Source organism: Vicia villosa, unplaced genomic scaffold (genome assembly GCF_029867415.1).
Source record: "Vicia villosa cultivar HV-30 ecotype Madison, WI unplaced genomic scaffold, Vvil1.0 ctg.000456F_1_1, whole genome shotgun sequence".
Classification (NCBI taxonomy): domain Eukaryota; kingdom Viridiplantae; phylum Streptophyta; class Magnoliopsida; order Fabales; family Fabaceae; genus Vicia; species Vicia villosa.
Genome location: NW_026705218.1, coordinates 290126 through 362214, shown reverse-complemented (window position 1 = coordinate 362214; position 72089 = coordinate 290126). Strand labels below are relative to the sequence as shown.

Genomic DNA, 72089 nt, shown 5'->3' with positions numbered 1-72089 from the left:
TCATTCAAAGTGGTTGTTTAGGTTCCCTGAGTAGATGTTTCAACAGGAACATTTCTTGGCATTTCACCAGGAACAACAACAAGTTATTTATTTTTCTTACATGTTTTGGAGTTATGCCCATAAACTAAGCCTGTCTTGCACCTGTGACTTGCGTTAGTCCTTTGCCATCTTGTTTGGGTAGCCTCATCTGGTTCCCTTCTTCTGAGTTTTTTATCCTTCCAGGACCCCTCTTGTAAAGTGGTGGCAAAACTTCTAGAGCATCAGTCCTTGGCCACTTGTTCACCCCATTTATTGGTGTCACAACCTCATTATAGCACTTCAAGTATGTGTTTCTATGATAACATGCATCTACATACTTGACTGGATCATCCACTTTCTTATGGATGGCAGCTACATCATGTCTGCAAGGGATCCCCACTAAGTCCCAAAATTTACATAAACATCTTTTCTTTGTTAAATCAACAACAAAACTATTTGTGAACATGACATGTGTCACTTGAAAGGTTAGCCTACCTGCATATCATATTGGCAACCAGCTTGTACTTTTTTCAATTTCCCTATCTAACCTCCTAAGTGGTTTAGACATTATCACACCCTTATAATTTTCTACCTTTTCCCTAAGTGTTGCAAACCTACCCATCAGATAATTCCTAATCCACTCAAACATAGTTATAATTGGTTTGTCTCGTTGCATAAGTACAATGGCATTAAATGATTCACTAAGGTTATTCATAAGAACATCACACTTAGAGTAGAATGGAAAAACATGCTTACACCATTTATGTCTTAGAATTGCATTCAACCATTCATAAGCATCTACATTCACCTGCTTAATATGCAACATCTTTGACTCATGTTCTTCATATTGTATGCTTGAATCTCCTTCAACCACTTGCCTTGCCAGTTGTCTAGCTTTAAAGGCTCTACAACCAGTGATCTCAGTGGAATACCTTAGTCTTACATCAGCTACAACTTCATTTAACTTCATCCTTGAGTTGTTTTTCAACTTGTCTACTATCATCTTAGCAACCCATTCAACCTTTGCATTCTTATTGAAGAACTGTCTTCCACATCTGTGTTTACCAAAATAAGTTTTCACCTTGAATGTAGTAGTTCTTAATACCCTGCAGCACAATATAGTATACTCACAAAGCTTTTTTTGAGTACACAAAACCCTACACCTATCTGCATCTTTTTTGGCAAATGTCACCTCCCTACCATTCAAAATATTGTGCTCCATTACAACCTTTTAAAATTGTTTCAAAGAAGAGAATTCCATACCTACTTTGAATTTGAAATATTTTGTTAGTGTCTCCTCTTCATTGAACCTAATCATTGAAGACCTCTCATCACTGCTATCTTCATCAGTCCCACTGTCAAGCTCATATGTCATGTACTCTTATTCTATAACACGTTCCCTCTCCATCTCTTATGTGATAAAGTAGTGGTTGGTTGGTGTTCCATTGTAAGTACCATTGGCATTCTCATTTCTAGGGACTCTTTCAGAGTTAACCACTCCAATGTCTTCATCACCATCGTGCATTCTCTCTTCTGCACTATCTGAAAAAGTGAATACCCTCCACAGAATCTTCACGTGTCTCATACCCATCACCACTAGCTTGTTCACCATTTTCATGGCCCTTTTGCCTCTCTATAAGCATCTTCATATAGGTCATATCACTTGTGCTTGCTTTGGGCTCGGTATAAATTTCAACCTCACTGTTATTTCTCACAGCATACAAAGCTAACAATTTTGCATCTTCATCATTCCTAAATGGTTTAAGATCTGTTTCCAATGAACCCTCTTCATGCTTCCACCATATTTTCACTTCATCCACACAAAATGCATAGTCCATCGTTGTAATGAGGTCACGAGCTTCAAAAAATGACCAGTAGTCTGTGTCTTGTCCAGCAAAAGAGTAAACCTCACCACCTGCATACCTTAGGATTGGGTCCTTTACAAAATACCCCTTTGTATAAAAGACAAGCTTAAATAACTCCATCCTGCAAACAGGGTAATTTAGACATTATAACACAACACAGTGTGTAACACCCCTCTAATAACCCGCGGCAGTTAAATAATAATTAATCAGAGTAAACATGCAAGAGGTGTCACAATTCATAAAGTGAAGAAAACACACGTCGGTACATATCATGCATCCACTAAAAACATCTGTAATTATAACTCATTAAGCAAAACATGTTTACACAGCGGAATTTATTCATCAAGTCAACATTCATCAATAATGTATCAGACTTCAAACATCATAAACAAATACAAATAGAGTTATAATCAGAACTCTAAAACAAAGCGTTCCCAGTGTTACATCTATCAGAGCATGACACCGACACAATACTAAAAACCGACTTATGAGCTAATCCTCACCAAGTCACGCCGCTATCCTCAATCTGAAAAATGACAACAAGTAAGGGTGAGTCTCATCACAGTTAACCAATGTTATTGCATCATAAATAATAACATTTCATAGTTATATCATTCACCCAATTGTTTCATATCCAGACAAAACGTCATTCACACATCCACAGATAAACAGACAAGTCATCATATAACATATATCATCATGCTATAAACAAATCATGCACATGTATGAAACTGACACTATGCATGTGGTACCAAATCATCACCAGTGGAAATGATCCACCGACCGATCTATCATCATCCAGATACGGCCCTGCCAGCACAAATTCCACACAATGGGAATTCCGCCATTCACTGAAATCCCCTCATCATCTAGGATTCAGTCCTCATCAATGTTTATGAATGCATGTAACATATATATAACATACTTTCATCATCATACTATGAGTAGCATCATCTATACTCATTTCATCATCATCATCATTATTAAGCATGTTCATATATACATTCACATCATTCAAATACAATTAAACCATCAGTAAACCAAACTATCACACTATAAGGTTCACTCATCCTCAACGGCACACAAAACAGGCCTACAGATCGAAAGTTATGCGTCATTAAACTTTCCAGAAAAATCACAACACAGGAATTTGCACTCACAGCGACCATACGCGTATCATAATGTCCATACGCATCTATACGCGTATCACTATGTTCCATACGCGTATCATACGCATTTCAACAGGCCAGGTTTTGCCCAAAAGCAACCTCATACGCGTATCAGTCTTGCCATACGCGTATCACCAGAATAATTTTCCTCTTTCAAAATTTCCATACGCGTATGAGCATCATCAAACGCTCCTCATACGCAAATCACCAGCACAGGGTGTCTGGGACAGGGCAGCTGCATATCATACGCGTATAGCCCTTTGGGAGTGTCCCCCATACGCGTATGACCTCATTCCCATACGCGTATGGCACTGTTTCATACGCGAAACACCAGAAAATGCCCAGCACCTGCAACTTCGTAACAGTCCAAAACCCACTCGTTTCTACTCATACCAGTCCAGGATTTTGAGTCTAAAAACCAGAAATTCACATCCAAACAGCATACGAATTCATCCACAACCACAGTATATAGTTCCATAATCAATTTCATTCATCATTCCCTAAATCTATCAGTTATTAGGGATTGACAGTCCAAAATTCAATGATGAACACAGATGAAAATTCAGAATATAGAATCAATGGATCCAATCATACTCCTAATCCATACTATCACCCATAATACGATAAAAGAGATTAAACGGAGAGTCTCCCCTTACCTCGGATAAAAGTCTTGGTTCTTGGTCTCTCCCTCTACAGTTCTCCTTCACGTTCCTTGTTCCCAATTCCGTTCTTTCACGTTCTTTCTTTCTTTCCCCCAATTCCCAATTCTGATTATTTTATGAAAAATAATATTAAATTAGTAAGGGCTTTACTACACCACACCCCCTCTTCTTACTAATCTCACACATGGCCCAAGTGCCATAAACCATTATTTATATTATTTCCACCAAAATTCTTAATAATTCTAATTATTAATTAAATATCTAATTTAAATTAATAATAAAATTATACGGGTGTTACAACTCTCCCCCACTAAAAGAGTTTTCGTCCTCGAAAACATACCTTAGGTAAAGAGCTCTGGATAAGAATCTTTCATCTGGCTCTCTAGCTCCCAGGTAACATTTCCTTCAGCCGGTCCTCCCCAAGCTACTCTGACTAAAGCTATTTCCTTACCACGCAATTGCTTCAGCCTTCGATCCTCGATCCTCACAGGTAAAGTCTCAACTGTCAAGTTATCTTTCACCTGAACATCATCTATTTGGATCACATGGGACGGATCTGAAATGTATTTCCTCAACTGGGACACATGAAATACATCATGCGAATTCGCAAGCATCGGCGGTAAAGCGATACGATAAGCCACTTCCCCCACTCTTTCAGAAATTTGGAATGGTCCGATAAAACGCGGACTCAACTTCTTCGACTTTAATGCTCAACCAATTCCTGTCATAGGAGTAACTCTCATAAACACATGATCTCCCTCTTGAAACTCAAGTGTTTTCCTCCTCTTGTCATGATAACTCTTCTGACGACTCTGAGAAGCCTTCATCTTCTCTTGAATCATTTTAATCTTCTCTGTAGTCTGTTGTACAATTTTTGGACCAATCACAGCACCCTCGCCAGATTCGTACCAACACAACGGCGTCCTACATCTCCTACCATACAAAGCTTCAAACGGAGCCATACCGATACTCGAATGAAAACTATTGTTGTAGGTAAACTCAATCAAAGGCAGATAACTATCCCAAGTACCTCCTTTCTCCAACACACAAGCCCTCAACAAATCCTCTAACGACTGAATCGTCCTCTCAGTCTGTCCATCAGTCTGCGGATGATAAGCAGAACTCAATCTCAGCTTAGTACCCAAAGCTTTCTGCAAACCTTCCTAGAACTTAGACGTAAACCTCGGATCTCTGTCTGACACGATACTTGAAGGAATACCATGTATACTAACTATCTTCTCAATATACAACTGAGCTAATTTCTCCATCGCATAATCCATTCTCACCGGTATAAAATGTGCAGACTTCGTCAACCTGTCCACCACGACCCAGATAGCTTCACAATTTCTGACAGTTCTCGGCAAACCTGACACAAAATCCATTGATATGCTATCCCACTTCCACTCAGGAATAAACATCGGTTGCATAAACCCAGATGGTTTCTGATGCTCAATCTTCGACTTCTGGCAAGTCAAACAAGAGTACACAAACTCAGCGACTTCTTTCTTCATACCAGGCCACCAAAACAACTTTTTCAAATCATGATACATCTTGGTAGCACCAGGATGAATACTCAACCCACTACGGTGTCCTTCTTCCAAAATACGTTTTCGGAGTTCATCAACATCAGGAACACAAACTCTGTCACCGAACCTCAGTATACCATTCTCATCCACTCTGAATTCACCACTCTTGCCTTGGTTAATCAAAGTCATCTTGTCGACCAATTCGACATCAGCCTTCTGACCCTCTCTGATTTCTTCAAGAATACCATTGGTCAGCTTCAGCATACCCAACTTAACACTAGTAGGAGTACTTTCACACACTAAACTCAAGTCTCTGAATTGCTCAATCAAATCCAATTCCTTCACCATTAGCTTAGACATATGCAAGGTCTTCCTACTCAATGCATCAGCAACAACGTTTGCCTTACCCGGATGGTAATTCAAACCAAAATCATAATCTTTCAGAAATTCTAACCACCTTCTCTACCTCATATTCAACTCTTTCTAATCGAAGAGATACTTCAGACTCTTATGATCACTGAATACCTCAAATCTCGAACCATACAAATAGTGTCGCCACAACTTCAAAACAAACACCACAGCTGCCAACTCCAAATCATGAGTCGGATAATTCCTTTCATGCACTTTGAGTTGTCTCGACGCATAAGCGACCACTTGTTGATTTTGCATCAATACACCACCTAAACCCATCAGTGATGCGTCACAATAAATCACAAATGATTCTGTCGGATTCAGCAAAATCAAAATAGGAGCACTAGTCAACCTCCTCTTCAGCTCTTGGAATCCTTCTTCACACTTTGCATCCCAAATAAAAGCTTGTCCTTTCCTGGTTAGTTTAGTTAACGACAATGCTAACTTTGAAAATCCTTCAATAAACTTTCTGTAGTAACCTGCAAGACCAAGAAAGCTACGAATCTCTGATACTGACTTCGGAGCTTCCCACTGGGACACAGCTTCTATCTTTGTAGGATCAACAGCAATACCATCCTTAGAAATCACATGTCCAAGAAAACTGACTTGCTCTAACCAGAATTCACACTTCGACAGTTTGGAAAAAAGTTGCTTCTCTCTCAACAGTTCTAACACAGTTATGAGATGTCCCGCATGTTCTTCCTCATTCTTAGCATATATCAGGATATCATCTATAAATACCACCACGAACTTATCGAGATAAGGATGAATGATCCTGTTCATATATTCCATAAAAACACCAGGTGCATTAGTAACCCCAAACGGCATTATAGAATACTCATAATGTCCATACCTCGTTCTAAAAGCAGTCTTCTGAATATTATCATCTTTCACACGTATCTGATGATACCCAGACCTCAGATCAATCTTACTAAATACACATGCTCCAACCAATTGATCCATCAAATCATCAATCCTCGACAATGGATACCGATTCTTGATAGTAACCTTGTTCAATTGTCTGTAATCTACACACAGTCTCATTGAACCCTCTTTCTTCTTTACCAGCAACACAGGCGCACCCCACGGCGAAACACTAGGACGAATAAATTTCTTCTCAAGCAATTCCTCTAACTGCTTCTTCAGTTCAGCCAATTCAGACGGCGACATACGATAAGGTGCCATCGACACTGGACTAGTTCCCGGAACCAAATCAATAGAAAATTCCACTTCTCTTTCTGGTGGTAATTCATTCACATCTTCTGGAAAAACTTCTGGAAACTCACACACCACAGGCAATTCGCCACTCGCCACTTGCTCCTTCACATTCATCAATGCGAACAATATAAACACTGTTGCACCATCTCCGATAGCTTCATTCACCTGTCTAGCTGTCATTTCCAGACTACCAGAACTAACCTCTTCAGGAAAAATTACCGTCTTCGTAAAACAGTTGATATGAACACGGTTGAATTCCAACCAGTTCATTCCCAGGATTACATCAAGTTGTTTCAACGGAAGGCACACTAAGTCCATCCCGAATTCTCTACCAAAAATGTCAACCGGACAATTCAAGCATGCAGACAAAGTAGTTACTGAACCCGACGCAGGAGTGTCAATAACCATACTTCCATTTATATCAGATATCTCAAGATTCAACCTCATAGCACAATCCAAAGAAATAAAAGAATGAGTTGCTCCAGTATCAATAATTGCAACTAAAGGTGTGCCATGAATGAAACACGTACCTTTAATCAACTTGTCCTCTGGAGTGGTCTCTGACCCGGTCAAAGCAAAAACCTTTCCTCCCGATTGGTTCTTCTTCGGCTTAGGACAATTAGGACTGATATGACCCTTTTCACCACAGTCGTAGCAAGTCACAACCCTCTTCTTGCAGTCAGCAGCAATATGACCCACCTGGTCACACTTGTAACACTTCTTCTGATCAAGCTTGCACTCATTCCTACGATGCCCCATCTCACCACAATTGTAACATCTGATACGAGCACTGGAATCTCCCCCACTGGGTTTCTTCCAATCAGTAGGTTTACCGCGACCATATGGCTTACCTCTATCCATATGTTTCTTTCCTTTTCTGTCAACCAACTCGCGAGAGTGAGATGACCTCAGCTTAATGTTATCTTCCTCAAAAATCCTGCTACAATCCACCAGATCAACAAATCTCCGGATTCTCTGGTACCTGATACCTTGCTTGATCTCATCACGAAGACCATTCTCAAATTTGACACATTTCGAGAACTCACTGGCTTCATCATCATTATAGTGCACATAGTACTTTGCCAGTTCCACAAACTTAGCAGCATACTCCGGCACCGACATATTGCCTTGAACCAGTGCCAGAAACTCAACTTCCTTTCTGCCCCTGACATCTTCAGGAAAATACCTCCTCAGAAATTCCCTCCTGAATACAGTCCAGGTAATTGTTGTACCACCAGCATCCAACTCAGCTCTGGTTGACACCCACCAATCATCAGCCTCCTCAGATAACATATGAGTACCATACCTCACCCTGAGATCCTCGGCACAGTCAATGACTCTGAAAATCCTCTCGATCTCCTTAAGCCATTTCTGAGCACCCTCGGGATCATGCGTGCCCTTGAACAATGGAGGATTGTTCCTCTGAAAATTCCCCAACTGTCTTTCAGCACCAATCCCAGCCCCTATAGCATTTCCTCCAAGCACACCAGCAATCATGCCTAGAGCCTCAGCGATAGCATCATCGTTTCTTCCTCCTCTTCCAGCCATTGTTCTGCTTACACAAACAATCCAGTCAGAACAAAAGTATCGACAAATAACTCGTATTAGTCGCATACACAGAAAGACTGACACTAAGACTCTGGTCACAACGACCGACTATGCTCTGATACCACTATTGTAACACCCCTCTAATAACCCGCGGCAGTTAAATAATAATTAATCAGAGTAAACATGCAAGAGGTGTCACAATTCATAAAGTGAAGAAAACACACGTCGGTACATATCATGCATCCACTGAAAACATCTGTAATTATAACTCATTAAGCAAAACATGTTTACACAGCGGAATTTATTCATCAAGTCAACATTCATCAATAATGTATCAGACTTCAAACATCATAAACAAATACAAATAGAGTTATAATCAGAACTCTAAAACAAAGCGTTCCCAGTGTTACATCTATCAGAGCATGACACCGACACAATACTAAAAACCGACTTATGAGCTAATCCTCACCAAGTCACGCCGCTATCCTCAATCTGAAAAATGACAACAAGTAAGGGTGAGTCTCATCACAGTTAACCAATGTTATTGCATCATAAATAATAACATTTCATAGTTATATCATTCACCCAATTGTTTCATATCCAGACAAAACGTCATTCACACATCCACAGATAAACAGACAAGTCATCATATAACATATATCATCATGCTATAAACAAATCATGCACATGTATGAAACTGACACTATGCATGTGGTACCAAATCATCACCAGTGGAAATGATCCACCGACCGATCTATCATCATCCAGATACGGCCCTGCCAGCACAAATTCCACACAATGGGAATTCTGCCATTCACTGAAATCCCCTCATCATCTAGGATTCAGTCCTCATCAATGTTTATGAATGCATGTAACATATATATATATAACATACTTTCATCATCATACTATGAGTAGCATCATCTATACTCATTTCATCATCATCATCATCATTATTAAGCATGTTCATATATACATTCACATCATTCAAATACAATTAAACCATCAGTAAACCAAACTATCACACTATAAGGTTCACTCATCCTCAACGACACACAAAACAGGACTACAGATCGAAAGTTATGCGTCATTAAACTTTCCAGAAAAATCACAACACAGGAATTTGCACTCACAGCGACCATACGCGTATCATAATGTCCATACGCATCTATACGTGTATCACTATGTTCCATACGCGTATCATACGCATTTCAACAGGCCAGGTTTTGCCCAAAAGCAACCTCATACGCGTATCAGTCTTGCCATACGCGTATCACCAGAATAATTTTCCTCTTTCAAAATTTCCATACGCGTATGAGCATCATCATACGCTCCTCATACGCAAATCACCAGCACAGGGTGTTTGGGACAGGGCAGCTGCGTATCATACACGTATAGCCCTTTGGGAGTGTCCCCCATACGCGTATGACCTCATTCCCATACGCGTATGGCACTGTTTCATACGCGAAACACCAGAAAATGCCCAGCACCTGCAACTTCGTAACAGTCCAAAACCCACTCGTTTCTACTCATACCAGTCCACGATTTTGAGTCTAAAAACCAGAAATTCACATCCAAACAGCATACGAATTCATCCACAACCACAGTATATAGTTCCATAATCAATTTCATTCATCATTCCCTAAATCTATCAGTTATTAGGGATTGACAGTCCAAAATTCAATGATGAACACAGATGAAAATTCAGAATATAGAATCAATGGATCCAATCATACTCCTAATCCATACTATCACCCATGATACGATAAAAGAGATTAAACGGAGAGTCTCCCCTTACCTCGGATAAAAGTCTTGGTTCTTGGTCTCTCCCTCTACAGTTCTCCTTCACGTTCCTTGTTCCCAATTCTGTTCTTTCACGTTCTTTCTTTCTTTCCCCCAATTCCCAATTCTGATTATTTTATGAAAAATAATATTAAATTAGTAAGGGCTTTACTACACCACACCCCCTCTTCTTACTAATCTCACACATGGCCCAAGTGCCATAAACCATTATTTATATTATTTCCACCAAAATTCTTAATAATTCTAATTATTAATTAAATATCCAATTTAAATTAATAATAAAATTATACAGGTGTTACACAGTGGACCACACATTTTAAGTAGCAACTCTAAATTAGACCGTGTTACATGGTGGTCCACACATTAAAAGTAGAAACCCTAAATTAGACAATGTTACAGAGTGGTCTACACATTTGAAAATGGGAATAATAAACAACTAAATAAATCATAATCTACGACTATGTCACCAAAAAGCAAATAATAAAGAACTATTAAACAGAGAAAAACACACCTGTATTACACCTGGGACCACAGTGAAAACACGTACACACGAACTATTGCAATCAAATCTTAAACAGCGCTAAAGCAGAGCTTCATAGCTTCGACGAAAACGAACTTGTTCAAAACTTATGCTTCAAAACTTGAAGTTCAAAACTCGTTAATGGAATATGCAGAGAAGATGATGAATGGGTTATGGTTAATAGCGTTTAACATCTTTGGAGAACTAACTCAATTTTGACGTTTCAAAGTATTCATTAAACGTAATACAACAAAGAAATAAAAAAAAAATTTTTATTACACACATGGCAGTACACGTCATCGTCCGTTAGTGATTTCTAACGTCACGAACCAAATGTTTAGACGAAAAAGTTTATAAGGACGATTCTTTGAAACAAATATTTATAAGGACTAAAAGTGAAAACTGCAATATTTATAAAAACCACAAACATATTTAACCCTACATTGAATTGTAATCTACTAAAGGAGATGCCAAATTCAAAATAGTGATTACGTAGTGATTAATGTCTTTAAACTATATATACTATGATTAATGTCTTTAAACTAATACTAAAGGAGATGCCAAATTCAAAATAATTTGCTGTTACAAGAGAATAAATTTAAAAAATTAATAGAATTAAGAACCACTTAGCATCTAACCAATTGGCAATTTGATGATTTACTCAAACATAGTAAATGAGACACTCAAGTAATATTGTGGGATTAGGATTAGTGTACACTAATATAGCCTTGTAACTAACCGTTAGCAACAGTTAGTAAAACATATCTAACAGATTATAACTAACTGACTGACAAGTGTCAATCAGCCCTAGGTCTTACCTCAGTCAGCCCTAAGTCTTATCTGCTACAGCAGGTCATCAACAAAACCTATAAATAGATCCAATTAGTGTAACTAACAATTTTAATAAAATCACAATTCAGTTTTCTCCATTGATTCCAAGAGAATCATGGTCAATATTCAAAACTCCAACAAAACAAGACCAACCAGAAGTTGGAGTACAACAGAATTTGCCCTTTTCCTGCCAAACATCTTCCACGTCATCGAGCAGTGGGCCACAACTTGCCCATATATATCCATTAGTTCCAATGATTGATTAAACAAGTTCTATGCAAGCAATTGGATGTATTCAAACTAATCTTTATATTACAGATAGAATATATAAAAAAAAAATTTGCTCTGCAAAATTATATACAGGTCAATATAAAATGATCTAGTAGTGTGTAGAGTGTAGACAAAGGAAACAACCAATGGTGTAATGGTCAATACTTATCAAAATCATATAACTCTATGTTTTTGTACTTCTGGGATATAATCTCAGCTCGAACTTTTCTTGCTGTGTCTGTCGCACAACCAACCAGAATAAGAATAGATGTTCCAGCAAATCCCCGGAATGCAGTCAAGTGTGCGAACTGCTCAACAACTGCAGGTCCAGCAGCCAAGATTGCCAAAAATGTTGAACCCAGAACTGATATTCGACTAAGAACCTGTACAGTATATTATATTTTATATTAAGCAGTGTAAAATGAATGAATCCAATTGTTCTCTAACTAGCATGATCGGTTTCAGGAAAAAACATGTCAGTGATCAACATAAACTTCCAATTTAAAGATATGATAAAAACGGTAAGGAAATCATGGAGCGCAAGGCTAGAGAGATAAGAAAATTACTGTTTTGATAAATGTAGCAGTACTTTTGCCTGGTCTGACAAGTGGAATTGAAGCACCTTGACGTTTCAATTGTTCGCTCACATCATCAGGATCCAGTTGTAGGAAAGTATAATAGTAGTTGAAGAAGGCTATCAAAAATATGTTAAATGGAAGATAGAAGGAACCTACAAAAAACATCCGGTGAAGTAAAAGAAATCAATTATTGAAGAAACAAAAAGTTTAAGTGCTAGAAAGAATGTAAGGTTCCATTTCCATAATGTATTGGAAACAGCGTTGTAAAATATCAGCAATGGCGGATATCGGTGGTGGTTTTTTGGCTCTCCGCCATGACCGAATTGTGAAGGATGGCAGTGCCACGGAGCCATATGCAGATATGGCGATGCCATGTGTCGAAGTTTTGGCTCTCTGCCATGGTCCGTCATCGATAAGACTGATTGTGACAGAAAGGCCTATAATTCTTCAATCATTTCTTAGCAGTTTGTTTTCTTAAGATCACAGTTTAATAGAGCATCAAGTGCAAAAGGATTAACACCAAATGTCAGGACCAGACATTTCAAGCAAAAATATTTTGTTATTAAAAATCGAGAGATAAATCAACCACATACCTCCTGGATTCAAAGCCACTGCAGCAGTTTTTAGTGAGCTTAAACCAGTGAAGCGAGCTAAAGTACCCGGAAGAGCTAATGATGATGTAGAAAAAATGATAGGCATTACCCCAGAACTATTTACCTGCCAAAATTAGAAAATCTACATTCTCAAATTTAGAACTTCACTAAACTCTATTTTATGGATAATCAAATGCACAACACATCAAATAGTAATAAAAAGGTAGGTAAACGAGACAAGGACCTTAAACGGCAGGTAAGCAGATTTTTCAAGTCCACCGCTTTTGCTGGTGAATCTAGAAGCATAATTGATAGGAATTTTTCTCTCAGCTTCCTGAAAGTCATTATTGAAAGCAACATTTCTCAGCTTTCTAAAATACTTGTTCATTACCGATTGTATTCAATAATTGAAATGAGATTTACCTGAACATAGACAATACCAAGTACCAACAGAAAGAAAGAGACAATGATGGTAACAAGTCCAACATAGTTAGCTTCACTAAACGCCTGTGAAAACGTGCGACCAAAAGAAGCTGGCAAGTAGGATATAATGTTTGTAAATATCAAAAGCGATGTACCATTCCCAAGTTTGAGTTCGGTAATTTGTTCCCCAATGTACGTCGTAAAGACAGATCCAAGTGTGAGCAAGATAACAGAAGTAAGCGCCCACTCCGTAGTAAAATCATTCGCATAAGGACGCAGGAAAAGAACTTGTCCGATAGCCTGTACAACAGCAAATCCAACCGAAGCATATCTAGTATACTGAAGAAGCTTCTTCCTTCCCGCCTCCCCTTCTTTCTTCTGAAGATCTTGCAATTTAGGATACACTTGAGCAAGAAGCTGAAAAACAATCTGCGCATTAATGAACGGAACAATGCCAAGAGAGCATATCCCAAGTCTACCAATACCTCCACCAGAAAACGAGTCCAAAGTAGATAATAAACTGTTCTGATCCAAATTTCCGAGAAACGCGTCCCTATTAACTCCACCTAATGGTATATACACTCCGAGCCTCGACAATGCGAGAAACCCTAAAAGCTTGAGAAACTTCCCAGGCAGTGGACCATTAAAGAAATCACCAAAATCAATTGAACTATCCTCAATTGCAGCTGAGTTTGGAAATTCGGAAATACAAAAATGAGTTGCTAGATATTTTAAGAAACATATAATCGGAATCGGAATAAATTATAAAACAAACCTGCTACGCCTCGAGGTTTATCCTTTTCCGAAGAGGCTTGAAAGACAGTGAGTAGATTTTTCCAAGTAGGAGATGAATCAGTGTTAATGCCTAAAGGATCGAAGTTTGCTAGGTCGCAGCTGCGTGGGATTTGAAACATATTAGAGAGATTGCATTGTTGTTTGGTTGAAAATGGATGGAAGAAATGAGTTACCTGGTGGAGAGATTGGAGGAGGAGGATGAACGGAGACGGAGGGAGAGGTTGTGTTGACGGGAAGATGAACGGAGGAGACGGGGAGAGAGATTGGGTTTTGTTGGTGTGCGACGGTTGTTAAGCGACGGACAGCGGAGAGAAGGGGACGGTTTTGTTACAGTTATCAACATTATTATCCAGAAACTAACTTCAATTGCTAACAGTACGCTACTCTCTCAACTCTCAGCATTTTTTTTAAATCTTTATTAATAGCGTCATGCTAACGAGTGCCCCAGGGGCACTCTTTAAGCATTCTAATTAAAGAATATATTCTATAGAAAAGTTAACAATTTCAATTTCCGAGGCAATTAATACATATATTATCAAGAAAAACTTACTGTTTTAAGGCCTTAAAGAGTGCCCCTGGGGCACTCGTTAGCATTTCCCTTATTAATATGCACTAAAATATCCCTTTGCCGGTCGATATTATATAAACCGGATAAATAATAGTATAAAAGATAAAAATCAAATTTATAAATTTTAATGGATTTTTAATTAATATTATTTAAAAACATAATAAATTGAGAAAAATGATAGTGCACTTAATTTACACAATCACAATGTATCCGGTTAAGTTAAGTCATACTTAAAACTTTTTTATACTTTCAATACACCTTCATTAAAGTCTTTATATATTATAATATAAATTTAAGGGTTAATACATATTCTACCCAGATATATAGGTGCTTTTTAAAAAACTCCACTGTAAAATAAATTGAAAAAAAAGTGACGTAGTCAAATGTTCAAAAATTATTGTGGGTAGGAGTCGAACCCACAATGCTCCCCCTGTAACTCATCAACTAGGTTAGATGTTTTGCTTTGTCTAATCAATCCATTAAATGACTCCCCTTTGTATTTACAATAATAATATAGTGGAATCGTAAATACAAAGGAAGTAAGCTTTTAATATGATTTAATGCTTTGATTAGACCAAACAAAGCATCCAGCCTAGTGGATAGGTGTTGGAGTTGAAAAGGGAAGGATGTGGGTTCAAATCTTATCCATAATAATTTTTGAACATTTGACATATTTTCTTATATTAACAAAAATGAACATAAAATAAAGTGCCAACATTGCATTAAAAAAAAAATTAACATAAAAAATCACTTGGTCATCTAAGTCAATATAAAAAATAAAAATATTGTATATGAATGTTTTTGATATGCTGTTGGCTGGGAATTTCGACAAAGACTAAAATCCAGTCAAGAGAAAGGAATCCCAAAGGTTCGACTTGGAGAGAGAAGTACCTTAGTCGACCATAGCTCTAGTCGACTAAGAAAGACTCCATCAATAGTCAATTGGGCCTGAAAGCGCCAAAATTCCAAGACTAAACAAATAGTCCAGATCATGAGAGTAAGGGTTTTGGAGGGAAAAGATAATACGAATGGAGAACGTGGGTATTCATGGAAGAAAGTTAGAAGGAAGAACGTAGGGTTCCAGAAGGCCGAAAACCACCATGAAGTAGTTATTCTTCTGTATTATAAATAAAGAACTTTGTACATAGTTTAGGGGTTCAAACTTACAAACACCCATACGCTAAACACTTAGAGTACCCAAGCGAACGAGCGAAATGAGTCAAGCAAGAGCTATGTATGTTTGAATCACACATTTTTCTGCAAATTTTAATGTTATGTCATTTACATTCAGGCTTTGTTATTTTCTTTGCACGTTCATGTTTAACTTTTCGTTTTGATCTTTCACAATTGTTAATTCTCTAAATTTTGTAATTGGCATTTATGTTTGGCTAAACTATATATGATCATAGGATGTAACACTTACAAATAGAAAACAGACACAAAGCACAACAGGTACAGCAAGAGGATGTCCTATGAGATGCTGGAACATGTTCTTGAATAACATGTCCTATGGAATAGCTGTTGACATCGCGCCTGCTGAGCTGGATTAACGAGATTCAGTTTCAATTTAACAGATGCAGAATATTCTCTGAATATTATCCAAATAATATAAGGCATTATATGTTTAAAAGGTCTGAAGAATCAATGAGAATATTCAAAGATTATATAGTTTCTAAATATGGAGAGATTCTAGGAAACTAATAGATTGAAGACCTTGTTTGTATCAGAAGTTACTGCTTGATTGTAACAACAAATTTGCTGTGATTGAAGGCCCAAATCCAGTTGGGTATAGGTTATAAATAGAAGCATTGTAACCTAGGAAAAAAGAAGACAACCAAGTATATTCAAGATGTAATCATTAGGGTTTGTCAAGGTAAACCTCCCGGATTGTGGGAAGGTTACCATGTGATCCTCGAAGCATGTAGGTAAGAGGATTATTGTTCTTGGAGGAAGCTTTGAAGTAACTCCAAGTTGTTGGTCATAGTCAAGAGTCTTGCCTGGGGGTTGTCGTGGAAGTATGTCTTCCAAACTGTATGTCTGTGTGATTAAAATGTGTTGGGTATTAGGTCGTTGCTACAGCTCCTGGGACTGGAGAACTGTACAACATTACTGCGGTAATAGGAAGTGGTATGGGGATATTCCATATCTAGAGAGGATCTAGGTAGAAGGGTCATTGGGTAGGGATTAAGTGAGAAGTTGTAAACAGGGACTGTTTAGCTTCAAATTAATACTGCTGATAATGGACTTCATTCCTAGCTTGGTATGCCCCCAGAGTAGGTGTGTTTCTCACCGAACTGGGTCAACAATTACTGGTGTCATTTATCTTTCAGTTTGGCATAAATCCGTGTATATACCTTGCTAATGTTTCTTGACAGATCACATGTCTCGACGTCTCTCAAGACATCTGGATCCGTTACACCAGAATTTAATTGGTATCAGAGTAGGCATCATGTTCTGTGTCTGGATGAGATCCTAGGAGGATACTTTCTGGTTTGGCAAGGAAGGTATGTAGTGAAAAGATGTTTGTACGTCGATGTATTCATGGTCTCTTGAAGTGGAGGATGGACTATGTTTGTAACACCCATGATTTCAGTTTATTAATTTAATTTGGGTTTAAATTAAATAATTTGAATTTTAGAATTTAAATTGGATTTAATTGGAAAATGATGGAGTAAGAGCTATTGGGCTTATGGTGTGGTGATAGTAAAAGAGGGGTGCTAATTAGTTAGGCCTTTTACTAAGTTATGGTTAATTTATTTTATTTTATTTTTCATAAAATAAGAAAAATGAACCATTTTGGGGAAAAAGGAAGAACACGTGAAAAGAGCAAGAGAAGAGGAAGAGGCAAGAACGTGAAATCGGAAGGAGAGCATTCAAGAAATTCATCGAGGTAAGGGGGACTCTTCCTTTTAGTATCTCTTATGTGGTCTTAGGTAATAGGTAGATTGATGTATGGTTTGGTTCAATTAGATATTGGGATTGTTAGGTTAGGGTGTTATAATTGAATTGAATTGATGATAATTGTGTGAACTATTTGGTTAATAATGAGTTTGGATGATGTTTTATGGTGTATAATTGAATGTATGATGATTATATGCCTGTATGTGATGTCTGGAATCGTTTTTGGGTGGAAAGGATGTGAAATCGCAGGGTCTGTCGCAGATTTGGGGTTTGCTGAAATCGCAGGTCCGCTGAGCGGAGGGGAGTCCGCTGAGCGGAGGTCCCAACGTAGTTCGCTCCTGTTTGACGTCGCTTGAGGTCCGCTGAGAGGGGGTCTGAAGGATTTCGCTTCTGCCTTGCTCCGCTGAGCGAACCTTGCTGTGTGTGAATTTTCCCAAACTTCAAAATAACGTATCTTTTGATCCGTGAATCATTTCTTAGTGCCGTTTTGGGCGTTGTGCAAGTAATTAAATGTTTAATATGATGAATGATGAATATTGGTATTAGCCTACTTTATTTACTTAAAAACTCGATTTAATTACTTGATGAGAATTGAACATTGTGTGCATATGAGATAGGTGTGACAATGTGTTTGATGTGATGATGAATTGGTTGTGATTTGTTATTATGATTGTGATGGATGCATGACTATTTAAATGAGGTTGAAAACATGTACATACTTATTCGGTGATGTGGTGTTGAGATGAGTTGTTCATCGTGATTCAGTGTGTTTTAAGTATGTTATACGTGTTTCATTCATTCATATGCATTGATGTTGGATCCCGGTAATGTTCGGATCGTTGGTGGACATATTTCCCATTGTGTGGAAATTGTGTCGGTGGGCCGTATCTCGATGAGGCGTAGATCGGTTAGGTGGATTGATTCCACAGTTTATTGGTACCACATGCATAGTGTCAGTTGTGTCATATGCATTTTGTCATAATATGATTGTATGGATTTCTGTAGTATGTGTTGTAATCTATTATTGTGTGAATTAATGAATAATATATGTGAATCTGAATATGTATAATTGGGTGAACGGTATATTATGATGCTTGTTGCTTATGAATTGCATAATATTTACTAATTGAGAATGAGACTCACCCTTACATGTTGTCATTTTTAGATTGAGGAGTAGCGGCATTAGTGCTTGGTGAGGATGACTCCTAGAGTTTATCCGTTTATGTGGGTCGTGTCGGTCATGCTCTGATCTGTAACACTGGGGAACGATAGTTGTAGAGTTTTTATGAAATTAATCTACTTTATTTGGTGTTGGATTATGATTCCATTGGATGTATTTGATAATGTTTCTTTTTCCGCTGTGATAAACATAATTACGATCTGGTGAACCGTTTCCTAATGAAGCATGACTTGACCATGATTGGTTTATTTCTTTTATATAATTGTGGCACCCTTGTGTTTATGTTTTACTCTGATATAATTGTTTAAAAATTGCCGCGGGGTTTAGAAGGGTGTTACAATAGTGGTATCAGAGCATAGTCGGTCGTTTGAGTCAGAGTCTTAGTGTCAGTTAATCCCTCGTATGCGAATAGTGTAAGGTTGACACTATCGATACATCTTGTTCTAATGAATATTGTTTTATATTTAGCAGAACAATGGCCGAAAGAGGAGGAAGAAACGACGATGCAATTGCTGAGGCTCTGGGTATGATTGCTGGTGTACTGGGAGGGAATGTCAATGGAGCTGGTATTGGTGCTGACAGGCAGCTGAACAGTTTTCAGCGGAACAATCCTCCGTTGTTCAAGGGCACACATGATCCTGAAGGTGCTCAGAAATGGCTTAAGGAGATCGAGAGGATTTTCAGAGTCATCGATTGTGCTGAGAACCTGAAAGTGAGGTATGGTACTCATATGTTGTCCGAAGAGGCTGATGACTGGTGGATGGCTACCAGGGCTGAATTGGATGCTGATGGTGTAGCTGTTTCCTGGGCTGTGTTCAAGAGAGAGTTTCTGAGGAGGTATTTTCCTGAAGACGTTCGAGGCAGGAAAGAGATTGAATTTTTGGAGTTGACTCAGGGTAATATGACGGTACCAGAGTATGCTTCGAAATTTGTCGAGTTGGCGAAGTACTACGTTCACTACAACAATGACGAGGCTAGTGAGTTCTCAAAGTGCATCAAGTTTGAGAATGGTCTTCGTGATGAGATCAAGCAAGGGATCAGGTACCAGAGAATTCGGCGATTTGTCGATTTGGTGGACTGTAGTAGGATCTTCGAAGAGGATAACCTTAAGCTGAAGTCATCTCACTCTCGCGAGTTGGTTGACAAGAAAGGTAAGAAGCCTATGGATAGAGGTAAGCCATATGGTAGAGGAAATCCTAGGGCTGGGGATTGGAAGAGGCCTAGTGGGGGAGATTCTGGTGCTCCCGTTAGGTGCTACAACTGTGGCGAGACTGGGTATAGAAGGAATGAGTGCAAGAGTGGAGAGAAGAAATGCTTCAAGTGTGGTAAGGCGGGTCATATTGCTTCAGATTGTAGGACGAAGATTGTGACTTGCTACAATTGCGGCGAAGAGGGTCACATCAGTCCGCACTGCACTAAACCGAAGAAGGATCAGGCTGGTGGAAAGGTCTTTGCATTGTCTGGGTCAGAGACTACTCCAGAAGATCGTCTAATTAAAGGTACGTGTTTTATCCATGACACACCTTTAGTTGCCATTATTGATACTGGGGCGACCCATTTGTTCATTTCAATGGATTGTGCTAAACGATTGGGATTAGAAATATCTGCTATTCATGGAAGTATGGTTATTGACACTCCTGCGTCGGGTTCAGTAACTACTTCTTCTGCTTGTTTGAACTGTTCTATTGACATATTTGGTAGAAAGTTTGGAATGGACTTAGTGTGTCTTCCTCTTGAAGGACTTGACGCCATTTTGGGGATGAACTGGTTGCAATTTAATCGAGTTCATATCAATTGTTTTACGAAGACGGTTATCTTTCCTGAAGAGGTTAGTGTTGAGGATTTGACTATGTCAGTCAAACGGATGAATTTGGCTATCAATGATGGAGCGGTGGTATTTATGTTGTGCTCCTCGATGGAAGTGAAAGGGGGCGATGGCACTGGTGAGCTACGGGTAGTGAATGAGTATCCGGAAGTGTTTCCAGAAGATGTTAGTGAGTTGCCACCTAAAAGAGAAGTGGAGTTCGCTATAGAATTGATTCCTGGAACTAATCCTGTGTCGATGGCACCGTATCGCATGTCGGCATCGAAATTGGCTGAACTAAAGAAACAGTTAGAAGAATTGTTGGAGAAGAAGTTTATTCGTCCTAGTGTGTCACCGTGGGGTGCGCCGGTACTGTTGGTTAAGAAGAAAGAAGGTACAATGAGGCTATGTGTTGATTATAGACAACTGAACAAAGTGACAATCAAGAATCGATACCCTTTGCCGAGGATTGACGACTTGATGGACCAGTTGGTTGGAGCTTGTGTGTTTAGCAAGATTGATCTGAGGTCTGGATATCACCAAATTCGTGTGAAGGCGGAAGATATTCAGAAGACGGCATTCTGAACGAGGTATGGACACTATGAATATTCTGTTATGCCATTTGGTGTTACTAATGCACCTGGTGTTTTCATGGAGTATATGAACAGGATATTTCACCCGTATCTTGACAAGTTTGTGGTAGTGTTCATTGATGACATTCTGATTTACTCGAAGAGTGACGAAGAACATGCAAATCATTTAAGAGTGGTGTTGGGGTTATTGAAGGAGAAGAAATTGTATGCGAAATTGTCTAAATGTGAATTCTGGTTGAAGGAAGTGAGTTTTCTTGGCCATGTAATTACGAAGGACGGTATCGCAGTGGATCCTATGAAGGTAGAAGCAGTATCTCAGTGGGAGACACCGAAGAATGCTTCAGAGATTCGTAGTTTTCTTGGTCTGGCAGGTTACTATAGAAAGTTCATTGAGGGATTTTCGAAGTTGGCATTACCAATGACTAAGTTAACAAGTAAAGGACAAGTATTTGTATGGGATTCAGAATGTGAAAAGGGTTTTCAAGAATTGAAGAAAAGATTGACAAGTGCTCCGATCTTAATTTTGCCTAATCCAGCGAAGTCTTTTAATGTGTACTGTGATGCTTCACTGATGGGTTTAGGTGGTGTTTTGATGCAAGATAAGCAGGTAGTGGCCTATGCTTCAAGACAGTTGAAAATTCATGAAAGGAATTATCCGACTCATGATTTGGAATTGGTGGCTGTGGTGTTTGTGTTGAAGTTGTGGAGACATTATCTCTATGGTTCTCGATTTGAGGTATTCAGCGATCATAAGAGTCCGAAGTATCTCTTCGATCAAAAAGAGCTCAATATGAGACAGAGAAGATGGTTAGAATTTTTGAAGGACTATGATTTCAGTTTGAATTACCATCCTGGTAAAGCAAATGTTGTTGTTGATGCATTGAGCAGGAAGTCATTGCATATGTCTATGCTAATGGTGCGAGAATTGGATTTAATTGAGCAATTCCGAGATTTGAGTTTAGTATGCGAAAGTACTTCTAATAGCATTAAGTTGGGGATGTTAAAGTTAACTAATAGTATCCTTGAAGAAATTAGAAACGGACAGAAATCTGACGTTGGATTGGTAGATAAGTTGACATTGATTAACCAAGATCGAGGAGGTGAATTCCGAATTGACGAGAATGGTGTCATAAGGTTTGGAGACCGAGTGTGTGTACCCGATGTTGCTGAGATCAGAAAGAGTATTCTGGAAGAAGGACACCGGAGTGGATTGAGCATTCATCCTGGTGCTACCAAGATGTATCATGATTTGAAGAAATTATTTTGGTGGCCTGGAATGAAGAAGGAAATTGTTGAGTTTGTTTATGCTTGCTTAATTTGTCAGAAGTCGAAAATTGAGCATCAGAAACCGTCTGGATTGATGGAACCGTTGTTTGTTCCAGATTGGAAGTGGGATGGAATTTCTATGGACTTTGTATCTGGTTTACCTAGAACGAGCAGGAATTGTGATTCTATCTGGGTTATTGTAGACCGGTTGACGAAATCTTCTCACTTTATTCCAATAAGAATGGATTATCCGATGGAGAAGTTGGCTCAGCTGTATGTTGAGAAGATAGTGAGTTTGCATGGTGTTCTGGCTAGTATTGTGTCGGATAGAGATCCGAGATTTACTTCTAAGTTCTAGACAGGATTGCAGGAAACCTTGGGTACTAAGTTGAGGTTGAGTTCTGCTTATCATCCGCAGACAGATGGTCAGACGGAGAGAACGATTCAATCGTTAGAGGATTTGTTACGAGCTTGTGTATTAGAGAAAGGTGGTGCTTGGGGTAGTTATTTACCTTTGGTTGAGTTTACCTACAACAATAGTTATCATTCGAGTATTGGTATGGCTCCGTTTGAAGCATTGTATGGTAGGAGATGTAGAACACCTTTGTGTTGGTACGAATCTGGAGAGAATGTGGTAGTTGGACCGGAGATTGTGCAACAAACTACAGAAAAGATCAAGATGATTCAGGAGAAGATGAGAGCTTCTCAGAGTCGTCAGAAAAGTTACCATGACAAAAGAAGGAAGGATATTGAATTTAAGGAACGAGATCATGTATTCATGCGGGTTACTCCGATGACTGGCATTGGGAGAGCTTTGAAGTCGAAGAAGTTAACTCCGCGTTTCATTGGCCCATTTCAGATTTCTAAGAAGATTGGGAAGGTTGCTTAACAGATTGCTTTACCGCCTGCACTCGCTAATTTGCATGATGTGTTCCATGTATCCCAGTTGAGGAAATACATTGCAGATCCGTCTCATGAGATTCAGGTAGATGATATACAGGTGCGAGATAATCTGACTGTAGAGACGTTACCTATGAGGATTGAAGATCGTAAAGTGAAGCAGTTGCGAGGTAAAGATATAGCAACGGTGAAAGTGATTTGGGGAGGACCAACCGGTGGAAATGTTACATGGGAGTTAGAGAGCCAGATGAAGGACTCTTACCCAGAACTTTTCGTCTAAGGTATGTTTTCGAGGACGAAAACTCTTTTAGCGGGGGAGAGTTGTAACACCCATGATTTCAGTTTATTAATTTAATTTGGGTTTAAATTAAATAATTGGAATTTTAGAATTTAAATTGGATTTAATTGGAAAATAATGGAGTAAGAGCTAGTGGGCTTATGGTGTGGTGATAGTAAAAGAGGGGTGCTAATTAGTTAGGCCTTTTACTAAGTTATGGTTAATTTATTTTATTTTATTTTTCATAAAATAAGAAAAAGGAACCATTTTGGGGAAAAAGGGAGAACACGTGAAAAGAGCAAGAGAAGAGGAAGAGGCAAGAACGTGAAACCGGAAGGAGAGCATTCAAGAAATTCATCGAGGTAAGGGGGGACTCTTCCTTTTAGTATCTCTTATGTGGTCTTAGGTAATAGGTAGATTGATGTATGGTTTGGTTCAATTAGATATTGGGATTGTTAGGTTAGGGTGTTATAATTGAATTCAATTGAATTGATGATAATTGTGTGAACTATTTGGTTAATAATGAGTTTGGATGATGTTTTATGGTGTATAATTGAATGTATGATGATTATATGCCTGTATGTGATGTCTGGAATCGTTTTTGGGTGGAAAGGATGTGAAATCGCAGGGTCTGTCGCAGACTTGGGGTTTGCTGAAATCGCAGGTCCGCTGAGCGGAGGGGGGGTCCGCTGAGCGGAGGTCCCAACGTAGTTCGCTCCTGTTTGACGTCGCTTGAGGTCCGCTGAGCGGGGGTCTGAAGGATTTCGCTCCTGCCTTGCTCCGCTGAGCGAACCTTGCTGTGTGTGAATTTTCCCAAACTTCAAAATAACGTATCTTTTGATCCGTGAATCATTTCTTAGTGCCGTTTTGGGCGTTGTGCAAGTAATTAAATGTTTAATATGATGAATGATGAATATTGGTATTAGCCTACTTTATTTACTTAAAAACTCGATTTAATTACTTGATGAGAATTGAACATTGTGTGCATATGAGATAGGTGTGACAATGTGTTTGATGTGATGATGAATTAGTTGTGATTTGTTATTATGATTGTGATGGATGCATGACTATTTGAATGAGGTTGAAAACATGTACATACTTATTCGGTGATGTGGTGTTGAGATGAGTTGTTCATCGTGATTCGGTGTGTTTTAAGTATGTTATACGTGTTTCATTCATTCATATGCATTGATGTTGGATCCCGGTGATGTTCGGATCGTTGGTGGACATATTTCCCATTGTGTGGAAATTGTGTCGGTGGGCCGTATCTCGATGAGGCGTAGATCGGTTAGGTGGATTGATTCCACGGTTTATTGGTACCACATGCATAGTGTTAGTTGTGTCATATGCATTTTGTCATAATATGATTGTATGGATTTCTGTAGTATGTGTTGTAATCTATTATTGTGTGAATTAATGAATAATATATGTGAATCTGAATATGTATAATTGGGTGAACGGTATATTATGATGCTTGTTGCTTATGAATTGCATAATATTTACTAATTGAGAATGAGACTCACCCTTACATGTTGTCATTTTCAGATTGAGGAGTAGCGGCATTAGTGCTTGGTGAGGATGACTCCTAGAGTTTATCCGTTTATGTGAGTCGTGTCGGTCATGCTCTGATCTGTAACACTGGGGAACGATAGTTGTAGAGTTTTTATGAAATTAATCTACTTTATTTGGTGTTGGATTATGATTCCATTGGATGTATTTGATAATGTTTCTTTTTCCGCTGTGATAAACATAATTACGATCTGGTGAACCGTTTCCTAATGAAGCATGACTTGACCATGATTGGTTTATTTCTTTTATATAATTGTGGCACCCTTGTGTTTATGTTTTACTCTGATATAATTGTTTAAAAATTGCCGCGGGGTTTAGAAGGGTGTTACAATGTTGAGCATCGAAAGCTGCGGTATGTTTTGGTTTGATTTATTTTCAAACCTAAGGTTGTACTGCCAGTTCTGGGGATGTGGTGATTAGGTACAAAACACTGTGCCTAAAAGAAGACGAGGAGCTGTTAAGGTAATTCCGCTGCATGGTATCTCTTTCAAACCTGGTTCTCTTAACATTAGGGTTTGATCTCCTCAGAAACTGCACTCATGGTGGGGTATGAACAAAGCTGGTTCAATCAAAGTAGCCAACAATACTTGAGTTATGGTTCTTAATTCCAATCATAAAGGCCCTTTAGTATGGCTGAAAAGTTGCTTCCTCAAGTAGCATGAAGAAAGATTGAAACCATTCAGGTTAGTCTCAATTAGAGTCTTCATATCTCTTGACTCCTCTCAGGAAGTAATTCTGAATCTGGCTATTCGAGGTATAGCTGAGCCATCTGTATTGGAGCTGGTCGAAGGATGGTGTAATATTCTCAGCACCAAGTTCAGCTGTATGGAAGGAACTGATGTTCTATGGAATGTCAGAACATTACTTCATCATGTATGTAACTATCGGTTGAAGAACAAATGTTTCGGGTGTGTAGCAACCTGCCCTAAAATTGAAAGGTTAAGAGTCACCACCTATTCTGAAGGGCGAATAGGAAACCCTACGCAGTTATGAGATTCATGGTAAGTTATTATAATCAGGTCGAGGGAAGGTGTTAGGCACCCTCAACCCTTTTCTATTGGCTTTGAATCTAAGGTAAATGTTTATGGCTAAAATATTGAGGTTTAATAGCTAAAGAATTGAATAGGGAAAAATTGAGATTTTAGGGAGGGGGACTCGCCTTGGTTATCCAAGTGCATACGTACCTCCTTAGGGAGGATCAGAGTCTACGTAGTTCGGGCACAGGGTTGTACGCCTTAGAAATTGATATGAATGTGTTGACAGTATTTTGAATTACCGTTTCGCGGTTTTGAAAAGGTATTTTGAATTACCTTCGTAGTTTCGCAGTATTGAACAAATGAAAATCCGTGGTTTGTGGTTTGATGTGTTTTAAGTGTTTGGGCGTACAACCCTGATTTGATATGGCACCGTTAGATGCGATGACCAATGGATTTGGTCAGTATAGCTAACGGATTAACGGGGCATTGTTGGTTACTCTGATCAATAGATTCGATCGTCGCGGGCAGCAAATTGAATGTGTTTTAATTTTGTATATTTTTTATTCTTTTATCTCTCGTCATTGCGACCAATAGATTTAGTCGGGTCGAGGAGAGAATTAATTAAGGGTTAATATTTTGCCAAATGGCAGTGGGATTGGGCAAACCCTAATACTTACGCCTTTATAGGGTTTTTTGTGATTTTTGTTATACTTAAAATTAATCAAATCAATTAAGTTGAGTAATCGACATAATCGAATGATCGGGATAATCCTAAATAATTCTAAACCTAATCCTAGTTTTAACCCTAATTAAAGAAATTAAATTATATACATGTCAATATATTTACAATTAAACAATTATATATAAATTAAAATTATAAAAATGAAAGGAACCTAAACCCAATTTTAGAACTAGAAAATAATTAAAAATAATAATAAAACCTGGGTAATGATCATGTGTTGCTGCTTATTGATGGTGTATCATAGAGCTTCATACTGGCCCCCTTGGATCTTCGCTGGTGGCAATCCAATGGTTGATATAGGAGGGCGCAGCGTAGGTGTGTATGAAGGAGCAACACTGGATTTTGTATCAAGATACATCATATAATGGTTGATATAGGAGGGCGCAACGTAGGTGTGTATGAAGGAGCAGCACTGGATTTTGTATCAAGATACATCATACAATTTAAAAATTAAATTGTCTTTGGTGGGGGTCGAACCCCCGTCTGTAGGTTTCCCAGCGCTATCCCATTACCACCCTTGCTGCAATAATCTGTTGTGAAAAAAAGCAAACGAAATAGATTATATAGAAAACCAAAACGTTAAATTAAACCAAAGCATTCCAATCCTTATCTATTCCCCTGACCCATACCAACGACTCCTATCCTTTTCTTTTACCAGCCATTAACATGAATATGCATCAAGCTAAATCTCCCTTTCTCTTTGATTTCTACACAAAAAAACACAAACAAGTAAGGATCAAATGAAGTGAAATTGAAGGTATCCTCCCCTGTTGGAAACAGTATCATGCTCGGGATGAATCGAAAAGCACAGGGGTAGCCGAAATTGGGCGGATCCACACAGAAGGGATGCCGGCACTGAGTCGTTCCGTCCGTGGGTTCAATCGCAGGTTGCTGCGGAAAGGTGTGGCTGCCGGTGTTTTTCGGTGACGGTTGGTGTGGCATTTGCGTGTGGCTGCGCGTGTGGATCCGGAGACGACGTTTTGGTTGGAGATCGGCGGCGGATCTTCTTCGACTTCATTCACTTAATCAACCTGCAAGCAAAACAGAGAGAACAACCAAGCAATATACAGCAATGCCAATTCAGTTCTTACTTCTTTTTCTTAGATTTTTCAACCTGTAAAAAACCAAAAAATGTTGTTATTATTCAGAATTTCATGAAGATGAATTTGGGGTTGATGTTATAATGTTGTGAAATTTCTGTTTAAAGTTGAAGATGGTGATGGATCGGTGAAGGTATGAAAAGTTATGGTTTTGCTGGAACAATTAGGATTTGTTAGTGATGTCGTTACTGTAAGGGGATGTCGTGTGTATTGGCGTCAAAATAAGGATTCGGACCCCCCCCCCTTTTGTTAGAAAAAAAACCTATATTTATAGTGAAGGATTAGGTTAGAAACTCACTAAAGAAAACCACATTCTGTAATAATAATAATAATCTATAACTACTCCTAATAATGATATTATTTTTATAACTAATAATTAATAAAAGTAATTAGTAATAATATTTAAATAATAACTAATACTATTAATTAACAATAAAATTGATAATACTTCTAATAATACCACTATTAGCACCAATAATAATCCTAATATATTAACCAATAATCCCCCAATAAAATCAAACCCAATCTGTAATTTGTCCATCTATAAAAGAAGGAATTATGTAGATAATTATAAGCATTGCTCAAAGACCAAGACATGGAATAAATGGGCCAAATGATTAGGCCCAGATATCCTTATGGTTTCAACTCCCTTTAATTCTGATACCTTACAGGAGAGTGGGTTTAACAATAGGAATGTTAAACCCCATGGCTCCTAATTTGGTATTTCCTTGAAGCAATGATCAGGCAAATTTTGGGGTATGACAGCTGCCCCTGTTCAATCTTCTTAAACCTAAAGATTCAGATGGGCACGTCTGCCTATCGTGATCTAAAGGTAGAAAATGATTGAACACTGAAATGCCCTGAAATTTGCCTTTGTTGGGAAGAAATTCTGTGGGATATGGGCTTACAGATGCCACCTAAGGTAAATACCCCTTTTCTTTAGAATGTGAGGCAGATGCTTTCAAAAGGAACCATTGTGTTTCGATTGTAGCGTGGCCTGAAAAGGCAACCTGAATTTTATGCAATGCTATGATGCATGCGATGTATGATGCAACGGGCTTCTCAAAATAAATGAGAGCAATGTATGTATATGCATTATGTATGAATGAGATATGCAATTGAATGATGCATGACTGTTAGTTATGTTAGTAATTCTAAAAAGAAAAAATAAAACCTTTGTTTGTTGTTGATGATGCTTTGGAGAATATCACTGCCGAGGGACTCACGTGATAAACCCAATTGAAGAATCCTTTTGTAAAACCTTGTGCTCGAGCGTGAGAGAAAAGAACCGTCCTGCTAAAGCCTGAGTCTTACATAGCGAGGACTTGTAAGAGGGATCACTTGTTATGATTCTAACAAGCTCACCTGCACCAATAGGATCATTTGCGAGGGTTATCGCAAACTCACCTGCACCAACAAGATCATTTGCGAGGGTTATCGCAAACTCACCTGCACCAATAGGGTCATTTGCGAGGGTTATCGCAAACTCACCTGCACCATTAGGATAATTTGCGAGGGTTATCGCAAACTCACCTGCACCATTAGGATAATTTGCGAGGGTTATCGCAAACTCACCTGCACCATTAGGATTATTTGCCCTGGTTCGGACAAATTTCACCTGCACCATTTGGATCGTTTGCCCTGGTTCGGACAAATTTCACCTGCACCATTAGGAATCACTTGTCCTGGTTCGGACAAGTTTACCTGCACCAATAGGAATTATTTGCTATAGTTCTAGTAAACTTACCTGCACCAAAAGAGTTACCTGCCATGGTTCTGACAAGCGTACCTGCATAAGAAGAGTTCATTTGCTATAGTTCTAGCAAACTTACCTGTATCAAAGGAATTGCCTGCCATGGTTCTGACAAGCGTACCTGCATGAAAAAGATTCACCTGTTTGGAGACTCACGACTCGAGGGTCGGTAAACACACCTATCACAACACGGGGGTTGGACACTCACGACACGTGGGTCGGAAAATACACCAATCACAACACGAGGGTTGGAAACTAGGCTTTCGTAGTATTTGAATGCACTAGATGATATGCATATGCTAATGCGTATGTACATATGCTGATGTTGATGTCAATCCTAAGATTTTATCTCCTTATTAAGCCTGTTTAAACCATATTTTCACCTACACCACGTCTATGCTTATGCCGGCTTGGTAATGTAGATAATGCTTATGCATATGCGTAGTTTGTTTATGAGTGAAATGAACAACAAGGTTGCTATCATTGGTAAGGTTACCGGGATATATCAATCAGGTGATCGGGTGAATATCTCCGTGAGGTTGCTATCATCAGTAAGGTTACTGGCATTGGTAGGGTTACCGGAAAGCATCAATCAGGTGATTGGGAAGAATATCTCAGTGAGGTTGCTATCATCAGTAAGGTTACTGGCATCGGTAGGGTTACCAGAAAGCATCAATCAGGTGATTGGGAAGAATATCTCAGTAAGGTTACTGGCATCGGTAAGGTTACCGGAAGCATCAATCAGGTTATTGGAAATAAACCAACAGTAAGGTTACTGTCATCGGTAAGCTTACCGGAAGCATCAATCAGGTGATTGGAAATAAACCGACAATACAGTTACTGTTATCGGTAAGGTTACCGGGAAGCAAGTGGATAATGTAGCTTAGCACCAGTGTTTCGAATTGGATGTCTTGATGTATGGGATAATGCTTATGCTCATGTATATGTTGATTGATGTAATGAGTAGAACGAAGCAATGTCTTCTATAAGACTACCTGAAAAATGTTTCTGGAATGGATATGAGGATTTGTCTTAAAAAGACTACCTGAAAAAGGCTCTTAGAAAGGATAATGAATTGTCTTAAAGAAGACTACCTAAAAAGGCATGGTGTAATGTATCAACCAATGTATGTAATGCATGGTTTACATGTAATTGCATGATGCTCCAATGCCAGGTTGTTGATAACCAGAAGCGTATATAGTTCGCTGGAGTTATAGGTTTGTTTGATAAGGTGGGCTGTAATGCTAGCGCGACTTCCTAATACCCGTTTGTTTTGAATTTTGAAGATCATAGTTAGGAGAAAGATTTGTCGAATGTTGTAAAGTGTGAGAACGCCTTTTCCTTTTGCTGTGCGTCCTGCCCCAGTTTGACCCTTTGAATCACTCCACGCTTTTGAATTTTGAAGTTCTCCACGTCTTTCACCTTTTGTAATTCGCACCTTTAACCTTTTCGAGGTTCACTACACCTTTAACCTTTGGAGGTTCTCCACACCTTTAACCTTTCGGGGTTCTCCACACCTTAACCTTTGAATTGTTCACCTTATGGATTTGATATCCAATGCCTCAGTGTTTAGTGGGGAGGAGGTGCCTATGATCTCCAAGCCATGAAGGAAGTGCCCCGAGAAATAACCTTGTCATATGCTTCGACGTTTAGATTGAAAGGTGTGCCTCTGGTTTCCAGGATATGGAGGGCTATCCATAGTGTTCTATCCTTTGGATTCGAATTCTTCCCGTGTTTGACATGCCCCTGCTTGTTGTTGCTTCGAGATGTGCCCCAAGTCGATTGAACCTTAGGAGGATTGCCCCTAGTGAATAGGATGTTTGATTGTATGCCCCTGTAATCCTTGAAATTTTGCCGCTGTTTAGGAGAACCCCCTAGATGTGGTTCCCCCCATTCCAGAGTCTTTATTAGAAAGGATCACCTTTGATTAACCCATTTCGAGATCTCCCCGATGCTAAGTGTATGTTTGTAGATGATGTTGTACCCTTTGAGAAGTAACTCTAATTCAATGCGTATGCAAGTTTTGGAATCGAAGTCCGTTATGAATTAGGACTGGATGATTAGAAATGGATGCTTGAAGAAGTGTGTAATTATAAATAGTTTTAATAAACTTAGGAGTCAGTATAACAAATTCCTGCTTAATATGCTTTCGTAGTCAACCTTGCCGCAATTAGGACTTTTAAATGTTGTAACTTGGTCTGGTTCATGTTTTAAGAAACAATGGATATAAGGCTCAAAATTTTATTTATCCCACCCCTTTCTCCTTGATGTTCTCCAAATCCTAGAAATTCGCCTAATCCAATGAATGTGCTTTGTTTGTAAGAAAATCAGTTCTGATGTTGAGCAGAAGCCTTTAGTAAAGACCCAAGCGTTAATGAAAATATTGTAGAGATCCAAGCATTGATGTGAAGCTTTGATGGTTTAGCAGTCACAAGATTATCCTTTGTATTTCGCCTTTGTTTTTATCCCTTATTTTTGCATGAACCAACTCTTTTGAGTTTGATCCATCGGGATGCCCTAAATTTTGCCTAAATCATTTTTGTTTTCTTTTATGAAATTTTCCGTTTTGACTTAGCGGGCGCTTTTCTCTTTTTTTCTTTTGAATACTCCTTTTTGAGATTTGATCTTTGGATATGGAATGTTGTGATTTCTATGTTGAATTTGATTTGTAAGCTTCAATTTTGATACGTCCTCGATCTTGAATGATATGTTGAGGGAGAAAATGTTGTGAATGTTATCTCCATTTCTTCCTCAATCTTGGATGAATGCGAGGAAGAAGATATGCTTGAACCTTTGCTTTGCTGGATCCTTGCGCTTGAACCTTTGCTTCATTGATTGATTCTCTTTACAACCAAAATACACCATTGGATTAATCGAAATCTACCTTGCCCCTGGTTGAAATCACGGTTTATTTGAAAAGTAGAAACAAACTCCAACTCCTGGCTCGAGGGGGTAACGAGGGATTAACATCCTTATATCTCCACTGTTTAGGGAATTGAAATAATGCCTGTACATCCTCGGCTCGGTCTTACCTTGAAAGCAGATGTTTAGCGAGACTTAGTTATTTCTATTCGTCATTCTCCCTTAAGTTTGTTAATAACCCCAAATTTGAAATTGAAATTCGTAGTAGTGAGCGGATGTATTGACTCCAAAACCTGCATGGTCATCCCATTAGAATTGCTGATCCGAAGGTACAACTTTTATCTTGAGTAACACACAGCAGTTGTAGGGGTCGAAATTCTGACATGATAAACACCTATTGATCCTAGGGACAATATCCTTTGTAAATCCGTCGTCCTTGTTTTACTCCTTAGTTCATGGACTTGTGGAAGTAAGGGTAACCTCAAATTTCCTTGGGCACGTCAAACCTGTCGGGAATAAATTGTTAGCAGTGGGTTTTCGTCGTATAGGAACTTCATGAGTTTCCTTTGACTGAACCTCTTTTGCTTTTCCTAAGGATAATGTCACACCGTTCGTAACCTCCAGAGTTTGTAGATTGATAGAGAGAACCTATGACCCTTTTGCCCCTTGGTGTGGAGTTAACACACGTCGCCTTCTCTCCATCGTAGTTATGACTCTTTGTTCAGGATATTGCCCCAGTTGGACTAATCCTTGCCCCCAGGTTTTTGTAGAGCGTCCTTGTAAGTTTGATATGTTCTAAGATGAACCCCTTTATGACTAGATACATCTTGAGTGTATCTATGAGGGAACTTCTTTGTTGAACTAATCCTTGCTCGATGACAACCTTCATTGGATTTACAATCCTGTTATGCAAAGGCATGGGCACGTGGCTGGCACGGTGAAAGGCATCCTCTCTTTCCTTTGTAGGATTAGGCTCACTCCCAATAATTGATCCTCCTTTCTCCATAGTTTATGATCCTTTGGATTTTGTGAGTCTCGGGAAATCGGCTAGCACGGTAAGTGTAGATGCGGGCGAAGGTAGAAATGCAAATGTAGATGCAAATGTAAATGTATGAACGCATAAAAATGCGGATGCATGCGTATGCGAGAGACTCCTTGTATTGTAACCCCTTGTATGCAATGCAGACACGTGACAGATATAACCTTAAGGATAGCCTATGCGGATTTAGGGATGACATTAGACCCTCGTGGAATCCTTGCAAGATAGATGTTATGACACGCCAATGGAAATCCCTTAGATTAGGGAGTATGTAGAAGGTAGCGGCTGGTGACCGTTCATGACAGTCACCAAATCTTATGGTCATCGAGAGGCCAATGGACGTGTACCAATGAAGTTGTCCCTCGTGGGAAGGTTCTCTATGCGGAACACAACCTATATAAGAACGATATCGGATGAAGTGAAATCCCTACAGGTTAGGGATGAAAGACGTATAGATGGAAATCCAAACCCTACAAGTTAGAGGGTGGGCGGAAACAAGCATGGAGTGACCGTTCAGGACAGTCACTAGATCTCATAGCCATCGAGAGGCCAATCAAACGCATGCTAATGAAGTTGTCCTTCGGGGAAGGACGCGTCGTTGTGAAAACATATGGATGTATAAGAAAATCCCTATAGGCTATGGAGTACGTAGGAGTAAGCACGGGGTGACCGTTCAAGATAGTCACCGAATCGCATGGCCATCGAGAGGCCAATTGACGTATGCTAACAAAGTTGTCCTTCGTACGAAGGATACGTTTTTAGAAATATAATCCCTACAGGCTAGGGAACGCGTAGATGTAAGCACATGGTGACTGTTCAAAATAGTCACTGGATCGTATGGCCATCGAGAGGCCAATCGACGTGCGTTAATAAAGATATCCTCCATGAGAAGGACGTGATTTAAAAAAACAGAATCCCCTATAGGACAGGGAATGCGTAGATTTAAGCACATGGTGACCGTTCAAGACAATCACTAGATCGCATGGCCATCGAGAGGCCAATCGACGGGCGTAAACGAAGATGTCCTTCGTGGGAAGGACACGCAGTTGTAAGAATACAGAGCTATAGAAAAAGAATCCCTATAGGCTAGGGGGTGTGTAGATGCAGGCGCGGGGTGACCGTTCATGACAGTCACCAGGTCTCATGGCCATCGAGAGGCCAATCAACGTGCATAAATGTAGATGCCCTTCGTGGGAAGGACATGGTCTTGGAAATAGGGTCCCTGCAGGCCAGGGAACGCGTAGGGGTACCTGCAAAATTGACACGCAAGACATTCGTAGTATATAAATTGCATATATAATAAGCACGTAAGCACATAAGCCCTAGGTTCATAGGTTCGACGTAACGGCTTAGGGTGCCTACCCTTCCCATTGGTATGTTCTAGAAGGTCTCATGGGGTCGTTCGTAGCCGCCGAGACTTTTTGTGTCTTTGGATTTTAGAACAACTCATTTATCCATGAGGTTCGAGTTTTAGGGGTAGGTTCCCAGAGAGATCAGCCAAATACCAAGTCCAGCCCTCAACAAGGTCAAGCCTCGTATCAGACCTTTCCGGATATTCAACCCACTCTGAGTGGAATTATAATAAGACTCCTAGGCGATGTATTTCTCCTCTGGTCTTAAATATAATTCCCACACTTAGGTTTAACAACAATTTATAATCCCGAAAATACAGCAAAATAAGTAATAATTAAACAAACATTTAAAAATTACTGTAAATAAAAAAACCATAAATAAATAAATCAAATTAAATTTAAATATTTATAAGAACCTGATCCCCAAATCCTGCCATTTGTAGCTCCAAAAAAAATGCAGTACAACAATAATTAAAGTAAACCAATATACATTTAAATTGTTGTAAATAGTTACTGTAAATGGAAATTGTAAACAAAACCGCAAATAAATAAATAAATAAATTAAATATTTAGATAAAAAGAAAAAACCTAAACCTTAATCCACAACCCTAATTTTGGCAAATTAGCCAAACCTTAAAAAATTCGCCAAAATCCTAAATGATTCGCCAAACCTAAACCCTGCCAAAACCTAGGAGCATAATAATTCACCATCCCCAGCAGAGTCGTCAGCTGTAGCAACCTGCCCTAAAATTGAAAGGTTTAGAGTCGTCACCTATTCTAAAGGGCGAATAGGAAACCCTAAGGAGTTATGAGGTTCAGGGTAAGTTATTATAATCAGGTCGAGGGAAGGTGTTAGGCACCCTCAACCATTTCCTATTGGCTTTGAATCTAAGGTAAATGTTTATGGCTAAAATATTGAGGTTTAATAGCTAAAGAATTGAATAGGGGAAAATTGAGATTTTAGGGAGGGGGACTCGCCTTGGTTATCCAAGTGCCTACGTACCTCCTTAGGGAGGATCAGAGTCTACGTAGTTCGGGCACAGGGTTGTACGCCTTAGAAATTGATATAAATGTGTTGACGGTATTTTGAATTACCGTTTCGCAGTTTTGAAAAGGTATTTTGAATTACCTTCGTAGTATTGAACAAATGAAAATCTGTGGTTTGTGGTTTGATGTGTTTTAAGTGTTTGGGCGTACAACCCTGATTTGATGTGGCACCGTTAGATGCGATGACCAATGGATTTGGTCAGTATAGCTAACGGACTAACGGGACATTGCTGGTTACTCTGATCAATAGATTTGTATATTTTTTATTCTTTTATCTCTCGTCATTGCGACCAATAGATTTAGTCGGGTCGAGGAGAGAATTAGTAAAGAATTGTTTAAATTTTATATTTTTATCTCTCGTCTAATGCGACTAATAGATTTAGTCGGGTCGAGGAGAGAATTAATTAAGGGTTAATATTTTGCCAAATGGCAGTGGGATTGGGCAAACCCTAATACTTACGCCTTTATAGGGTTTTTTGTGATTTCTGTTATAATTAAAATTAATCAAATCAATTAAATTGAATAATCGACATAATCGAATGACCGAGATAATCCTAAATAATTCTAAACCTAATCCTAGTTTTAACCCTAATTAAAGAAATTAAATTATATACATGTCAATATATTTACAATTAAACAATTATATATAAATTAAAATTATAAAAATGAAAGGAACCTAAACCCAATTCTAGAACTAGAAAATAATTAAAAATAATAATAAAACCTGGGTAATGATCATGTGTTGCTGCTTATTGATGGTGTATCATAGAGCTTCATACTGGCCTCCTTGGATCTTCGTTGGTGGCAATCCAATGGTTGATATAGGAGGGCGCAGCTTAGGTGTGTATGAAGGAGCAGCACTGGATTTTGTATCAAGATACATCATACAATTTAAAAATTAAATTGTCTTTGGTGGGGGTCGAACCCCCGTCTGTAGGTTTCCCAGCGCTATCCCATTACCACCCTTGCTGCAATAATCAGTTGTGAAAAAAAGCAAACGGAATAGATTATATAGAAAACCAAAACGTTAAATTAAACCAAAGCATTCCAATCCTTATCTATTCCCCTGACCCATACCAACGACTCCTATCCTTTTCTTTTACCAGCCATTAACATGAATATGCAGCAAGCTAAATCTCCCTTTCTCTTTGATTTCTACACAAAAAAACACAAACAAGTAAGGATCAAATGAAGTGAAATTGAAGGTATCCTCCCCTGTTGAAAACAGTATCATGCTCGGGATGAATCGAAAAGCACAGGGGTAGCCAGAATTGGGCGGATCCACACGGAAGGGATGCCGGCGCTGAGTCGTTCGGTCCGTGGGTTCAATCGAAGGTTGCTGCGGAAAGGTGTGGCTGCCGGTGTTTTCCGGTGACGGTTGGTGTGGCCTTTGCGTGTGGCTGCGCGTGCGGATCCGGAGACGACGTTTTGGTTGGAGATCGGCGGCGGATCTCCTTCGACTTCATTCACTTAATCAACCTGCAAGCAAAACAGAGAGAACAACCAAGCAATATACAGCAATGCCAATTCAGTTCTTACTTCTTTTTCTTAGATTTTTCAACCTGTAAAAAACCAAAAAATGTTGTTATTATTCAGAATTTCATGAAGATGAATTTGGGATTGATGTTATAATGTTGTGAAATTTCTGTTTAAAGTTGAAGATGGTGATGGATCGGTGAAGGTATGAAAAGTTCTGGTTTTGCTGGAACAATTAGGATTTGTTAGTGATGTCGTTACTGTAAGGGGATGTCGTATGTATTGGCGTCAAAATAAGGATTCGGACCCCCCCTTTTGTTAGAAAAAAAACCTATATTTATAGTGAAGGATTAGGTTAGAAACTCACTAAAGAAAACCACAATCTGTAATAATAATAATAATCTATAACTACTCCTAATAATGATATTATTTTTATAACTAATAATTAATGAAAGTAATTAGTAATAATATTTAAATAATAACTAATACTATTAATTAACAATAAAATTGATAATACTTCTAATAATACCACTATTAGCACCAATAATAATCCTAATATATTAACCAATAATCCCCTAATAAAATCAAACCCAATCTGTAATTTGTCAATCTATAAAAGAAAGGAATTATGTAGATAATTATAAGCATTGCTCAAAGACCAAGACATGGAATAAATGGGCCAAATGATTAGGCCCAGATATCCTTATGGTTTCAACTCCCTTTAATTCTGATACCTTACAGGAGAGTGGGTTTAACAATAGGAATGTTAAACCCCATGGCTCCTAATTTGGTATTTCCTTGAAGCAATGATCAGACAAATTTTGGGGTATGACAGGGTGCTAAACAAAATGTCGTGAATATTTTTGTTTAGAACCTACTCCTGACCTAGAAGAGGAGACATCTAATTTGTGCAAGTTGATCAGGACACGATCAACAGTCTGTCTACCTCTGTATCAGTTTATTTTTGAATAAGGTATATGGATGTACAATAGTCGAGCTCTTGAGAATAACTCATAATGACATCACCACTGGAGTCCTTATGAAGGATGAGCTAATGACTGGAGGTTTCTTTGGATCAAAGAAACTAGATGGATGGAACCATGGTTATGACCATGGAACAAATTCTACTTGTCTTGTGCTTACGATTCCTAGGATATGAGATTGCTCTCATGTACTTCTTAGCATTGATGAAGGGGGAGTCCTTAATTTGAGGATAGAAAAACTTGAATTCTATGTCAGACATAATGTCCTGACATCTGTTCGCTGAGAATTTATTTTTCTCAATCTGTCGGGTAGAATTTTTCAGGTCGCGTGCTCATGCTTTGTTTAGGAATCAAAGGATTGGGTTACCTGGCATTCACGTGAAAGTTATCCTTATTGTTTGGGTTCACTTATGTGGTGTCCTCACATAATGAGTTAGGGGTAGTACAAGGAATATCGTGGATCCTTGTGCTATGAAGTAGTGGACTAAGTCTGAATAGTCTATTCATAACGGGTAAAGACCAGTTAATGTCATCTGCCTCATATACCGAGTAGAGGGAATCTCTTATATAGGTACAGAGAAATGGCATCCACACATCTCATAGTCATACAGGAGGTTTGTATGTTGTGCGTATGAGATATGGTCTTTGAAGGGATGATCAACTATCAACGGTTGATTCTCTTGGATCCCCTAAAAGTTTGGTAGGTTGCTATAGAAGTAATATCCAGAACCATAGCAAGATTATGAAAGTCAGATCAATGTCAGAACTGATTATTGAATATCACTTCAGTTCTCTGCTTCCCCAACTAAGGAAGGTTATTCAATTCAGGGTGGGATCAAGGGTCAAGTAACTGACCAAACAAGGAACGACTAATGTGACTATGAGAAGAATCCAATCACCTCAAGTGGTGCATAATATTGTCAGTTGCCGTCTTCTTTGCGGTTTAGAGACAGTCTTATTAGTAGATTGTATCTCTAAAGGAAGTAAAACACCTCATCTACTAGCTGTATAAAGATAAGCACGTAACTGATGAACAACCTTGAGAAGGCCAGGGTACAAATCTGAAAGGTGTGCAAGTCTACTTTCTGACCTAATGGTATTAGGAAATGATTGAGAGTTTATTTCTCTCGCAAGCTGTAGTGGTGAGTTTTCTTGTTGAGCTTCCTGAAGGACTTCATGCATAATAATTCCTTGGAATCTTGGTTCAAGAACCAGATCTAGGTTTTTGAAGCAAATCTCCCAAATGATGTTGCAACATCATTGCTAATAATAAGTCTGTGGAAATGACTTGGGACCATGAATCTTATTATTCAAACACCATGATCAGAAGTGATAGTTCGTATATGGTTTAGAATGGGAAGATTCTTATGTTAGTAATGTGCTCAGGCAAGTCATGTCTACTATGTTGAAGACTTCATTAGTGTCAGAAAGTACTAGTGAATGTAAAGAGTAGAAGGTTGATTTGATCAGCATATCAGGTCAAGGTATTTCTTCTGTTGTGGTCAGTAAGTTCGAATCTTAGTAAATCTTGTAAGCACACTAAGAAAAGGTTAGAGGTTGGTTCCAAACTATATATGCATGACTTCCTGCCTACTCTAAAGGTCATGATACTTGTTGTGGATGTTATAGGACACAAATCAGATGTGTTCATGTCGTGTGAAGTGCTTGAAGTGCTTATGGATAACCAGAGGTTTGATTGTTCAAGACAGGGGAGTCAATTCTTAAAAGGCATGTGTAAAGATAACAAAAGCAGGGAGACTCCCAGTGCTCAAGATTTCATTTTCACCTGAGCACTAGCTACTCATGACAACAGAAACTAGTGGGATATCTGTAGATTGGTGCTGCAATGGTACATATAGAGTCAAGCCAAAGTCGTGAGTCTAAGTGAAAGGAGAACACTTAGGAGCTGTATGAACATGCAAAGCTTCACGGGTTGGTGAAAGAAGATGTGTTGGTCACATTGGTCAGCCAGAAGATAATGTCTTGACATGTTTAAGGACATTTTCTCTAAAAGACCGACAAGTATCAACTCTGAAGGATTAGATGAGGCACAATCAACCAGATGTGTGAAAGATGGTGCAAGGATCTATTATTGGAAATTGTAGTTCTTCGGGAGAATTAGTCATCAGTCAAGAAAGGCATTCATTGGAAGGCTTGGAAAGGAATGTTTGAATTCGAGTATTTTCCTAAAATACCGATCTATGTTGGCCAAGACCAAGACCATCTATATCTCATATGTCTACATATGGATACATATATATATATATATATATATATATATATATATATATAATTCCATCTTCCTCTGCGAATCAAAGTGTTGAGTACCTCACTATAAATAAATTCCTTGATTAGTGAAGCACTTAGTGGGAATAGATTTGATATTTGTTGGAGGCTGATGTTAGAGGTGGGTTCAGAATCACAAAGCAATAGGATAGGATGCCCTATTCATATGATATTGTGACTTATGATTTGAGTTATGAACACAATTGTAATTTGTGTTCTGAGTTATCTGGAGTTGTAGGCTGCTCATCCATGCCTAAAACAGGATAACCAAGGTTGAGTGATTCCTACTGTTGAAGGGGTCTCGTGTATCTTTGAGAGTCTGACTTTTATCTTTGCAGTCAGAAGAAAGTACTGAGTTGAGGGGGAGTATCTGCCAGCCTTCTTTTCATGTATTCAAAAAGTAATCCTCTGAAGGTTACTGTTCAAAAGAGTATACACCACTATGTCTTCAGGTATCTTCCTTATCCTGAAGTTAGGGTTCTGCAGCAAATAGGTCTAGTGTGACTAATCGATTCTATCGAATAACATGTCACGACACATAAACCAGATCTGGCTACTCTTAGCTTTGTCGTAATATGGCTATGAGGATCTTACAAGCTTTACTAAGGTTCAAACTTACTGACCACAACAGAAGAAATACCTTAACCTCTCTAGAAATGGAATATCCCCATCCTACTTCCTAGAGAGGATCTAGGTAGAAGGGTCATTGGGTAGGGATTAAGTGAGAAGTTGTTAACAGGGAATGTTTAGCTTCAAATTAATACTGCTGATAGTGAACTTCATTCTTGGCTTGATATGCCCCTAGAGTAGGTGTGTTTGTCACCGAACTGGGTCAACAATTACTGGTGTCATTTATCTTTTAGTTTGGAATAAATCTGTGTATATACCTTGCTAATGTTTTTTGACAGATCACATGTCTCGACATCTCCCAAGACATCTAGATCTGTTACACCAGAATTTCAATAACCATTTGCAAAAACACCAATTTTGATGTTGAGAGTGTTTGATGTCGTGTCAAGCACCTCCTTTTCAAACAAAAATATTTGAACACTTTTGCAAAAACTCTTTTAATCAAAAGCGTTGTTCTGAGATTCCCTAGTCGATCTTGCAAAGTAACCTTTAAAAAGAGACTAGCGTTGCTTACCAATTTTCAAGGTAAACATATACCAACTGTATAAAATTGTATATGGTTAATACATAACAATTAATCTCATATTTTAAAAATTAATATTGTGGAATAAAGGTAAATAGTTATGCTTGTTTGGTTCTTATAAAATACCAATTTAATGTGGAACAAGATATTTACTGAGGAAGGTCATGCAAGATTAGCACTTCACCAATCAAGTTTGTAAAATCAAAGAGAAAGAACTTACAAGTCTATAATATAATATACCTTGGTGTGATATAGAGTCACACTTATATATGACGTCAGATGAAAAATCCCAAAGAAAGCGGCGCCTTGTACGGTTGGTCGTTGGATGGATTCCAACAATTAAGATGAGTGTGAGGCCTAAATTCATTGTGGGGCTTTCTAGCAAAAGTATACCTATTTAGCAATGAGAATTTCTTAACACATCCTTATGAGGTGAACGCACCATAATGAATTTTAAAAAAGTGATTCGGATATGTATCTGCAAAGACATGACTGGACATAATGGTTGATTGAAACATAATTATTTTTGACTTTTTTGAAAAGAATCAATGTATTAGAAATTCAAAATAACAAAACAACATAAAAAATTTATTCAATATTTTAAATGATTTTATTTAATTCAATTAATCATTTATTTTGATTGATTTTATTAAATAATTTCATTTAATTTAATTAATCACTTTAATACATTTTATTTGATTCGATTTTATAGTGTATGATTAACCTTTTCCTCTTATGCAATTTTCTACAATTTTATTTCTTTATCCTCATTCGATAAAAGTGTATCCCACTCTTCATTATTATGTAATAACTTTACCGCTTTCTTTTAATATTTCTCCTTTGTTTTATTATCGAGCATTTCATGCATTAACATGATATGATTAGATGAATTATTTGAATATCATTTCAGTACCTATGTGTTGAGATTTTGAATTTATTATATGATTGCTTTGCTATGATGTTCTATTTTTTATGATGAATATGACGTTGCTATGAAGTTGCTATGATGTTGTCGTGATGTAAAGATGGTATTGTGATGATGTGTTAATGATGTGAATGCTTAATGTGTATACATGCTATGTGAAGATTATTAATGTGAATGATGATGCAATTGAGTAGTCGTGGTCGAAAATTATATGACGTTGTTGTGCATCATACATTCATAGCATTTTTTGACGGTGGTCTGCTTGTGATGTACCTCAATCCCATTGCATGGATTGAGTGTGTTTGTGATGTGCTCTAGTTCCAAGATGGAATCGATCCTATGGTTGGGATCTTTTGAGGGTGATGAACCAGTTGTTCATAATTTTAGTACCACGTGCATTGTATCAGTGTTGTTGCATTAACATCCTACGTGACATTGCATGAGTTTTGTTGATGATTTGTGATGTGATGATCATTGTGAACTATGTGAATAGATGATGTTTTGATGATGAAAGGTATCTATGTGCTATTATGATTTATCAATGAGTATGACGTGTCGATGAATGATATGTGTTTCTATGTGACGATGTTGTTGTAACTACTAATCTTTTCCTTATATCATTATAATGTATTGTGATTACTCATCCTTTCTATTTGAATGTTGCCTCCATGTGGGTAACGCGTAGATGCTCAGGAGTACCTTGTAGGAGCTTCGAAGATAGCTTTGGAGTATTTTGTTTAGTTCCGTTATATATGTGGTGTCTTGCTCTGATATGTAACATCGGGTTGGGAACACTTTGTTTTGCGAATGTTATGTTATTTTTATATTGACTTACTTTATGAGGGTTGGTCGTTAAACTGATTTTAATTCCAACTTTGGATGAGACTGAAATACTATGAGTTTTGTTTTATGAAGAATTTTATTTATGACGATGAATCGGCTGCGAGGTTGTTAAATGATTGATTTGAAGTATAAAAAGGTGTTATAATCATTTATGTAACCCGTGTTACGGAGCAAGATCTTTTATGACATTTTATATGAAATGTGACACCCATGAGTTGGTGATTTTATTTGATTTATTTTCGTAAATTATATGCGAAATGTTTGTGGGATTTATTTTCGTAAGTATCTATTTATTTTTGGCTAATTAATATTTATCTAGAAATCAAACTAATTATTCTTAGTGTAGTCTCTTCTTGTAGCCCCGTTTTTCCATCCCCAAGATTCAACTTCTGACTTTGTTTAAGGAATCTAAATTCAATAACACTTCAAATGACTTAATTTTGTGAGAAAATTAATATTCTCATTTTAAACCTATAGAAGGATTACATGTAGTCCCCAAAGAAAATATATAACTCGTTGTATGTGACTTATAAATACATTTGTTACAAAGACAACTAATAGCATTTAATATAAATTAATTATAATTTTTATTATAAATTAATTACTTTAACGATTAAAGGGCCAAAGTTGTTTCATATTTTGTAAAAATAAAAATAAAAAAAAGACATCAGCAAAAAAACATAGTATTCATGACTCGTTCATGAAGACGTGGTAACTCGAGAACTTGAGATATACCGGATACACTGAATTTCTTTTGGGTTTCGGATTCATCAAATTTTATAAATTGTGATATCTGAGCCGCTGCTACATGAGCATAATAAATTGGTGCAACTGCAGTCATTTATAGATATTTTAAAACAAACGTGTTAATATATAATACACATAAAAATAATAATTCAATATTTAGTAAATAGTAGTTTTGGAAACATAAATTATATGATGGGAATGAAAAAGATAAGTGGAAGTTAGTGGAAATTATACCTATAGATATGGCATTTGTGCTTCTTTGATACCTATAAAAATTAAAATAATTGTTTGTTTTAAAATTCAATAACTTGCTAAAGAGTAATGAAGATTATTTATCAGGTGAGTCTTAAGTTTTTGTTTATAAAAGTAAGTTGACTACTTACACATAACATAAAGAATGCACAAATTCCTGCAAATTATCCGATGAGAATCCAATTTCATCATATAAAACATGGTAATGAGTAGGACGACTTGTACCCTATTTTAAAAAGAGGAATAATAGCCACATTAAAAATAATGAATTCAAATCATTATGTTTTCCTAAATCTTAATACCACTTACTCATAAAAATGTGTATTTAGTTTTTATAAAAGTAATTAATTGATCAAGTGTAAAATCACAAATTATTTCCCAAACATTATCAAGCTTCACAACTGATTTTGATAATTCTATAATTTTATATTAAGTGATAGATTATAATTATTTGATCATCTTAGTGAATATATTTTGTTGCTTGAAATCCAATTTTAAGTTATATGTAAATAATTTTAAGACATAATTTTATTCTATTACGTATATGTGAATAAACCTAGTCCTTAAAAATATAAAATTCTAAAGTCTTAATATTGGGTTAATATATAGCTATGCGGAAAAATTGCTTAAAAATCAGTTAAAACTCTATTTTGACAATGATACTTACAATTTTTCCAGCATGTGCACACATGTAAAAATCATTATTTTTAGGATGACATACAGTGTTATCAATAACGGTTCCTACACATAAATAAACATGTGATTATGTTATATATTAACTACATTTTTTGCTTAATTAATTCAGTTTTTATAATAAACCTGGTAAAACATTTTCTTGAGGAGCATTGACTTTGAAGAACCTAGTGTGATGATTCTTTTGAGCAACAATCAAAGTAAACTTTGGACACCAACTTTCATCAAAATGCTTGCATGCCTACACATTTAATTTAAATGAAATCCAACTATTTTATTCATGTAATTTTAATATTAAGGCTTAAAATTACATTGTGAAACATATACCTTTATGATTTCATCCAATTCAAAGTTGAGGATCTGGTTGAATTGTGATTCACTCACTCCATCCCTAAAATAAAATATATGACACCAATAGTTAAGATACTACTTGTCAAATCACGCCTTCCTTATAAAAATTACAATATATATAAAAAGTCCATGTCAGAAAACCTGAAAATTATAATTTGTTGAGGCTTTGTTCCTGAAGTTGCATAAAAGTCCTTAAGAACCTCACTATAGAGTGAAACAATGAGACAAATCAATACAATATTGATAAATTTTTTTTTTTTTATTAAATATTGATAATTTATAAGAATATTGTAACACCCTATAATTTTTAGTTTGTTGAATTGATCACACTCATTATAAAATACAAACCTGATGATACCATCATCCTTGGTATCTGAAACAGGCTCGAATAGAGACTGAATCATCTCTACTTTCGATGACTGACTACGAACTGTAGCTTTATAACGAGATATTTGAGGCCAATATCTTGAGCTAACTACCTGAATATTAAATCATATGTAAGTATAAACATTTATTGAAAAATATAAGCTCAAAATTATTCACCTATGATTTATACATGTTAATAGTAAAATGAAGATGCAAAGTTATACCATACCGCAACAACTGATGGTACATTTAATTGATATGGAGATCCATGTGAAACATCCATTCCAATAACCAATGTAGGTATGTTAGAAAATAATGGTATGGAACGCTCAATTTCGGATAACAAAAGAAAATTCATCCCACCAAGCTGCATGAAAGAATTGAATCACAAATAAAACATATGCATGTAAGAAAAATTATATTCAATATATGTTTACAAGAGACAATATTGTCATATATTTTTTATATATACCTTTGCATTGATTTTTAATAGTACATTAGTAATATAATTATCATTAATTTTTGTCGGAGCAATGCATTGAGTTGCAATCCCTTCATCAACAAGACATCTCTTTTTCCAAGGACCTATATATTACATATTTTATTATTATTTATTAACATTAGGATTTAATAATTTAATAATGAAAAAATAATGAAAAATGAACTAGGTAATTGAAGTTTGATGACTCATACCATAAATCTCGCAATTCTTTTTAACTGGAAGAATACACAAAAGAAGTTGAGCAGGAGGATGTGTAGGGGGTCCAGGTAGCTTGGATTTTATTATTTCATACATTGCAGAAACTCTAGAAGATGGTGACTCACTCCTATGACGCTCACTCTCCTCAAATATATGGAACGGAGAATCAAATAACTGCAAAAGTAAATAAAACTTAAAACACATGTGGAGTAAACATCAAATTAAATGTATTTTTCACTTTTTTTTAAATCTTACCATTCCTTTCATTTTAGAATATTTTTTAATCATATTACATAAATGTTCTATATCACATTGTGATGAAAAATTTACAATTGCCCAACGCTTAATCTTCACGGGTTCAACTAATTCCTGATATATGATGCTTACTATTAGAAAAACAAAAATTTATCTATTCAAGTGAAATAATATTAACTAAAATATTGCAACCTTATCATTAAAATTCCAGCTTCCATTTTGAGGACAAAATACATGTCCTTTTCCAACAACAAGCTGTAGAAAGAAATAATGATTTAAGAGTCATAAGTTAAAATAAAATATAAAAGAAATATAACATGATAACACATACTGTTGGAGCTTGCAAAACGCGACCATTAACTTGAGTAAAACAAGGTTTAATAGAAATCCCAAAAGAGCGAAGCATAGGCTCGTCATCATATCTACGACTTCTTAAAGACTGCAAGAACACTAATAATCATTTAAAACTACATATATCATTCATTTAAAAGTAAAATAGATTTATATAATCATGTTTAAGTTCACTAACATATAACAAAGCTTCTTTCCTTTCATGAGGACTATTTCTTGACTCTAACATCAATTGAGTCCTTTGCTTGTTGGACAATACCTTAGTATATCGTTGCAATGAAACCAATGTACATAACTGCAAAAATAATAACTTATTGCTATTTCTCTTTATAGGATAACCTTATTTAAATAATTAAAATTAATTTTATTACCTCCATAGGAAAATAAATTGGTTTTTTTGGTTTGCCAACATTAATACATGGCATATCAATAGAATAGTGAAGTTCGATATTTTTGTGGCGTTTATAGTATTCATAAATTGTAATTTCCTTTAATTGTGCTTCACCATTAACATCATTTTCTTTTTTAATTAAAAACCTGTAAAACATAAATAACGATTCTCATTGGTATTAAAAATATTTAATTAGCATGAAAAAATGGAGAAAATAAAATATTCATCTAATATTATATTTTGTTGATACTAAATTTAAGAGTATAAAGTATATAAAAACTTACTTTTGTGTTTTGCATGACATATCACTTAGTCCAATGATTTTGTACTCTCTATTATTAACTTTAACTCTAATATTTTTAAGCATTCTTTTTGCCTAAATTTAATAATGAATTAAACAGTCACAATACATAAACACAAAAATACCAATATTTATAGAGTAGCAATATAACCTTGCTCCAATCAATCCACTTTGGTTGCTGAATGTTTTGGTTATGGAGTAGGAAATCCACTACAGGACCGGGCTTTATAAGTAATGTAGCTGACACATCTTTGATAAAAGAGTAAAAAGAAATCAATCATAGTAAGAGAGAAACAATTTTTTAAAACATTTTTCCTTAACAACTTACCAACATTAAGAGACAAACCCATTTGCGTGGCCCTAAAGCTTGAATGGAAACCACGACAATATTGAATACCACCATCAAAGTTAGTTATATTCTTTGGATTGTCATGAAAATATGACTGGCGAATGCAGAGACATCCCCTAGAAGAAAAGTAGTTTAGATAAACAAACATGACTTCAAGCAATGAATTAAACAACAATAACAATCATATTCTTTAACTATTTGAGATAGGATATATAAATCACACATATTATAACCATCTATAATTTGTTAATTTCAAAGATAGAATGACAAAAATAAATTATAGAAGTTTTTATTTATTTAGACATACTCTTTTGTTGCATTTTGCCTCAATATAACACCCAAAACATTTAATACATCTTGGTAATGCTCTGATTTGTGACCTCGTAATGCATTTCCAATTTCTTGTAATGAGATTTTTCTTACATGACTAATCTCAACCTTAAAAGTTTTGGACTGAGACTGAAACCTCATTCTTTTGGTTGCATCGGGGTAATTTCCAACCCTAAAAAATAATTATGTCATCCTAGTTGATCAATTTGTGACTTAGTAGAAAAGTATAAAAGCACTCACATTTTTTAAATAAAACTAGTGATAATTACCTTATTGATGAAACTTCATCTAACACAACAATAAAATCTTGTCTAGTATGATGTAGAGAATCAAGAGTGAATAAATTTTTCTCACCATCATATGCAAAATTTTGACTTCTTAGTACATCGTATGTTTTACGAAGTTTGTCCATGACTTTTCTCCCCACACTTTTCGCTTCAACAGGTTTTCCATCTTGATAACGCAAAATAATCTAACAAATAATGTTTGATTATTTATAATATTACAAAGTATGAATATGCATTCTATTTATTTGAGTTTGAAAAGAACATGCATCCAAATAGAAAACAAGATAAAATTTAAACATGAAAAAACATACATTATAATGATATAAGTAACCTTCATTCTTAGTTAAGTCGATTTTAAAATGGTTAGTTAAGAGTTGCATCTTGTTTCCTTTGGATCCAAAATCTCTCCTAGCCATAGGTAGACGTTTCAAATTTGTAGTTTGGCTGGTTGACTTAATTGTAAACGCGAATTCCATTTCTTAGACTATGCTATATGAATGAAGATGAAAATATTACTATGTTTATTATTAAAAAGCAAGTAAACACTAACTTAATGAGAAATGAAAAAATAGATAGATTTCTTGGACAACATATTACATATAAATGAATTGTTTTACCAACTCCAACATATTTTAAAATACATGTGTTATATGTGAACAACTAAAAAAATTCCAAACTATAAAAATGTATAGTCCTAAAAAAACTAAAGTGAATTAAAAAATTGAAAAAATATAACAAAATAGACAAAAAAAAAATATAAATATATATGTCAATTCAAATGAAGTATTAAACCAGCAAAAAATATACATACATTAAAAGGTACCATAAAAAAATTAATATTAGCAAATTATATATATATATATATATATATATATATATATATATATATATATATATATATATATATATATATATATATATATATATATATATATAGATATATATATATATATATATATATATATATATATATATATATATATATATATATATATAGATATATAGATAAAATGAACATACACATTGAAAAATAACTTAAAGCAAAATAAATAATGCACAACACGATTAGTTAAAACAAAGATAACTTAGTTATAGTTTTGTTCTTCCTATTTTAATTCATTCATGAAATTAGTTCATCTATTTTAAATTTAAACAGTTTTGGTTTCCCTTTCATATTTTTCTTTGAAAAATAATTACATGTTTATTTTTTAAATGATGTGAAACAGATATTTTAATTTTTAATATTCTACAAAGATTTTTTTGTTTTGTTTTTATCTTATATTTTTGCTTTATGTGTCCATTTTTTAATGACGTGTATCTTATATTTTTATCTTTAAAGTTCTAATAAGAAAACTTATATGAATATTTATCACATTTCATAAGTGACATATCATTTAAAAATAGAGATATAATTAATTTTAATTGCAAAAATATAAGAGAAAATCAAAATTGTTTAAATTTTAAATAAGTAGACTATTTCTATGAATGAGATAAAGTGGATCAAAATTGTAATTCAATCAATAAAAAGATAAACACCCTAAATAAATGTATTTGAAGAAAAGAAAAAGTGAAAAATTATAAAAGAAAAATATATAAAAATACCTAGCATAAGAAAATTAAAGAAAAGTAAAAGTTGATAAAGTAGTTAATGGAACACTAAAATCATTAGCATATATCTTATATAAGAGAAAAATCAAATATTTCTTCAAGAAGGAAGGTAATACTCACATTCACATAAAAATGGTTTTTAGAAAATAAAATGAAGCAAACATGAGAGATGTTATTCTCATGAGTGGTGGTTAGTTAATAAAAATATCATGAAAAAGTTATAGTAGTGGTTAGTTAATAAAAACATCATAATAAATATAGAGTGGTGGTTTGTTAATAATATATCATGAAAATTGTATTTTAAAGAAGATTTTCAAACAAAAGTTATGAATTTAGTACAATCACTTAATATTTAAAGCATTAAGAATAAACACGTAGTCTTATATTTTCAATAGACAATGTGCTAATATTTTCTCACAGCATCAACAGACGAACAAAGGAAAAAAAATCCAAACACATATATATAGTTTATACGTAAAGTATGTTAGAACAAGATTTGTTCTGATCAATATTCTTAGTTTTGATGATAACAAGGATATGAATTTTGTGTGAGATAATGTGGTACTCTAATACATTGCAATTTCCATTTCAGGAAATATATAAAGAGTATGCACAAATCAGCGCTCAGAAGCTTTGTCTCAGAAGGTTCAGCATGCAACATCAGAACATGGTCTGACAAGACATCAGAAGATGGTCAAGGCAGAATCAGAACATGGGTCTATGAAAGCATCAGAAGAACTTGAGATCAGAAGCAGAAGCATTGAAGTTCTCATGGTATCACGCTCAGAAGCACTTCAAGGTCAGAAGACAAGAAGATGCTATGCACCAAGTTGTTTGACTCTGATGATATTCAAATATTTTATTCAAACATCAGATCAGAAGAAAGTACAGGTGGCAGGCTACGCTGACTGACAAAAGGAACGTTGGAAGCTATTAAAGGCAACGTCAGTAGACACAGCGTGAACAAGGCTCGAGGTAGTTGACAAAAGCGTGAAACATTAAAAGCAAAGCTGTACGGAACACGCAAAGCATTAAATGCGCCCAACGGTCATCTTCTCAAGCGCCTATAAATATGAAGTTCTGATGAGAAGCAAGGTTAACAACTCTGAACCAAATTCTGTGAATATTAACTTGCTGAAACGCTGTTCAATTCAAAGCTCAGAAACTTCATCTTCATCAAAGCTCACTACATTGCTGTTGTAATATATTAGTGAGATTAAGCTTAAACGTTAAGAGAAATATCACTGTTGTGATTATAGCTTTTAAGAAGCATTGTAAAACTCTTATTTGATTACATTAATTTGTAAGTAACTAGAGTGATCAAGTGTTGATCAGGATACTCTGGGAAGTCTTAGCTTGTGTCTAAGCAGTGTAATTAGAGTGATCACGTGGTGGTCAGGATACTCTAAGAAAGTCTTAGCTTGTGTCTAAGCATTTGTTCCTGGAGTGATCAGGTTGTGATCAGGATACTCTAGAAGACTTAGTCGCGGACTAAGTGGAAAACCATTGTAATCTGTTGAGATTAGTGGATTAAATCCTCAGGTGAGGTAAATCACTCCGTGGGGGTGGACTGGAGTAGTTTAGTTAACAACGAACCAGGATAAAAATAACTGTGCATATTGTTTTTATCGTTCAAGTTTTTAGACCACACTTATTCAAACCCCCCCTTTCTAAGTGTTTTTCTATCCTTCAATTGGTATCAGAGCCTAGTTCTAAGGTGCAAGCACTTAACCGTGTTTAGAAAAGATTCAGGAAGAGAAAAACGCTTCAGTAAAAGATGGCTGGTGAAATTCCAACAAATCCAGCTGCATCTACATCTGGCTCTGCTGAGCAATACAATGGTAACAATGTGTAATACGGTGAACTGACTTTTTATAATCGAAATGTCGCGGTTAAGCATGAGTCGCCACCGACTTTTATTTTATCCAAACAAATTCAGAAAGGCTAAAAGAAACAGAAAAAAACCTTTTAAAGAAATCTAAGTTCGGGGGGTAATTTATGCAAAGGGAAGGTGTAAGGCACCCTTTGCATCCATGGTTTTCCATGGGCTCTTAATTGCTTTGCTTGCTCGTTTTCAGAAAATGTAGATGAAAGAGGAAAAAAAATGGACTTTAGCTCGTAAATGAGCGTAGCCAGTTTTTGAAGAATCTTGAGAAAGAATATAGAAAATAGAGCATGGCAAGGCAATTAGGGGCAATTACCTTAAACTCAGATGATAGGTCTCTTTTTAGCCTTTCAGAATGAAAGGGTCAGTCCTTGCCATAAGAGGGCAGGAAGCCTTTCGTTTGGAGGTAAACGGGTCATCGAAATATCCTTCGCCATAAGACTGACCCATACCATAGGGAGGCAGGTAGTCAAAGGGAAAGACCAGAACAGCCTTATTCGTAGGCAACCAGAGGATACCTCAGCCTTTTCCGTAGGCAACTTCCGAGGGTCGAGATCATGCATATCGAAGGCAGCATCATTAGGGACCATGATCTTAATCGAGGCAACTGGCTAAGGTATCCTCGTATTCGAGGGACTGGCTATTCTGCAAAATAACACAAGGCAACAGGCAACAGGCAACAGGCAACAGGCAACAGGCAACCGGTAACAGGCAACAGGCAACAGGCAACAGGCAACCGGCAACAGGCAACAGGCAACAGGCAACAGGCAACAGGCAACAAGGCAACAGGCAACAAGGCAACAGAGAGGTTACCCCAAAAGAGTGCGTGTGTGCACCAATCACGTGATTCAATTCAGAATATATTATCTTATAATTAAATGGCTCTAATTCAGTTCAAGATTGCACTCCCTAAATTACTAACCACGCAATTTAAATAATATAATCACACAAATACGGGGGAAGGAAATTGTAACCAGCGGATCCCTTAATAGGGTTTGACATAAGTAATAATAAAGCATAAAATATTAAGGTTAGGGTTTAGGGTTACCAACACTGTAACCTTGGCGGTCAACAAACCCTGAAAATTGAAAAGGAAAGAATAAACAGAAGAGAGTGAGTGTATTATTTGTTCAGAGGCAACTAGGGTTAACCCTAAAATATAAACATAACATTACAGAAAAAGGGTAAAAGAAACTTAGCTTCGATTGATGAAGGTTGAGAATTGGAGGTAGATTGAAGCATTGACTCTGACCATCTGATAATTGCATAGAGAAATAAGAGGAAGTGAGTGTAGAGGGATTTCATTGACGGGGGCAGTCAAACCCTAATTAAAACAAAATAATAGGCGAAAAATATTAAATAAGAAGAAATTAGAACTTAGCTTCATTCTTTGACGTGGCGCGTAGTCGGAAGGTACTTGAAAAGTCAACCCTGAAAAGGCAAAGGCACAGAAAAAAGAAATATTTTTCAGTGTAGGCACGATCTTCGTAAACTCTGATTAGGACACAAGTTAACCATGGTGTAACACGGTGAACTGACTTTTATTTTTATAAGCAACAATGTTGCGGTGAGCATGAGTCGCCACCGACTTTTATTTTGTCCAATTTTAGGAAAGGTAAAAAGTACAGAAAAAGACCTTTTTGAAAGAAAACGGGCTCGGGGGGTAAGTTATGGAAAGGGAAGGTGCAAGCACCCTTTTCATCCGTAGTTATCTACGGGCTCTTAACTTGCTTAGCTCATGTTTTGTTTGTTTTGAATTGAAAAGGGACGTAAGGACTTTAGCGTAAATGCGTAGCCTTCGCCTTTGAAAAAGTTTTTGAAAAGATGTTTTTATTGAGCTAGGCAGGTTACGAGAACTACCCTAATTAACTGGTCTTTTTCTATGCTTTTTACGATTCCCAGGATTATCCATACTATACAGAAGTAGGAAATCCTTGTTTTATTGGACGTGCGGGTCATCGAAGGGTCATCGAGGTCGTTTGAAGGCAACAGGTAGAGGTACCTTAGCATTTTAGCGGGACTATCATTATTCTTCAAGGGACGAGATCATTTACCGAAAGCAACCTTAAGGGACATCGTGGGACTATGATCTTTTATGATGATTTTGTTCGAGGGTCATCGTTTTGCTAAGATACCTCTACATTCGAGGGACACGACCATTATTCGTAAGGCAACCAAAGAGGAGCGTACCCTAGGGGTGAGTGAGTGCAAGTGTGTTAATTCAAATATTTATCTTGAGTTAGTTATCTATGTCCAGTTATTATCTTGCCATACAATCCTATTAACCATACATCTAACAATTATATAGCAGTTTATATGGTGCGAAAAGGTAAAGTTCCTACGCTATTACATGGCTTCGGGGAGGGGAGTACATATCTCAAAATGGGGATAAAAAATAATTACAAACCCAAATAGAAATAAAAATAAAATTGCAAGTGTCTATGTCCAATGTCTTGATAACAATACCTCGCAAAAAATCAACAGAGCGTTAGTACAAATATATACAATGATGCGTGAATAAAATGACAAAAATTACTTGTAAATATTAAATACAATTATCAAAATAAAAATATAAAACTAACCATCTAAAGAAGAAAATAAAGGAATAACATTTTTTTTGGGTTTTTAATAAGGTGAGAAATTAAACTAAGAAAAATGAAATATTTTTGGTGTTATATTTGTTGTTTAAATTTAAATATATTAAAAACTAACTAAGACTAAACCAAATATTTTAAAAAAAGCATTACTTTAGCTTTGTATATTTCTTAATTATAATTTAAATTAAAAAATCTAAGCTAACTTAATTAAAATATAACTTATTAAATTAAAACTAAAAATAAAATTAAAAAAATGAGTGGCTAGTGACGTGAGGGCTGAATCCTCTTATTATTATTTTTTTATATTTTTATCATTTTCTTTTTTTTTTTAAACCAAGGAGAGGTGGTACAATATCATGTTCTTCCTCTCTCTGTTAACAAAACCAGGAGATCCATTCCTTTTCAAATTTACACATAACAAATTATAAACACAAAATAGAGGAAAAAGCACTTATCGGATCGGAAATGGTGACGGTAGCTAAATGAATCTCGCGGCAGTCCGGAGGCTTTCGCGATGTGATTGTGGTTGTCGGACGGTGTTACTCGCGGTGGCTCTGCTTCAGGCGTGGCCGGCGTCGGATCGGGTGGTTCTGAACCGGTTTTCGCCGGAGAGATTCTTCTTCTTTATCAACCTGTAAACCAAAAGTAAAAGCAAACACCAACAAACTGCATAATCAACAATAATTTGAATCTTTCCCTTTTTATTACTCTGCAAAACAAAGAAAAAGACTGAAACTTGATGTTATGTCATTCGGTCCTCTGCTATATCTTGCTTCTATTTGAAATGTTGCAAAAGATTGTAATTTTAATAGAACAAGATATAGTATCATGGTTTCCCAGATCTGGATTTGTGATTGAAAATATATATATGGTTAATTGTTAAAAAAAAATGAATTTACAGCTTCATGTTGAATTTGATTGAAACGCTTTGTTAGTGAATAGGACAAACAACAGTCTACGATAAAAAAAAAAGAGAAGTTAGAAATAAATAAAGCATGTTATGAACATCATCATCACACTGAGAAATATAATAAACCAAAAAAACGTCAGTTTGACATCATAGAGTTTAACAACAAATGAATTGAAAATAAAAAAATTGGTTTAATAATTAAAATTAAAATAGAGAAAAAATGGGGAGAATTGAGCAGAGTTTAGAGTTTTGTAGTGGTGTGAAAGGTTTGTTAAAAGATTGTTTACTGTACGTGATGCCGGTTAGAATAGGGTTAGAAAATTGGTGGAATTGTTAGTCGGGATAGAGAATAAGGGTTGGGGTTAGTTTTATAGTGCACCAATTTTGACCTAAAATTAAAAAAGGAAAAAACAAATATAATAAAAACTTTGATTAAAATTGATTGAGAATTAATAATATAATATTATATGCTGAAAATAACAAATTTGACTTTAAAAACTCTCTTTTTTGGATTTTTAAATATTTTATGATTTTTTTTATATTTTTGTGAATAAAATAGAAAAAGTGAAAAAAATAATATTTTAAAAATATCTAATTAAATAAATACGAAAATTAATTAAAAATAGTAGAAAAATACAATTTTGTGAAATTTTTTGAAAATAATTTAAACAGTAATAAAGTTAGTAACAAATAAAGGAAAAAAATGTCAAACATGGGATTTGAACCCGGGACCCTATACTTGCACACCTTACTTCTTACCAATTGTGCTATATTATTTATTCAAAATAAAAAGCCAATTGAAAGTTTATGAAGCATCGGTCAACAGTTTGCTATTTATTAAAATATAACAATTTAAGAGTAAACTATTATATTTTAAAAATAGACTTTAAATCGAATATTTATAAAATTCAGAATGTCAAATATAAATGAACCCGATATTTTATAAAAATCCAATTTTTGAAATAATTTTGAATTTTTTAAAAGTGTGGGCAAATTTTGGGGTATGACAGCTGCCCCTGTTCAATCTTCTTATATCTGAAGATGTAGACTGGCATGTATGCCTGTCGGGATCTGAGGGTAGAAGAGGATTGAACACTAGAATACCCATAAATTTGCCCTAGCTGAAGTAGGGACCTTTGTCGAAGATGGGCTTGAAGATGCCATCCAAGTGTTCTGGAGATGGGCTTAAAGATGCCATCTAGCTGAATGGGGGGTCATGCTTCCCGAGGTGTGTATATGATAGACCTTCAGACTGTTTGGGGTTCAAGCTTCCAAACGTATATCTGGGATAGAGATTCATAGATGTTCGGGGTTCGAGCTTCCGAGACATCTAACACAGAATTCAGATCATTCGGGGTTCAAGCTTCCGAAACATATCTGGCGTAGATTTCAGAACATCCGGGGTTCATGCTTCCGGAACGTTTCTGGCGTAGAGTTCAGATCATCCGGGGTTCAAGCTTCCGGAACATATCTGTCGTAGATTTCAGATCATTCGGGGTTCAGGCTTCCAAAACATATCTGGCGTAGATTTCAGAACATCCGGGGTTCATGCTTCCGGAACGTTTCTGGCGTAGAGTTCAGATCATCCGGGGTTCAAGCTTCCGGAACATTGATCCGCTGTCGCGCACGGATCAAAAACGAGTATTTTGAAAATATAGTGTAACGGTAACGACAACTCGGATATCGTTCTCACAAGGATTCTTGTTTCGTTACTAACTAATATAAATGAAATTGGGGGGGTTTATGATTTCAGAATTAACTTATAAAATAGAGTAAAATAAGTGATTATCAAAATAAGCTAAACGGCTAATCCTACTGATTCGGGTTCCGACTTATCATCGGTTATAATAACACCAATTCCTAAACGGCTTCGATCCTATTCGATTATGAGATTAATCAGACAAGCGCTTATCAAAATCATACGAGTTATGTTCCTGTTTACCGAATTAAGCAAACGGTTAAGAATATGACGAGTTAACGAGTAACACGCAATTAAATTTAGGAACATGCATACAATCGAATTTAATCAATTCTATCCTATGAACAACAATCGAATTAAGCAAACAATTGTAATCAAATTAAGCAAATGATTTCATAGAAAAGAATTGAACAGAAATCGAATTTAAATTAGTATTAGAATAACCTCAAAGCAATGGAATCCATAAGCAGTAGGATTTGCCTTCAGGAATTAGTTCTTCATTCTAATCATGAGACCAAAAGTAAAATTTGTGGCAAAAAAAGGTCTCTCCTATTCTAGCGGCTGCCAACCCTTATAAAACAAAATAAGGTTTTCTTCTCTACTAACTCAAACTGGGTCAAAAACATAACCCAAGCCCATAAACTAATGATCCAAAACTAAATAAAACTAATGTTGCAGCTTCAAACGAAATTCTGGAAAATATGCGCTCCGAATTTGACTTTGACTCCAACACAAAAGTCGTAGCTCTCTTTCTTAGCTTTCCGGCGATTATTAGAACGTCTCAATCGGATTCCTGGAACTCCAGTTATGATTGTTTCAGTGAAAGCTGTCAAAGCTGAAAATAAAATACGAAAATTAAATAACGATAAAAATAAACTGAAATATAAAAACATTGTAAAACATAAAAATAAATAAAGAAAAACATAGAAATGCTTAGTACAAATATGAAAGAATGTGCATTAAAATGCACTGATCAAACATATCTGCCGTAGATTTCAGAACATCCGGGGTTCATGCTTCCGGAACGTTTCTGTCGTAGATTTCAGATTATCCGGGGTTCAAGCTTCCGGAACATATCTGTTGTAGAATTCAGATCATTCGGGGTTCAAGCTTCCGAAACATATCTGCCGTAGATTTCAGAACATCCGGGGTTCATGCTTCCGGAACGTTTCTGTCGTAGATTTCAGATTATCCGGGGTTCAAGCTTCCGGAACATATCTGTTGTAGAATTCAGATCATTCGGGGTTCAAGCTTCCGAAACATATCTGCCGTAGATTTCAGAACATCCGGGGTTCATGCTTCCGGAACGTTTCTGTCGTAGATTTCAGATTATCCGGGGTTCAAGCTTCCGGAACATATCTGTTGTAGAATTCAGATCATTCGGGGTTCAAGCTTCCGAAACATATCTGCCGTAGTTTTTTAGAACATCCGGGGTTCATGCTTCCGGAACGTTTCTGTCGTGGAATTCAGATTATCCGGGGTTCAAACTTCCGGAACATATCTGTTGAGAATTCAGATCATTCGGGGTTCATGCTTCCGGAACGTTTCTGTCGTGGAATTCAGATTATCCGGGGTTCAAACTTCCGGAACATATCTGTTGAGAATTCAGATCATTCGGGGTTCAAGCTTCCGAAACATGTCTGTCGTAGTTTTTTCAGAACATCCGGGGTTCATGCTTCCGGAACGTTTCTGGCGTAGAATTCAGAACATCCGGGGTACAAGCTTCCGGAACATATCTGGCGTAGATTTCAGAACATCCGGGGTTCAAGCTTCCGGAATGTATATCTGATGTCGCTGTCTTCAGAATGTCTGGGGGTCAAGCTTCCAGGATGTCAAGATGAACCGTGCACTAGACATTTGTTGAGAATAACAGAAGGAACCGTACATCAGGTTGTAACAACATGAGTCATCTATTTAGACTATACTAGAATGCGCCGTCCATTAGGAGATGTCGAGAGAAGCCATACATTAGGCTATATCAGAAGAGGCCATACATTAGGCAAGCCGTACATTAGGCTATTTCAGAAGAGGCCATACATTAGGCGAGCCATACATTAGACTGTATTAGAAGGTGCCATACATTAGGCGAGCCATACATTAGGCTGTATCTGAAGGTACCATACATTAGGCGAGCCCTACATTAGGCTGTATCAGAAGGTGCCACACATTAGGCGAGCCATACATTAGGCTATATCACAAGGTGCCATACATTAGGCGAGCCATACACTAGGCTATATCAGAAGAGGCCATACATTAGGCGAGCCATACATTAGGCTGTATCATAAGGTGCCATACATTAGGCTGTATTTGATTCGTTGATGATACTTGCTTGACCGGTTGGTCGACCTGAAAGACAAAGTTAGTTTTATGAAATGTCATGATGCATGTATGGTATGTTTTTTTTTAAATGAATGAGAATGTTATGCATATGCCATGAGATGTATGATGCATGAATGCAAAATGTTGTTAACGATGACATCAAATTGTAGCAGTGTTTTGCGAGAAAAATAAATCCCTGGCTGTTCAGCGCCTTTGAGAGATTATTTGAATCTCGACTTGACTGCCCCAGATGAATTGGACAATAACATGTCATGCCCCTTGTACATATTGGCGTTTTAGCCAACTCAGTAAGTCGTGGAAATATTTCTACTCTTCGAAGCACTTCTAAAGCATGCCTGTCGGGAGGGCTTCCTGAGATTTGTGCTGTTATAAGCAATTTGCCCCAGTATCATGAGTTTAGGAACAATGCCCCCGATTAATCCGGGTCGGAGGTAATTTTCAACTATGCTTGGGTGAATGCCCCTGATTGTTCAATACTTCTGAGAGATTCTTCGAATCTTGACCTGATTACTCAATGGAGTATCCAACTGCTTTTGTGCCCCTGAGGGTGATCAGAATTTGAGATATTCTTGCTCGAACTCAACGGAGTTCTGAAGACAACTTGTCCCTTAAAATTTTCATCTGCAGTTCATGATGGAAGCTTTCCTGGTGTCAAGTACTTGTTCATACGCAAAGAATGTTTATTATGAGAAACATAATTCTAATGCAAAGTTCATGTTTGTCTTGAAGTTTTTTTTTTTTTTTTTTAAAAAATTTTTTTTTGAAAGGATGTCAAAACATCGATTTTTGTGAAAGATGGTGTGATACCAACTCAAACGTTTTAGCAAAACTCCCAGGAGTCGGTTTACCGTATTCTCCTTTACAGTATGCTTTCAAATTAACCCTGCTTCAATTAGGACTTTTGAGGGTTGTAGCGTGGCCAGGTTCATGGTTTTAAAAAAAGATTTTTAGGCTCAAAATTTATTGGTGCCCACCCCCTTCGTGATGTTCTCCAACCTAAGTTCAGTTAACTTGACGCGAGCATTCATCCTTCAAGAGGAGCTTGAGACGTACGATTGAGGAGTTGATGAGGTGTTTGGACATGGCAGTCACTTACCTTTTATTATTGGTGTCTGATCACACGATCTTGAATTTATAGACACACGAATTTGCCCCTTTTGTTGAGGATCTTTTTTGTTTCCCTAACTTTTGCCTGGACAAATTCTTTTGAATTCTGAGTTTGAAGTCCAGCGGGATGCCCTAACTTTTGCCTTAGTCATTTGTTTTCAAGTTATTGACTTAGCGGGCTTTCTTTCTTTTTTTTTTTAATTCGTTCTTTTTTTTTTTTTTTTTGAGCAAGTCGTATGATCCTGAGACGTCTTTGATTTGTTGGAAAGATTGTGACTGCCTCATTTCTTGGTCGACGAGGGATAGTCGTTGTTGTATCGTCATATTTGACCTCTTATTGCGCGAGAGATGACCACTGCGGTCTCGACTTTTCCTCAACCTTTTGAAGGATAACCATTGTTGTATCCTTATATGCGTGCTCCTGATGAATTTTGAATGCTCAACCAGGTTAACTGAACACTACCCTGCCCCTGGGTTAAATGCGAGGGTTTTCTCGTATAGAAAAATAAACTCCTACTTCAAGGCTCAAAGGGATTGACAAAGGACTAACTTCCTTATATCTCCAGTGTTTAGGGATCTGAATCAATGCCTGTACATCATCAACAGGGTTTTACTCGAAAGCATACCATTTGAGATTATAGGTATTATAGGTTCGTCATTCTCCCTTCAGAGTCATCATGCTTTATCACTGAGATTTTGGTATCACAAGCAAATAAAAACATATTAGAGCGAGAGCGAATGGATTTTTTCAAGACAAACATATTCAATGCATCATTATTATAGTTCAAAAATAAACAAGTATTGCATATAAACAGTATTGAACAAGAATAAGAAAGATTACGCATGAAAATGCATGAAATTACGAATTGCCAACATTGAGGAGATTTTCTCCGTATGGACTTATTGCTTCAGAAGGTCCATTGAGTCGAAGGAGAACTTCAAATTTGGCCTGCAAGTGTGAATATGATAGCCTTTGCATCAATCAAGTCTTGTACCTTATCTCGGATTGGTTGGCAATTATCGATCTACTGACCAAGTGCCCCAGAGAGGAAACCAAACCAAGTGTTCGTATCTGAACTACAGATTACTTCTAAGAAGAAGATTCTGACGAAGCCACAAAGGAGTTGTAAGTATCAAGCTTTAGGGATTTGAGGCAGAAAATGATAAGCTCGTTGTCTGGAAACCTGTTATGCAATGATATGTATGCAAATGCATATGCAATGTTTTCAAGGATCTTTTTGGAACCCAATTTGCAACATTGAAATGTAGTTGCAGCTTTGTTGAAGAACTACGACTTCCATCTCTGAACGTCCTTCTTTAAGAATCAGGCTCACCATATCCAGTGGGTCATAGCCTCTGATTCAGGGTATGGTACTTTTGAGCTTAAGAGCATGTGGCTAAAGGAAAATAAATCCTCTTGCCCCTTGATAAGAACTGTACCCTTGAGTTTGAAGACATTTGGCTAGAGGAAAATAAATCCTCTTGCCCCTTGATAGGAATTTTACCCTTGAGTTTAAAGGCATGTGGCTAGAGGAAAATAAATCCTCTTGCCCCTTGATAGGAATTGTACCCTTGAGTTTGAAGGCATGTGGCTAGAGGAAAATAAATCCTCTTGCCCCTTGATAGGAATTGTACCCTTGAGTTTGAAGGCATCTGGCTAGAGGAAAATAAATCCTCTTGCCCCTTGATATAAATTTAGGCTCTTGATAGTCCTTCCATAGTACCTGGAAAGTATGTGTTATGAATCCCTAAGATCCTTGAAAAAGGTTAGTCAGCATGTTAGGTAAAAGCATAAGGTAATATGGACAAGTAAGTCCTACACACAAAACCTGTATGAACAAATCCTGCAAGGAAACCAAACGATTAGGGTATAAATAAACCTTGCAAGAAAACCAACGGTTAGATAATGAATACAAACAAGTCACACAAGTAGCCTTAGGTTTAAAGGCTTGCATGAAGTTCAAAGGTAAGTACCCTCCCACTGAAGTTTAGTTGGTTCAACCTGTCCTAGATAAAGATCGGGTTCTAGGGAGCTCATATCATTGACCTTTCTCGAAGGCGCTTATTTCAGTTCGGCGATCGAATCACCAACCGAAAAGGTCCCGAAAGTCCAGTCCATATGAGTGTAGCTTCGAGTATCAACCAACTTCAGTCGGAACCAAAGCCAGCCATCTCGCTACTTTCTAAAAGGCCAAAGTTTAGTTCAACTAAGGTTCTAGGGGCGAATTAGTGCTTAATGACACCACGTGGTAGCCAAGCATTTCCTCGAGTCGGATCCCAAGGAACACCAGGACAAACCAATGTGTCGCACTAACGATGGCCATCAGATCAACCACATCAGTATACGCTGTGCAGTCTCCTTGATCTCATGCCATTTACCTAAGGTACTCAGATCCGGGTGTAGGATCTTTCACACAATAACAATCCCAAACAACCTTTAAGAATAAAGCATACAAACAAACAATTAAAAACAATTATAATGAACTAAGCCCTAAGGTAAACCCCTCTTAAAGAATCCCCAGCAGAGTCGCCAGTTCTGTAACACGGTGAACTGACTTTTATTTTTATAAGCAACAATGTTGCGGTGAGCATGAGTCGCCACCGACTTTTATTTTGTCCAATTTTAGGAAAGGTAAAAAGTACAGAAAAAGACCTTTTTGAAAGAAAACGGGCTCGGGGGGTAAGTTATGAAAAGGGAAGGTGCAAGCACCCTTTTCATCCGTAGTTATCTACGGGCTCTTAACTTGCTTAGCTCATGTTTTGTTTGTTTTGAATTGAAAAGGGACGTAAGGACTTTAGCGTAAATGCGTAGCCTTCGCCTTTGAAAAAGTTTTTGAAAAGATGTTTTTATTGAGCTAGGCAGGTTACGAGAACTACCCTAATTAACTGGTCTTTTTCTATGCTTTTTACGATTCCCAGGATTATCCATACTATACAGAAGTAGGAAATCCTTGTTTTATTGGACGTGCGGGTCATCGAAGGGTCATCGAGGTCGTTTGAAGGCAACAGGTAGAGGTACCTTAGCATTTTAGCGGGACTATCATCATTCTTCAAGGGACGAGATCATTTACCGAAAGCAACCTTAAGGGACATCGTGGGACTATGATCTTTTATGATGATTTTGTTCGAGGGTCATCGTTTTGCTAAGATACCTCTACATTCGAGGGACACGACCATTATTCGTAAGGCAACCAAAGAGGAGCGTACCCTAGGGGTGAGTGAGTGCAAGTGTGTTAATTCAAATATTTATCTTGAGTTAGTTATCTATGTCCAGTTATTATCTTGCCATACAATCCTATTAACCATACATCTAACAATTATATAGCAGTTTATATGGTGCGAAAAGGTAAAGTTCCTACGCTATTACATGGCTTCGGGGAGGGGAGTACATATCTCAAAATGGGGATAAAAAATAATTACAAACCCAAATAGAAATAAAAATAAAATTGCAAGTGTCTATGTCCAATGTCTTGATAACAATACCTCGCAAAAAATCAACAGAGCGTTAGTACAAATATATACAATGATGCGTGAATAAAATGACAAAAATTACTTGTAAATATTAAATACAATTATCAAAATAAAAATATAAAACTAACCATCTAAAGAAGAAAATAAAGGAATAACATTTTTTTTGGGTTTTTAATAAGGTGAGAAATTAAACTAAGAAAAATGAAATATTTTTGGTGTTATATTTGTTGTTTAAATTTAAATATATTAAAAACTAACTAAGACTAAACCAAATATTTTAAAAAAAGCATTACTTTAGCTTTGTATATTTCTTAATTATAATTTAAATTAAAAAATCTAAGCTAACTTAATTAAAATATAACTTATTAAATTAAAACTAAAACTAAAATTAAAAAAATGAGTGGCTAGTGACGTGAGGGCTGAATCCTCTTATTATTATTTTTTTATATTTTTATCATTTTCTTTTTTTTTTTAAACCAAGGAGAGGTGGTACAATATCATGTTCTTCCTCTCTCTGTTAACAAAACCAGGAGATCCATTCCTTTTCAAATTTACACATAACAAATTATAAACACAAAATAGAGGAAAAAGCACTTATCGGATCGGAAATGGTGACGGTAGCTAAATGAATCTCGCGGCAGTCCGGAGGCTTTCGCGATGTGATTGTGGTTGTCGGACGGTGTTACTCGCGGTGGCTCTGCTTCAGGCGTGGCCGGCGTCGGATCGGGTGGTTCTGAACCGGTTTTCGCCGGAGAGATTCTTCTTCTTTATCAACCTGTAAACCAAAAGTAAAAGCAAACACCAACAAACTGCATAATCAACAATAATTTGAATCTTTCCCTTTTTATTACTCTGCAAAACAAAGAAAAAGACTGAAACTTGATGTTATGTCATTCGGTCCTCTGCTATATCTTGCTTCTATTTGAAATGTTGCAAAAGATTGTAATTTTAATAGAACAAGATATAGTATCATGGTTTCCCAGATCTGGATTTGTGATTGAAAATATATATATGGTTAATTGTTAAAAAAAAATGAATTTACAGCTTCATGTTGAATTTGATTGAAACGCTTTGTTAGTGAATAGGACAAACAACAGTCTACGATAAAAAAAAAAGAGAAGTTAGAAATAAATAAAGCATGTTATGAACATCATCATCACACTGAGAAATATAATAAACCAAAAAAACGTCAGTTTGACATCATAGAGTTTAACAACAAATGAATTGAAAATAAAAAAATTGGTTTAATAATTAAAATTAAAATAGAGAAAAAATGGGGAGAATTGAGCAGAGTTTAGAGTTTTGTAGTGGTGTGAAAGGTTTGTTAAAAGATTGTTTACTGTACGTGATGCCGGTTAGAATAGGGTTAGAAAATTGGTGGAATTGTTAGTCGGGATAGAGAATAAGGGTTGGGGTTAGTTTTATAGTGCACCAATTTTGACCTAAAATTAAAAAAGGAAAAAACAAATATAATAAAAACTTTGATTAAAATTGATTGAGAATTAATAATATAATATTATATGCTGAAAATAACAAATTTGACTTTAAAAACTCTCTTTTTTGGATTTTTAAATATTTTATGATTTTTTTTATATTTTTGTGAATAAAATAGAAAAAGTGAAAAAAATAATATTTTAAAAATATCTAATTAAATAAATACGAAAATTAATTAAAAATAGTAGAAAAATACAATTTTGTGAAATTTTTTGAAAATAATTTAAACAGTAATAAAGTTAGTAACAAATAAAGGAAAAAAATGTCAAACATGGGATTTGAACCCGGGACCCTATACTTGCACACCTTACTTCTTACCAATTGTGCTATATTATTTATTCAAAATAAAAAGCCAATTGAAAGTTTATGAAGCATCGGTCAACAGTTTGCTATTTATTAAAATATAACAATTTAAGAGTAAACTATTATATTTTAAAAATAGACTTTAAATCGAATATTTATAAAATTCAGAATGTCAAATATAAATGAACCCGATATTTTATAAAAATCCAATTTTTGAAATAATTTTGAATTTTTTAAAAGTGTGGGCAAATTTTGGGGTATGACACATGGTTAATAAAATAATAAACTAATTGAAATAATACCGAAGTTATGGAGAAAAATCGAGAGTTCGAGTCAATGTATCACTTAAATAATTATTGGATGTAATCCTAATTATTTAACTGATAAGAAATTTATTTGAAAACAATATTGAAATTTCATATAAAAAACAACAATCATAAATAAAATCCTAAAAAGGAATCGAGCTTCCGATAAAAATAAAATAATCATAATTTTTCTATGGTGAAATTTTATCAAGATAAAAATTGATTTTATAAAAATATGTATAATAGTAGTTTAAGAAAATAAAAATAAGAAAATCAAATAAAATAGGTTTATATATAAAAAAAAATAAACAAAACTTAGCTGGGATTCTGTGTGGGCAGCCTTTGAATGTCCATGGTGGAATTACATGCTGAGAAGCGATTGATCCATCATTGGCAAGATCTGACGGTGGATAGGGGTGGTGTATCGTGCGCCCAGGGGAGAACGCGCGCACCAGATCCACCTGCAGGTTATGTTAAGAAATAAATTCAAAAATAACGCAATAGGCAGGGTTCGAACCCATGCCCTTGCATGCCAAGCGCTTAAGATTCATACGCCAACCACCAGGCCGCTTTATCTTCGTTCTCAAATAAGCCTCACGTGAAAAATATATAAAAACCAATAAAATTAATTTTAACTAAAACGCGCGCGGCCACCATCTTCTTCTTCGTTGGGAAATTTTTGAAATCTGCTACGATTCAGCTTTTGTTCAGCCGCGATTTTCACTATAGCTAAAACCTGTCAACATTAAGCTCACCAAATACATCAAATAAATTTCCTATGAAAATATGGTTCAAATATAAATCATCTTCTGAATACGATGGAACCCTTAATTTGGGTCAATTCGGTCCCTAGCTTAGGTTCCCCAATTTGGGGCTCCTAAACCCTAACCATGGTGGATTGTTCAAACCTCAAAGAAAATTAAATTAATTGTACAGAAACATACTAATCATTAACCTGAACACAAATCCACAATCAAAATCTGTTTATGATGCATATGTGAACACAACCAAGCGAAAAAACGAAAAGGCAAACCGTGGTAAATTATGGATGCTTCTGAGCGCGGAAGCCTTGGCAAACGATTTGAATCGCTCCAGAGATGTTCAAAGAGCACGTTTGAATCACCAAGACTTCTTGAATTCGCCTACAACCTTGAATTCGACCTCTCTTTCTTCTTGAAATTCTGAGTTCTTCACTTTGGTTCTCTCCGCCGAAATCCTCCCCCTTTTATGATCAGGTTTGATTGTGGTTTTATAGTGAAACAAATTAGGGCCAGAGAAACCATCCAAGTATCTTTGTTTTTTCAATTAAATCTTTGATTTGGAACTTGATTGAAAGTTGCTAGTTTTAAGGAATATCTTGCCCAAAATTCTCTCTAATCCTTTTTGCCACGGATCTTTAATCCAATACTCTTAATATTTGATCCCAACACAGGTTTAGCATAAAATCAATGATTTTTCCAATATTTATTTCAATTAAAATTGAATTTAAATTACTTAAATCCAAAAATAAATAAAGGAGAGCATGTGATTGGGCTTAGAGGCTATGGATATGCTTAGGGTGTTAACTTGGGCCATTAGAAATAAAGCTCCATAAATTCACCCATAATTTTATATTTTTATCTAATTTATTTGTCCTTTATTTGAAATAAAATTCAAACAAATATTAAATAAAATTATTAAAAATATGGGAATTGCCTTAGAGCCATTGGTTCATTGATTTTCTTTCAGAACAACGAAACCCTAATTCTCTGAGCCTTGTTTAGGAGAGGATGTCTTTGAACATTGTGCCTTGATTTTGAATTTGAACAAGAGAAATGGTATGGGCAAATTTTGGGGTATGACAGCTGCCCCTGTTCAATTATCTTAAACCTGAAGATGTAGAGTGGTTTGTATGCCAGTCGGTATCTGAAGGTGGAAGATGATTGAACACTAGAATACCAAGAAATTTCCCGTAGCTGAAGTAGGGACTTTTGTCGGAGATGGGCTTAAAGATGCTATCTAGGCCTTGAGAGAAAGTTTATTGGAGACTGACTTAGATCTAAGTCTTTTGATCTATCCATGGAGGATATTCGAAACTAAGTATCAGAACTAAATCGTCGTCTTGATTATCTCTGAACTATCTTCGAAATAATTGTCACAATTAAATCTCTATCTTGATTATCTCTGAATTATCTTTGGAGGATACCCAAAATTAAGTGTCAGAATTTAATAAGTATCTTGATTATCTTTGAACTGTTAAGTATCAGAATTAAATCTCTATCTTGATTATCTCTGAACTATCTTTGGAGGATACCCAAAATTAAGTGTCAGAATTAAATAACTATCTTGATTATCTCTGAACTATTTTTGGAGGATACCCAAAATTAAGTGTCAGAATTAAATAACTATCTTGATTATCTCTGAACTATCTTTGGAGGATACCCAAAATTAAGTGTCAGAATTAAATAACTATCTTGATTATCTCTGAACTATTTTTGGAGGATACCCAAAATTAAGTGTCAGAATTAAATAACTATCTTGATTATCTCTGAACTATCTTTGGAGGATACCCAAAATTAAGTGTCAGAATTAAATAACTATCTTGATTATCTCTGAACTATTTTTGGAGGATACCCAAAATTAAGTGTCAGAATTAAATAACTATCTTGATTATCTCTGAACTGTTAAGTATCAGAATTAAATCTCTGTCTTGATTATCTCTGAACTATCTTTGGAGGATACCCAAAATTAAGTGTCAAAATTAAATCTTCGTCTTGATCATTTCTGAACTATCTCTAGAAGATATCCAAAATTAAGTGTCAGAACTAAATCTTTGTCTTGATCATTTCTGAACTATCTCTGGAGAACATCCGGAACTAAGTATCAGAATTTAGATATATGTGTTGATTATCTCTGAGCTATCTTTGGAAGATATCCAAAATTAAGTATCAGAACTAAATCTCCATCTTGAATGAGCGTCAGAATTAAATCTTTGATTAGATTATCTCTGCACTATATCTAGAAGACAATGTTTATTTGATTGTAGAAGTAGGCTGAAAAAGGAACATTAGTTTTATGCAATGTTGTGATGCATGTATTGTAATGTTTATGAATGAAAGTGTTATGCATAGGCAATGAGGCGTATGTATGTTATGTATGAATTTACTATGACACATGATGTATGAAAATGATTTATGCTATTTGGAGTATCTTGAGAAAACAAATCTCTGTATCATTGTGATTTTGTCGTTTGATTTTGTCTTGAAGAAGTACAGCTGGGGATTTATGATTCTTGCTTGGGGATGATCAGTAACTTGATGTACCCTGATTGGGAATAAAGACATTAATAAACCATGTTGGTGAAGAGCAAAGTGTTGGAGAAACAACAGTGTTGAAGATGTAAACTCTGTTGGGGGATCCATATTTGTGTTGGGACGAGAGCTTTTGAAGATATCTTCTTAATGATTACTCTGTGGGGATATGGTCTTATGAACCTGGCTCTGTGGGGAGATGTGGGTGTCTTAAAAGTTGCCCCCAGTATCATAGTAACTTACTACTTGATTCAGGACACGCCACTGAGTATTGATCAAGATGTTGAACTGGACTTGCATAGATTTGCCCCAGTTATCAGGAACTTTGGAAAGATTCGCCTTGCGAGGATTTTATGAGATGTTCACTATGGGCGATATGCCTCCAGTAATCATAGGCTCATGACAATGTCTCACGTTGATTGGGGAGTAGCTTTAGATATACTTGGATGCATGCCCCTGATTGTTCGAGCATCCATGAGAGATTCTCGGAATCTTGACTCGATTGCCCCAGATTGATTGGACAAAACATGTCATGCCCCTTGTATACGTAAGAGACATGGCTTCTTGGAATAATTTTGTTTGTCGGGATAACCTTCAGTCATTAGTTGTACCCTGTGCAGGTTCTTTCTGATGCTAACATTTGAAATTATGTAGCAGAATATGTTTAATAATGAATTCATGAGATGCAATGCATACGTTTGTCTTGAGTTTTTGAAAACATTTAAAATCGGATGTAATAAAGCATGACATTTGTAAAACATGATATTTGTAACAACGTGGTGTTTGTAAAAACGTGGTGTTTGTAAAAACGTGATATCAACTCGGCATTTGTGGTAAACCTCAAGGAGTCAGGATACCTTTAACGTGATATCAACTCGGCATTTGTGGTAAACCTCAAGGAGTCAGGATACCTTTTTGGTGACAGTATGCTTTCGAACTAACCATGCTTCAATTAGGACTTTCAAGGGTTGTAACGTGGCTTGGTTCACGGTTTTAGAAACAAAGGATAAAGGCTCAAAGTTTATTTATACCCACCCCTCTTCGTGATGATCTTCAGTCCTAAACTCAGTTAATTCAACTTATGCACTCGGGTTCCAAGAGATTTCTGGATTTGCGCCTTTGATAATGTTGATGGTTCGCAAACAAAGAGAATTTTTGAGATGACAGTCACTTCTTTCTTTTGGTAGTCAAAACTTTGAGTTGTCCAAGAGTTTATTGACTTTTTCTTTCTTCATCTTTTTGATATCCCTAACTTTTGCCTGAACTGTCTATTTTGAGCTTACAGTCAGCGGGATGCCTTGATTTTTTTGCCTAAGTCATCTTTTGATTTTTTGACTTAGCGGGCTTTTCTTTGTATATGTGTTTTTTTCATTTCATTTTTTTTCATTTTTTTGAAAGATATTGACTGCCTTGTTTGATGATTGATGAACCGTCCTTGTCTTTTGATTGACATTTCCAACACTTCTTTGATGTGTGCGGTTGAACGTTTGTGATTGAAACCTTTGTCGAAAGGTGTACTAAATGATTCTCTTAAAATAGAATGCACAACCAAATTAACTGAGAACTACCCTGCCCCAGGTTATGATCAAGGGTTTTAATTAGTACAAGAAAGAAACTTCTACTTCTTAAGCTCAAAGGGGTTGACGAGGGATTAACATCCTTATATCTCCACTGTTTAGGAATTGAAACAATGCCTGTACATCGTTAGCATAGTCCACTCAAAAGCATACTGTATGAGGTTGCGGTATCGTTTTCGTCATCCTCCCTTAAAAGGCTTGCAGCTTAGCACGAGTTGAATAAACACAAAACATATGCAAAGTAAATACACAATTTAAAATGAGTGATAAGGAAATAATGTATTCAAGACAAACATATGCAATG

At 36.4% G+C, this 72089-nt stretch overlaps 2 protein-coding genes across 2 annotated transcripts; both read right to left on the bottom strand.

Moving 5' to 3' along the window:
- Positions 1 to 11777: 11777 nt before the first annotated feature.
- Positions 11778 to 14639, bottom strand: LOC131628467 (preprotein translocase subunit SECY, chloroplastic). The gene is made up of 7 exons (XM_058899308.1): positions 14404 to 14639; positions 14211 to 14329; positions 13436 to 14121; positions 13257 to 13346; positions 13013 to 13136; positions 12408 to 12571; positions 11778 to 12224 (listed from the first exon to the last, which is right to left on the bottom strand). Exons 1-7 carry the CDS (start codon positions 14571 to 14573, stop codon positions 12000 to 12002), a joined length of 1578 nt encoding a protein of 525 aa, XP_058755291.1. The 5' UTR covers positions 14574 to 14639; the 3' UTR covers positions 11778 to 11999.
- A 29854-nt stretch (positions 14640 to 44493) lies between these two features.
- Positions 44494 to 49675, bottom strand: LOC131628484 (protein argonaute 4A-like). Its single transcript, XM_058899324.1, has 22 exons — positions 49511 to 49675; positions 49182 to 49384; positions 48890 to 49084; positions 48562 to 48698; positions 48385 to 48482; positions 48217 to 48308; positions 47913 to 48078; positions 47720 to 47836; positions 47522 to 47629; positions 47383 to 47445; positions 47191 to 47304; positions 46929 to 47109; positions 46708 to 46820; positions 46465 to 46602; positions 46218 to 46348; positions 46011 to 46073; positions 45846 to 45909; positions 45645 to 45759; positions 45493 to 45566; positions 44957 to 45051; positions 44808 to 44839; positions 44494 to 44657 (listed from the first exon to the last, which is right to left on the bottom strand). Exons 1-22 carry the CDS (start codon positions 49673 to 49675, stop codon positions 44494 to 44496), a joined length of 2628 nt encoding a protein of 875 aa, XP_058755307.1.
- Between the last annotated feature and the right edge of the window lie 22414 nt (positions 49676 to 72089).

Bases quoted from the DNA above. Each gene is read 5' to 3' on its own strand.
- LOC131628467 (XM_058899308.1), bottom strand. From the start codon at position 14,573: ATGTTGATAACTGTAACAAAACCGTCCCCTTCTCTCCGCTGTCCGTCG. The intron at 14,330-14,403 runs GTAACTCATTTC...AATCCCACGCAG, and splicing joins TCCTCCAATCTCTCCACCAG to CTGCGACCTAGCAAACTTCG. The intron at 12,225-12,407 runs GTAATTTTCTTA...TATACTGTACAG, and splicing joins CTGCTACATTTATCAAAACA to GTTCTTAGTCGAATATCAGT.
- LOC131628484 (XM_058899324.1), bottom strand. From the start codon at position 49,675: ATGGAATTCGCGTTTACAATTAAGTCAACCAGCCAAACTACAAATTTG. The intron at 47,305-47,382 runs GTTGCAATATTT...ATCATATATCAG, and splicing joins GCTGGAATTTTAATGATAAG to GAATTAGTTGAACCCGTGAA. The intron at 45,052-45,492 runs GTAAGTATCATT...TTTTTAAAATAG, and splicing joins GTGCACATGCTGGAAAAATT to GGTACAAGTCGTCCTACTCA.